The sequence below is a fragment of the Sinocyclocheilus anshuiensis genome, unplaced genomic scaffold (genome assembly GCF_001515605.1).
Source record: "Sinocyclocheilus anshuiensis isolate Anshui unplaced genomic scaffold, SAMN03320099.WGS_v1.1 scaffold1968, whole genome shotgun sequence".
Taxonomy (NCBI): domain Eukaryota; kingdom Metazoa; phylum Chordata; class Actinopteri; order Cypriniformes; family Cyprinidae; genus Sinocyclocheilus; species Sinocyclocheilus anshuiensis.
In genome coordinates this window covers 188228-244079 of record NW_015555840.1, presented here as the reverse complement: position 1 = coordinate 244079, position 55852 = coordinate 188228, and the positions used below count along the sequence as shown (strand labels likewise).

Genomic DNA, 55852 nt, shown 5'->3' with positions numbered 1-55852 from the left:
ACGAAGCGGAGTCCAGCCCGGGGTCATCACATGTGGTTGCCGCAAGCCCGCCGGCCTCCGCTCATTCAAGGCCGCCGTCTGTGATGCTGCGCGTTTCGTTGTGAAAGCAAATGAAAAAGATACTTTCATTCGTCAAACTGCAAGTGGAAGATCAAGTCAAATGCATCTGACCTTCCCATTGCAGTGTTTCCCACAAATTGTAATGTTATGCTATCTGGACATGGTTACAGGTTTTATCTCACATTTTAAAGTTTTTAATTGGTAAACAGCCCTTGTGTGTAGAGCTGCTATGTCACCGATTAAGTTTCTTGTTTTTAATTCTAAAGAACGTGTTAAAGTTATATGGGTCAACAACATACCTGGAACAACAGCAGTGGTGAAAACGAATCCACGCCATTGATCATCCGATCTGAACCAAGGACTGAACCTAGTGTTTGGCACACAGGTTGTAATACAAGTTTCTTAATAGTTCGGTTTAAAATTAATTTTCTCACTTGTAAGAACTTTTCTCTTTAAGTCCTTATAGTCTGCAACGTCTATTTACATACAAAATGGTAAACAATTGTAAATAGAATCCTGTTATGAAAATGTCTCTCCCAGTCTCAGTCTGTCCCGGTCTCTCTCTCTCTCTCTTAATCCTGTCGTATTTAATTTGAGGTGAAGTAGATTTAAACCACACGTTAGAGAAAATCTCGGATTTAACAGTCACTCTGAATTGCGTCAGAGGCACAGCAACCAGTAGTATCACAGTGCAAGCATATAAATTCTCAGTTTGTTCAGTCAAAGAGACAAACTAGATCAGTTAGGAGGTACCGACACCTATTCTATGTGCGAACGCACAGATCAACAGGTGGGAAAATCCCCCCGCTGCGAACAGCGGAACCAAACAAACAAACAAAAACAATAATCCTCCTTTAGTTTTATGAATAATAGCACAAAAACAAACTACTTACCAATCCGTATGCTTTCAAAAGCACCAGAATACAATCTGTAAACAAATATCAACTCGTAATTCAGAATAATATAAACAACCACTTACCTAAATATATAGGGAAAAAAGGAAAAATTACCGCAATCCTCAGGGGCACCAGGCGCCTCCTGCACTATAGTGACGGATTGAATGGGTAATTTTCCAATATCAGCATATACGCGCGGATTCTCCGAACCGGTCTCAGAAGAGGCAGAAGGCAAAGAGGAAGTGCTTTGTTCACCCGGATGTTTTATAGTGAACCAACCACTCAGGGTCAGTCACCTGACTTTGTTTACATTAGGTCTCGGAAGGGTAGCAGAATGGCGTCATTCAAGGTAAGACCGTGGTGACGGTCTGAGTGAGGTCGAAATAGATCTGCATGACCAAGACTGAGGGGAAAATCTGGTAAATCTAGTATCTTATCAGATCAGGGTGGAAAGTAATTTGCGTTTTTGAGCTGTAGAGTTTGTTTTGAGTTGTCAGGTAGGCTACAAAACGCTCACAACACCTTTCTGTATTAAGTCATTGTAATTGTTACGACTTTACGTGCTGTTGTTTTTACAGGGTCTCGTGTTTAAACAGTAGGTAATGTTCGCAATTTGAAGATGAGATTAGGCTCGGTAAACCCCTGTAAACCGCTTGATACCGCATCAAGCCCGGCGGCTCAAACCGATATCCGCTGATGTATAATGAGGCGTCACGACTAATGATTGGCGCATTTTCACTTTGACCGAGTGTAAATAAATGCTCGACTGATGTCTGCTAGTATGCGTTTAATGACAGTCCCTGGCAAACAAGCACTGTATATAAATCATCTATACTTTGGGACGCAGCTCGTGAGTTTCTGTCGGTTGTAGGTGTAGAAAGAATTGGGATCCACAAAAAAATAAAGAAATAAAATTAAAATAAAAACACTCGTGAAAGACGAGTCATCTGTATTTTTTCAATATTTAGGAGTACACTAGCGAATACATGTTTAAAAATGATTTTACGAAAATATAGGCCTAGGCTATGTTTTAGAGCCGCCAAAGTTTGTATTATCTTAAAGGGATAGTTCCCCAAAATTAAAATTGTCATCGTGTACTCGCCCTCCTGTTGTTCCAAACCCTAATGAGTTTCTTCTGTTGAACAAACACATACAAAGATATTTTGAAGAACGTGGGTAACCAAACAGTTTATTTGGTAGCCATTGACTTCCATAGCATTTAAACTATGTAAGCCAATGGCTACCAGCAACTGTTTGGTTATCCAAAACATCTTATATTGTGTTAAGCAGAAGAAAGAAACTTTATTATTGTTGTATTTATTGTATTTTAGATCAAATAAATACAGTGAGCATAAGATACGTCTTTCAAAAGACATCAGAAAAATCCAAAAAGTTCAACCCCACCCCATCCATCCATCCCATCCCATATTAGCATCTTCCTTCAATTATCAGTTTACTTCTCGTCTTTACCCATGAACATGCTCACCTCTTTTTCCCCTCTGCCAGATGATGACTGAGATAGCAAAGGCACAGACTGATTCGGTGGTGTCCAGTGTGGAGTCCATGTTGGCGGATGCTGCCCGAATACAAATACAGTGCAAGGAGCGCAGCGCGGAGCTGGCTGCAGCCTCAGTGGAGCTGCACGAGGAGACCCAGAGCCTGAGGGAGCACTGTGAGTCCACACAGCTGGACATGGCCCGCCTCCGACGGATGCTAGACGAGCTACTGGATACAAAGCATGCCTACGAGGCCCGTGAGAGACAGACCCGAAAACTTAGCAAGCAGCTTTAAATAAAGAGTACCATTTTAATGGACATACAGATTAGAATCGTCAGAAAGTGAATGCATGAGAGAGAGAGTAGGCTACAATGTAAAAAGTTATTTATATAATTTCAAAGTATATAAATAAAGTTTCATTATGAGCAAACATGCAGTCCTCTAATGATTCTACAAGCTTTCCTTAGTGAATTTTTGCTTCTCAGGACATTTATTGATGGACTGGAGTTGTGTGGATTATTTGGAGGTTTTATCTTTTTTGACTTTTATTCTGATGGCACCCATTCACTGCAGGAGAACTACTGGTGAGCAAGTAATGTAATGCAAAATTGCTCCATATCTGTTCAGATGTGGAAACAAACTCATGTACATCTTGCCTGAAATTGTATGGAAAAGGGTGCCATTGTTTCTCTGGGCTTGTTTTTTTTTTTTTAATTATTATTCATATACTTATTTCATATAGCAGCCGAATTAAATCCCTGAGCATAAAATCCCATACACTTTAAATTAAAAATATAAAAGAATTCATCATGCACCTTTAATACATAGACATATTGTGAGACCATAAGCACTTGGTTGATTTAATTGCTTTGATATGTTCACATAGCCATAAACTCTGACATAGTGGGTTATACAACAAATTTAGTATTCATAAAAAAAACAGTGCATAATCCATAACCAGCAGATCTAAAACAATAGTAGTAAGTTAAATGAAAATGTACAAAAAGTTGCACGAAAAGAGGAGGAGAAATGTTTTGATGATGATGAAGTGGACACTGGACAAGGACACTGTGTTTCTGAGGACTTTAGTGCTGTGGGCTGCACCTCAGATTTGGCACTTCGCCTATGGAAAGCAGATACCATCACAGGCCAAATTATGGATTTATGTCCCTGTCATCCCAAACACACACACTCCTACCTCCCATGGCTGTGTGCAGGAAAAAGCCATTAAAAAATGACACATCTACTGGGCACAAGATTAATAGCCAAACACTCTCGGAAAGACACTCTCAAGCAGTTTTGCCCATGTTAAGGACGCCAAGGACTATGAGTAGGAGAAATGTGAAATTAGGGGGGAAAACACTTATGGGACATTCCTGGCCCACAAAATAGGCATAGGAGCACTGTCCAATGGGATTTACAGAGTAATTCATATAAACAGACTGCAGAGGGCGAAAATGTACATTGATATAGAGCAGGTTTTACTTAAGAAAGGTTAAAAGTTACACTACAGTGGTTAACTTGGTTTGACTCCAGGTCAATAAGGTTCAATTTAATGGTTGTTGTTATTATACAAAAGTCTTTAAATTGACTTATGTACTCATGAAGTGTTTTAGCTAGAGAGTCATTGTGTAGAAATATAAAGCCTTTTTTTTTTTTTTTTAGATTTGAGTATCAGCTCAAGTTTATTTTTTGATATTATTTTACCGCTTATAAAAACACTGACAATGCTGTCAGATTTGATCTCTTTACATAAAGCGGTGTCTCAATCAGTTCAGGTCACACCACCAATCTGGCAACCGCACACCATCACCTGCCAGGTCTGTGCTGCCAGCCACAGATCAGTAACCATGGCAACTAACCCTTGGCAATGCTAGTGAACAAAATCAAGACCGTATACTGGCGCTGCCAAAATCCTCTCGGCTCAGCTAGCCAACTGCTAGCCAGCAGTGCGATTGTCAATGTGAGTGTATGCATGTATGTGTGAGTGAGTGCGTTCAGGCGGCACATAGACTGCTTTAGTGTGGAGCGACATAGATTAGCTGTGTCTCTGTTCACTAAGACTGTCCTGGGTGGTTGAAGAAGGGCTCAGTTTCAGAAGGGGTCGCTGATGGGTCCTCTCCTACTGTCCGGATTTCTGACCCTTTGTTACGCTGGAGCAGGACCAGAACTGCTATGATCAACCAAAAGAAGAAATTCACCCATACTGCTGTCTGAGAGAGAGAAAAACAAAAGTTTCTTAAAGATGATGTCCAAAATAAATAAATAAACAAATAATAAAAAGTGATATTTGTAGGGCATTGTAACTGGAGACATGGCTATTTATTTTTATTTTTTTACAAATAAATAACCAATAATAAAAATCATTTCATGATAAGGTATTTTATCTAGCTTTTCTCTATATTTTATCCTACTGATCTTTTATTTTATAAGATATTTTGTTTTTTAAAATGTCATCTCTCAAATTTTACTTTTTTATTTTTTTAAAGAATGATTTCTGAAGTATGTAACACTACGGACTACAGTATTGGCTGCTAAAAAAAAACAAACTTTGATTTGCCATCATAGGAATAAATTACATTTTTAAGTATATTAAAATAGAAGAATAAACTAGAAGTATATTAAATTGTAACAATGCGTCACAATATAACTGTTTTTACTGTATTTCTAAATCAAATAAATGCAGCTTTTTGACCAGTAGTGTGTAATATATAATATTTTTAGCTATTGCCAAAGCAACAATTTTCATTTTTAATCAGTTAAATTTAATATACTAAGACAACTAAAACTGAAATAAAAATTAATAAAAAACTAGATATATTAAAAAGACATTTTACCAAAAAAAAAAAAAAACTAATAAAAATGACAAAACACAGAAAAAAATTCCTAACTTAAAAATAAACAGACAATACAAAAATAAAAACTAAGTAATTCAAAATACATATGAAAAGCGATTACAGTATCTATTGTGTTTGTGGTCAAAAGAGTTTGTAGCTACAGTACCTCTGCACTGTGAAGTCTGGAGTAGAACTGGCTCCCATTTATAGGGCTCATCCAAGGCTTATTTTGCCCTTCTTCACACCTGCAAATGCACAAAACAGTGTAGATACACTCATGAGTCCCACAAGTCATTTATAGTTATCATCATGTTCAATACTGTCTGCCTGCAATAATCAAAAGCTATTACAGAGGTCTCTCTTTCTCACACTTACCTGGTTATATTTTTCACTGTATGAAGCACTGAGTCACACAGTCTGTCTCGGCCGATTTTCAGGATGCATCCCGTCACCAAGAGGAAGAAGAGGAAGACTCCAGACAAGCCAAGAGTAATATTCATCCATAATTTCTCTCTGATATCAGACAACATTGCACAATGTTTGCATTACATTTTTGGAAAAAAAAATAGTGTTGCTATTATTACATTTTTTTTTATCTTAATGTTTTTAACTATTTTTATGAGTATTCCTAGTAACTTACAGATTAACAGTTTTAGTGCAACTCTGACAGTACAAGGACTGACTAATTTGAAATTAGTTTTTTTTTTACATTTAATAATGGTGCATTGAGGAGATGCTGATCATTTTGTTTATACCATGATGTATTAACAGCTTGTTATTAATATATATACACTACCATTTAACTGTAGTTAATGTTTTTGTGGTTAATATTTTTGCTCACCAATGCTGCATTTATTTGATTAACCTACAGTAAAAATAGAAATACTCTGTAATATTATTACATTATTACAATCTGTAATATTATTACAAAAAAGTTTTCTCGATTATATTTTGATTTCCTTCAGAAATCATTCTAATATGCTGATTTGGTGTTTAAAAAACATTTCTTATTAATATCAAATCTGAAAACATTTGTGCTGCTTAATATTTAACCATAACCATGATAATTTTTTAAAGGATTCTTTGATGACTAGAAAGTTCAGAAGTGAAATGATGTAATAGATTTCATTTCAAATCTTTTGTAACATTATTGAAGTCGTTCCCATCACTTTTGATCAATTTAATGCATCCTTACTTGAATAGAAGTGTAAACTTCTTTAAAAAAAAAAAACTCACTGACCCCAATGTCACATATCTAAATACTAACAACTTATTTTTATGAGTTCCACCTGCAATCCATTCATACTAGAGCACGGCATAACAGGAAACAGAAACGGAGGTACCTTCAGATAACCCCTGTTCTCATTCTTGAACCAAACTCACGAGCACGTGATTTACTGTATTCCTGGACATACCTTTTCACCTCTCCGTCAAAACAGGCGATGTAGATCCAGTAGAGAGTGAGTGAAAAGCAGAAGATGGCCACACACACAGAGATGGCTGACACAAAGTAACAAAGGGAGGGAGAACTGGATGAAAGCACAGCAATGGATGAGGAGTTCAGACGTACTGAACCATACAGCATGCACTTCCCATCAAAACTTCCCTGTTTAAGTGAAAAAAGAAAGAGAAAATTCTGGGTTACAAAAATGCATCTTGTTATGAGCAAAGTAAACACTTTTCATGAATAAGATATAACATAGAGCTAAAGGTCAAAAAAAAAAAATTTAAATGAGCGGTTTATTTATTTTTTATTCATTTTCTATGGGGTAATACATTTAAATTAAGTTACTCAATTTTTTACAACAATGGACTGAATATAAATCTAATCAATTGTCAAAATTATTATTTTTTTTTTTTGGATGCAGTTGGTTAATTGTTGGTTCAATGCCTCAAAATCAAAAAGAAGTGGAATATAGACATTTGATGCATTTCAAAGATACTTCAGATGTTTAATGTTATGTTAGATAATAGTTTATCAAACATATCTATTATCTAAAAAAAAATAGGATTTGTGCCTCTAAGCCTTTTTTTTTTTAACGTACACCAAAGTATACATTTTCAGTGAAATGTGCCTGTGCTATATAAAGACCATCATTCTTGGTGGACAATATCTTTACTGTTTTTACCACATCCTTCAATCTTCTCCTTATGCTAGCAGGATGAAACCTGACTGAGGCTCCTTCAAACATTTTTTTTACACTCTTTTTCTTCTCATCTGACTTTAATAAGCCAATTACTCTATGGAGCAGATTCTCAGATGGTCACGTGACAGAAAGAAGTGGAGAGAGTGACCGAAGTGGAATATTTATCAGTTACTTCTCCTATCACACTTTCAGTTTCTCTTCCGGGTTTTACTTTTAAAACGTATTAGTTATTCTACAGCTTGGATAAATACACTTGACCTTTTTTAAAAACATTTCTGGTCTTATTTTCTTCAGTCACATGACTATGACGATTTTAAGGGCAACTCGTGAGAGTACAAGCACAAAATACCTCCAGAGGGAAAGTTATGATTTTACATGTCGATATTGCTAGAGAAAACACCAAAACACATTCCATGCAAAGAACTGTGCTAAACAAAGCTGTAAACTGTAAACAATCGTTCAGCTAAAATGATCAAAGTTTGAAACTTGCATTTTGCATTTTGTTTCCGGGCGCAAAGCACCGTGTATCACCAAGGTAAAGTCTGTTATCGTATTCTGTATGAAATAACAAACAGCAGATACCTGTGAGATTGTAACAGAGGCGGCTGTGACGATCCCGCAGATAAAACAGCTACCATACAGCAGCAGCTCCAGCAGCAGAGGCCACGGAAGCGCCATAGCGTGTCTTTACCCAGCCGCCCAAAACGTATTATGGGTTAACGACGATCATGTGATCGCACAAAAGCTTCAACTGAACCACATTCCCTTGCATTTTTAAGTATAGCATCAAAATAGGTCACATTTATGATAATGACCATACCACCTTATTTTAGTAAATACATAAATGTTTTGTTTTAAATGTTTTACCTACTTCTAACTAGATTTTAGTGTATAACTAGATAAATTGATTATATCAAGACCTTATTACTTGTAACTGAACTATTTTAGTTTCTGTTAAGATCAGTCCACACTAAAAAAAGCCCTTACTTTTCCAATAATTTGGCAAAACAAATCTAGAACTGACCATCTGTACTGACTGCAGTAGCTCATTCCACTGTAGACTGGTGGTAGCTGTCAGGTTGTCTGGGCTATTAGCTTCAAGGGTTAGTTCACCCAAAAATGAAAATTCTGTCATTAATTACTCACCCTCGTGTTGTTCCAAACCCGTAAGACCTTCGTTCATCTTCGGAACACAATTTAAGATATTTTTGTTGAAATCTGAGGGCTCTCTGACCCTCCCATAGACAGCAAGGTAACTACCACGTTCAAGGTCCAGAAAAGTACCAAGATGATCGACAAAGTAGTCCGTGTGACATCAGTGGTTCAACTGTAAAGTTACGAAGCTACGAGAATACTTTTTTGCTTAAAGAAAACAAAAATAACTTTATTCCACATTTTCGTCTCTACAGCGCCATAAAAGTCGTCATGACGCGAGCGTGTGGCGATCCGGCGTAATGACGTCATCACACCGGATCTGGGTCAGCCACACGCCACACGCTCACGTCATGACGACTTTTATGGCGCTGTAGAGACGAAAATGTGGAATAAAGTCGTTATTTTTGTTTTCTTTTCGATTTCCGATCATCTTGGTACTTTACTGGACCTTGAACGTGGTAGTTACCTTGCTGTCTATGGGAGGGTCAGAGAGCCCTCAGATGTCAACAAAAATATCTTAAATTGTGTTCCGAAGATGAACGAAGGTCTTACGGGTTTGGAACAACAGGAGGGTGAGTAATTAATGACAGAATTTTCATTTTTACGTGAACTAACCCTTTCAGGGTAACTGTCACAATTTCATAATTTGAGAGCCAGGGTCTCCTTACTCTTCCACAGTAGAGCATATGACATTTTCATGTTTAGGGTACTCAGCCAGTATGTCATGTAAGACTGCATACACATTTGACAATAATAATTTATACTATAGCACTAAATCATAGCGTTGACTGACAGCAAGGAGGGTTTGACTTCTTTTATTACAGGATACCACAGGTTCACAGAAACTCAGCAACAGTAACAAGTAATATATAAAAAAAATCAAAAGCCAAACAGGCCTGCATTTTCAGATAAATTAATAAGCATTAATGTAACGGCGAATAAAATGATAATTTTTTTTTTTTACATATAATCAAAACATTTTTCAGTGCTAACTGGAACAATGCTGGACTAAAGTAGAATTATCAGTCAGATAATGTTTAAACAAGTAATACATTTGAGCATCATGATGATAATAATAAACCACTTATTCAGTATTTTCTTCTTGGTTCTTTGTCACTAATTGTTAACTGCTCTGTGCACACTCATGATATCAATCCGTGCACGATGTTTTTATGTGGCTGTGCATGTGTGTGTGTGTGTGATAAACTCTATTTAACCCATCCGGTAAGTGTCTGTGGGGCAGCCGGGCAGACGGAAGCTGTCAGGCACCGGGCTGTCTAATTTACAGATGATCTTGTAGATGGCCTTCTTCCAACACGGATCAGCATCCCGACCACTCTGTATGGCAGAGAAAAACTCCCTCAGGGCCACCTCAGATATTTCCACAAACCTCTCTGGAACCTGGAAAATAGGCATGATGTTTTTACACATAACTGAACGGTTACACGCACCACTCAAGCCTTTACACATGTGCACATGCACACACTGACCTGGTAATCATTGCTCTTATTGTAGTGCATGTTGAGAATGCGGTAAAGCTCAGTGTCTCTGCCCAGGTGGAGTGCTCTTTCCCTGGCAGATGCAAACCCCTCTCTGGCTGCCTGACGGGCAAAGCGCTCCATCTGGATATAGAAGAACTCCCGGAAGTTACTGAACCACTTAATCAGCTGGGAATTGACACAGCGATTGAACTGTGTAGAGAAAAACAGAAACACCAAGTTAAATCCGGCATAATATCAATCAAGATACCAATACAGCTTTATTATAATACACTACATGTAATTTCAATACAAATTCTATTGATATTCATTCATTATAAATGTAGTGACATTTTCTAACTGTTCTAATTGATTCAAACCGTTTCAAAAGGAAACCATGCCACACTGCTGTATACAGGTCAGTGTAAATTCATTCAATAAGTTATTAGCCCATATAATTTGTGCAGGTTATGCACACACGGCTATACTATTTTATGTTCAGGATATGAATGATGCCCACTTTGACATCAGGGAAATATGTCTTGAGTGTGCTGGAGCTGGGGTAGCGTGTGTAGAAGAACATGAGTTTGGCTTTCTTCAGGTGGCACGGAGAGAGCCCTTCCTGAGAGTGTAGATGGTTAAGGAATATTTGGTACAAATAAACAAACAAACAAATAAATACATGAAATATATACTACCGTTTAAAAGTTTGTGGTCAGTAAGTTTTTTATTATTAATAATAATTTTGAAGCAAGTCTCTCATGCTCACCAAGGCTATTAAATCAAAAATACTGGGAAAACTGTAATATTGTGAAATGTTATTGCAATTTAAAGTAACTGTTTTCTATTTTAATATATTTTAACATTTATTTTAAATAAAATGTTATTTATTGCTGTAATGACATGGCTGAATGTTCAGCAGAAATTACTCCAGTCTTCAGTGTCACATGATCACCATCATTCTAATATACTGATTTGCTGCTCAAGAAACATTTCTTAACATTATCAGTGTTGAAAACTGTTGTGCTGCTTAATATTTTTGTGGAAACTGTAATATGTTTTTCTTCAGGATTCCTTGATGAATAGAACGTTCAAAAGAACGGCATTTATTTGAAATATTGAATGACATTATAAATGTCTTCACTGTCAATTTAATACATCCTTGCTGAATAAAACTACTGATTTCTTTAAAAAAAAAAATCTTACTGACCCCAAACTTTTGCACAGTATTGTACATATATTTATATACGTGTATCTATTTTCATCATTTTTATAAAAGGATATTGACCCAGCAGCAAGATAGAGTGCTGCATCTCCTCCATCTACCACTCCTGCTCCGCCTCCTCTCATTCCCCCTTCCCTCGCTCTATCTGACGGAGAGGGTTCTAGCTGGCCCAGCAAAGAGATGGGTGGGAACGCAGAGTTGTGTGAACGGAAGTCCATGAAAGATTCAGACAGGCAGTCCTTATGAAGAGGCAAACTGGAGAGGGAGCGGGCAAAGAGATTCTGCATGGTGTAGTGAAGAAGGGGCAGGGGAACAGGGTTGTCTGGGGGATAGGAGGGCAGGAAGTGGTCTTTCCTCCTAGGGGGTAAAAGTGCCGGGAGAGGAGGCTGGGGTAGTGGAGTGAGGCTGGGATTTGCTTGAGGGAGGAGGAGGTCCTTGGGCACACTCTGAGCAATAGGGGCCCTTTTGTCTTGAGGACTCTTTGTGAGAAGTGGCAATGCTTCCACCTGCTCTGCCGGATGAGGTCTCGGCCTCTGGTCTGGGTTTAGATCCAACGTCATGCTGGTTTCTTGGGGAACACTGGCCATTGTGACAGCTGAGGGGTCGGTTTCGGCATAGAGACGGACAACTCTGTCGATAACTTGAGCCACAACATTTGCCAGCTCCTGTTTTAGAGCTTGAGCAAACTTCTGCCCTCCTTCTGCGCTCTCCCACTCACCTCTGACCAGGCTGCATCCCAGCCACACTTGATCACCATTTAACTCCAAATCCAGGTCCACAGAGGTCTCTGGAAATATCCCAGCATTCCCATTGGTTTCATTGGGTTTCTTAGACGAACAGCGCGGAGGAGAAAAACCACTGCCAGTGAGCGGATCATCGCTGTCGGAAAACATCTCCGCAACCTCATCGAGATTGATCAGCCCGTTCTCTTGTTCTTCCTCTCCTCCTTTCTCATCATCCGCCTGCCCTCCGTACACTTTCCACACCTTGCGCTGGAGTTCTAGAAGTTTCCCTCTGGTTTCCTCCAGCTGAAGCTTTAGTTCTTGCCGCTGTCGCTTCCTACCTTCCCTGCTTTCCCTCCTGTTCCCTTGTTCTGCTCCCCTCCTCTTGTCCATTCTAACCGAAGCAGTACTCTTCCTCCCCCTCTTGCCTTCTCTCCTCATTTCTTCTTCGCTTCTAGCTGCCGAGTCCATCCTGAGTCTCTTGACTCTAGCAAAATCCTGCCCCCAGTCTCCAGGCTCAGGAGCCGAACCTTGTCCCCGTTCTCCCGGACAGCGCTGCAATGATGGCATAGCCCCAACGGAAAACTCTCTTTTCCCAAACACGTCCTCCTCACTTACATCATCATCTACCAGAAGCCCAGGGAACAAGCCCTGACGCTGTCGGAAACTACCCCACCTTTGGGACATGCTGTTGGGGTGCATGAGAGGGGAGAAGAGCGGGTGGGAAGACAGGCTGCCGGGGGAAAATCTGTGGTTTGATGGGTTGGAATCTGGCAGGCTGCGATACAGTTCGAAGGGACACATCTGGGAGGGCTGCTGATGAAATCGATCCGAAGGGGAATCCATTACCCCCTTTTCTGTTCTAATCTGGTTTCCGGATCTTTAAAGAGAGCACAATTTGCTTTAAATTAATGCATAATGTCAGACAAAAAATGCAGCTATTTGGATCGGTTTAAAAATGGTTCATAATCCTCTCATTGTTATCGGCATCATCATCGCCTCTTTTTTTTCCTCTCTGCATGTGTGCGTTATCTATCCGCTGACAGCTCTACCCTGTGTTTGTTCATACTGTTGACTCTATTGCTCTCATCCTTCTTTTTCTCTCTCTCCCTCTCCCACACACATACTCAGCACAACACAAATATATGGATGGCGAGACAGTAAATATTTTAATGAGATTATCATAGTCCCAAAGCTCTAAATCTGAATTTTTACTTAATTCATACCTTGTAGTACTAAATAGTTTTGTTTATAGATTGATAGATAGATAGATAGATAGATAGAATAAAACCTCATTTATCCTAAGATCAGATTAATAGAAATTACTCTCCTAAATTGACGTTTATGCCTTTCCCTCATTGACACAAATGCCACAGATGTCAACAGATTACTTCTCGAATATGGAGCCGTTTAACTGCCATGAAAAAAGTAACAGATGGAAGGACAAATTATAGAAAATGATTTGCGTTAATTACTGACACACGAACCAACTCGCTGTAAATAATATCGCAGAGTTCACATCAAAGTTTTCTTCTCGTTATGAAGACGGATATCGCTCCTGCTCGAATAGCGGTGCAGAGCGCACGAGCGGACATTTGTAAACTCTGTGCGCGCGTGTCGCAGATTCATTGATAATCAACAGATAATGATGAGGCGCATTTGACAAGGACAAACAAATACGCAGATGTCCCAAAAGGTAAAAAAGGAATTAAAAAAAGATCTAAAAACTTACAAAATAGTCAGTCAGGAAGCATCCCCCGGTCGGTCGCTTTCCTGTCGTGTTATATGTCGGTCTTGTCGAGGTGTCCGCTGGTCACCGGCAGCATCAGCGTTAAAAGCGCCACCGAGTTTCCTGTTATTGCTGTCGCTCCTGTCTCGCGCTGTCCATCTCTCATCCTCACGCACTCTATCGCGTGGTGATCAGCCAGTAGGCGTCTAGGCGTGAGGGAGGGATGTCCACTGCTCCGTTGCGCGCGCACACACACACACACACAGGTTTGTTTTTATGGTTTATGGGGACTCTCCATAGGCGTAATGGTTTTTATACTGTACAAACCGTATTTTCTATTGCCCTACACCAACCCTACCCCTAAACCTACCCCTCACAGGAAACTTTCTGCATTTTTAGATTTTCAAAAAAAACTCATTCTGAATTATTTATACGCCTTTTGAATTATGGGGACACTGAAAATGTCCGCATAAATCACCTTCTCGTTGTAATACCTATGTCATACCCATGTTATTATACAAATTTGTGTCCTCATAAACCACATAAACATGCACACACAAACAGTTCACTGTTCCTCTCTCGCTTTCACTCTCACACTCTCCACGTGGGGCAACTGCTTGGTTATGAGCGTCCACCAATCAAAAACGACCTGATTTACTACAATAATCTGATGTACATATAAGGTAAATTTACCATGGTGACCTTTTTTTCCTGCCAAAATTACTAAAGTTATTGCTAATATTTTTAATTAATTATTGATTAGTAATATATCTCATTCAAGCAATGTAAGAAGCTTTCTGTTTCATCTGAAGTCATAAATCCAATTGGAATTGTTATCATGATTGAAATTGATACTAAATAGAGAGAATTTTCTTAGAGCAGAAGACACAATCTATATCTTTTCCGACACATATAGCTCACCACGCTCATGTTCACACTAGGATAAAATGCCCCTCTATTAAACACGACTGCTTCAAAGTTTGGGGTCAGTAGGATAATATTTTATTTCTTGAAAGAAATTAATACTTTTATTCAGCAAGGACACACTGAAGTGAAAGATTTTGCTACAAAACATTCTATTTCAAATAAATGCTATTCTTTTGAATGTTCTATTCATCAAAGAAATCTGATCCCAGTTTCCCTAAAAAATTGAGCAGCACAACTGTTTTCAACATTGATAATAATAATAAATGTTTCTTGAGCAGCAAATCAGCATATTAGAATGATTTCTGAATACATTTCTGTGTCATGTGACACTGAAGATTGGAGTAATGATGCTGAAAATTCAGCTTTGCATCACAAGAATAAATTATCTTTCAAAAACTATTAAAATAGGAATCAGTTCTTTTGATATTCTTTCACAATATTAATGTTTTCAATATTCAATAACACAATATTAATGCAACTTTGGTGCACATAAGAGACTTCTTTCAAAAACATTAATAAATCTTGTTACCAGGCCAAACTTTTTATCGGTAGTGTATATCACAAGAAACGTAAAGAAAATCTTTCATAATTTGAATCCTCTTATAGTTAATTAAAATAAGATATTATTACAATAGTAGGTTTCTGATAAACATCATGCAAAATTCCATAGGATTCTAAAAAAAAAAAAAAATCCTGTAAGAATTTGTTTATCTTGTATAGGGACATATTTGGTGGATGATTCTTTTTTGTTTTCACTGGAATGCTTTAGGAGAGGTTCTAAATAATAATAGAATTCTAATAGGAATTGTCCACACATTCTTTTTTTTATGTCTTTTTTTCCCCGCATTTTCTTTTTACTGACAATTATGACTAATAAGAGCTAGATTATAATAACACTGAATTTAGTATGTTGGAAATCTATGATTACAATTTTTGTCAGGAAGCCTGAACAAACTTCTGACTTAGAATTGATTGTTTTGAGAAAGGATGAATATCTACCAGCGTGCATAAAAACATGTTAGTAGATAATTGGCTGATACATAATATACACAATATTTCAGAACTAAAGGGTCTGTTTTTTGTTGTTCTAACTTACCTTTTTTTGATTACGTATTCCCCCAAATGTGCCCTATGAGACTGTATGCCATGGCCAGAATGAAAAAGCAGCAACAGAGCTCTTCATAATCAGAGACTCCTCCACCCATCAATGTGTGAAAGCTGATTATCGGTCCCTCCACTCCTCTTCATAGCACCCCTTCTCTCTCTCTTTCATTGTTTCCATCACTCCCTCTCTCCCCCACTTCACTGAAATACCCCTCAACCAACCAAACTGTTCACAATAACCCTGTTGTTATGGAAACAAGAAATGTGACACAAAGCCTTATTAATAAAAGGTGCTTGCGACTATAGAGCGATCCAAGTAAACAAATGTAATTGAAATGAAGTTTTAAAAACATAAATATTGGATAAATACAGTACAGACAGGACATTAACACATCCTGCATACTTTGACAAGTGGCATTAATGCTAACGGATTCCTGTCTGTTTCATTTCTGACTCATATTTATTTCTCTGTAAAAACTGTGCAACGCAGGTGTTAAATGCCTTGCTAAATTCCTTATCCGTTAATACAGTCCATTTGCACTGTAAACAATGGAAACACACCTTTTGTAAGGTCAGGCCGAAAGGCTTTTGAACTACATTAGCAACTCACACTGAATCCTTTGAACCGAAGCCAAATGACTGACAGCAAACAATATTAAAATGCATGAGCAATTCTAACAAAGAGCTATGAAATACACCAAAGGGACGCAGCCATTTGCGAGCAGTGTTTTAAAAATGCCACACGAATGTCGATCCTTTCAAATGGTGGGAGACATATCAAAATGTCTCATTTGAATGAGTCACGATCAAACATATTGCATTATGAGTCGGTAATATGCACGGAATGAAAATGTGGTATCCAGCGGGGAGAGAGAGAAAGAGAAAGCAGGAGTGGAGATAGACATTTGAGGGGGTCGATGGACAGGCAAAGTGTTTGCCCATTGGCTGCCTCTGAGGGAAAGTGTGTATGAGAGAAAAGAGCACTCACACATTCAGCCTTGGGCAAGGTGACTGAGGAGAGACAGTGAGTGACAACTGCAGTTGAACTAGAGGATATTTAATCTGAAGGGACAGAACAATGAACCGAGTGCTCAGGAATTAGTACCACATAGACGTAAAAACACCAAGGAAGACAAATCCACACATGCAGGATGTGAGAGTGTTTATAGTATATTAAAAAAGAGGATATATTCTATAGATGCATACATCAGCCAGGCTGATAAATGGATATTATCAGACAATAACTGCGCAGAATGACCTTGAAATGGTCATTTTACTATAGTGCCAGTATGGAAATATCTTTAGCGACCTTTAAAACAAGGTTTTGCTTGTTAAAATTAATTAATTCATTTGGCATAATAATTTCAGTTTTTCTACTGCAATATTTCACATTTGATTCAATGTGTTCCTTGCCATTTCTTTATTTTTTGTAAAAATTTATTATCAGTTTCTGAGAGAAAAGTGTTTCGAAGCCATTTTCAGTGTACTGTAACAAAAAAAAAACTATTTTTACCAGCATTTATAGGTTCAAATATCTATATTATATTTGTTTGAGATTTTTTTTTATGTTTTTTGTGATTGTGCTGCTTAATATTTTTTTGGAAACAGTTTTTTCCTTTGATGAATAGAAAGTTGTTAATGAATAGAAATATAATCTTTTGTAACATATTAAAGGGGTCATATGATGTTGCTAAAAAAGAACATTATTTTGTGTATTTGGTGTAATGAAATGTGTTTATGCGGTTTAAGGTTCAAAAAACACATTATTTTCCACATACTGTACATTATTGTTTCTCTATGCCCCGCCTTTCTGAAACGCACTGATTTTTACAAAGCTCATCGGTCTGAAAAGCGAGGTGTGCTCTGATTGGCCAGCTATCCAGTGCGTTGTGATTGGCCGAATACCTCAAGCGTGTGACGGAAATGTAACGCCCCTACCATACTTTGATGCTGTGTCCCGGCCGGAGCGATGAGACAAAACCATTAAAACCCATTATAAACGAGGCATTTGTTGCATCCAGTGGGGACATAATTACGGATTATAATGACTTATACTGTCTTTTTACGCGTTGCGTTGCATCGCGCCGCGTAAACATAAAACCATGTCTGCAGTTGTGATTGGAGAAATGACAAACAACAAGTGCTACTCTACACTGCTCAAAACTCGCATTTGAATCATCAGTGGCAAATCCTTTAAATATGAAAGCCTACTTACAGGCTGTGAGTCAGCATTATTTGTCAGAACACCGGCATTGTAGGCTACTTTCCCAGGAAACGATCCTCGTCCTGCGTAAAATGCATTGCTCATATCTGAATATTTGGGTTGAACTGTTCTGGAACAGTGTCGTAAATACAACTTAACCACTGATATCTAGTTGTCTCCTCTTTTGGAAGGCAAAACAAAGTAGTTTCGCTTTCATAGTGAAACACACAGCGTCTCCATGACATGGCGGCGGCGGCAACAATACTAGAGCTAGAATCAAAGTTATGCCTTCTTTCTTTGCGTGAACATTTGGGCGGTGTTATGCAAATCTTCCCAGACATGTGGGGGCGTGTTTAAACAAGGCCTTTTAGGAGGGCGTGGACGAGTCTTAACTTATAAAGAACATCTCTTTGTAGGGCTGGGCGATATGACGATATATATCGGATGGACGAAATTAAAAGTCTATCGTTTCATATTATGCTCTTTCGTTTATTTCGTGGTGCCGGAAAATACATTGTTTATGGCAATAAGTTTTCATCATTTGAATGACGGCAGTCTTACATGCATTACACACAGAAACGTGAATAACAGCATGCGCGCTCACGTCACGTTGCTTAACGAAAACTTAATGTTTGCATGCGTTTTTAAGCACTGCAGTTTAAAACAACTGATTTTAGGCCGTTGAAACAACAGAGCTATATGCGCTCGCTGTCTCCGTTTCTGTGTGAGAGGAGTGCGTAAGCCGCGCATCAGCTGCTAATAGAGCGCGTGAGAATTTTTGCCGCTTTATTGGCTTTGACCGATTGCATAAACACTTATATGCATCCACATGCCCGCTTTTGCAAGTATCCTCATAAACACAGTCATTTAGGTCTTAAAGGGGTCATATATGCAAATCTTCCCACATAGTGAGGTAGACATGTGGGGGCGTGTTCGAACGAGCCGTTTTAGGTAGGCGTGGTTAACTCTTAACTTTTATAAAGAATATCTCTTTGGATTTGAGACTTTAGTCTTTGCAACTTTACAGATCTTCTTTATGCACCAAGAGCTTGTAACACTCCAAAGAGAAAGGACAAAATGAAATCGCATCATATGACCCCTTTAAGGGAACGTAAACCGTTGCGAGAGAAGGCGCATGTGTAACAGTATATTGGATCCGGAAGCTGTCCAATATTCGTCCTGTCTGCCATTTATGTTAATCAAACAACAGTGAGAGAAAATCTCTCACTGCTCTTGGCTAAATCACTTTTGTAACTAGAAGAAGAAAATAAATAAATAATGATAATGCTAATAATTATGCCTGTATATACACTAAATAATCCTGGGATATTTTTTTAACCCAAATGCTGGGTTCAGCCTTTTGGGTAATTTTTTTGGGTAATTTTTTCAGTGTTTGGGTAGTTTTTGTGTTACCCAGCTCCTGGGTCAAATGTAACAACCCAGTGTTTGGGTTGTTTTGCAGCTCCTGGGTCAGACGTTACGGTGGAAACAGAATAACAGAGACTGGTCGATCACACGTGAATTACTTCTGTTTAATGTTGAATTTTTCTTCTAATGTTTGTTAAACGAGTTTAAATATAGGCAATATGTATAGCCTATTAAAAACGATATAAACAATGCTGTAAATGATGAATAAAGGAAAATTAAGGAAGATATCATGCAAACCTGTGGCTGTGTGGAGTATTTTAGAAAAGTTTAGAGGATTTAAGTTAATCTGTAAACATTATTTAATGTATGAAGTAAAAAATAAGATAGTAATATAGTAAAAATGAATAAACCCATTAGCTGGATTAAATCAACCCATTATGCTGGGTAAGATAGATAGATAGAACTTACACAGTGAAGACTAATTAATTTACACAATGTATTTCTTTTTTATTGTAGTTTTTGTCCTATTGCTTGTAATTAGTTTCTTGTTCTTATTTCATCACTGACTGTTTATTAAAAGCTTTAGCTCTCCAGTGAGCTTGTTTCCCCCCCCATTATTTTCTTGTATTAGTTTGATATTGACATTGGTGACAAGGATTATGAAAATTCTATGGTATCAAAGATTTGATCATAAAAACCTTATTAAAAGAAAAAATTATATCATGCTCCAAAGAGAAAGGACAACTTGAAATCGCATCATATGACCCCTTTAAATATCTTTTGATCAATTTAAAACATCCTTGCTGAATAAAAGTATTAATTGCTTTAAAAAAAAATGTATGACCCCAAACCTTTGAACAATTTTCGGAACTTACTCATAAAAATGTTGTTTTGGGCCTGTGACTTTTAGGGAGAGTCATGTACAGTATATATCTGCGTTATATCAGCTGAACACTAAATTAAACCGTTACGATACTGGATGCTGGATCCAGTCGAGCCACTGTTTCAGCAGCTTTCTGATAAAAATAAAGCTGTTTTGAGTTTACGCCTCTGACCTTGAGCTTCACTAAACTGACTGCGGTAATGCACATCATTAAAACTGCGAGTGTGTGCATGTCTTCAATGGATTGTCCTTGTCCTCTCAGCACCGCAAACATATTCTTTGATCTTTGACCGAAATGACTCTCACAATGCGGTGGAGAACCTCAGGAACACAATATAATGCACCGACTCGCGCTCTCACAGGTACCACAGACGTGAGAAAACGCGCTCGCGCACACACAATTTCACTCACTCTCCCTCTCAGTCTCTCCGCAGTACTCAGGTTGCAATTATCCTCTTTGGCTGGAGTGTTTTGATGGTATAATTGCCATGGACACTGAGGAGAGAGGGATTGGTGAGTGAGAGATAGAATGAGGGATGGAGAGGGGGAGAGAGGGACATCGAGAGCTGACACTCTCAGCATGCTAATGCCCAAACACACTCCATCTCCCCCCGGTTTCCTTTTTGTCACTCTCTTCATCACACACACACACACACACACACACAGGTGCGGTAACATCTCTCCATTCCACATTCTCCCCAGGCAGCCAAAACAGCAAATACACAAGCCCGACGGGAGAGCGAGAAAGAGAGTAGAAGGGAAAATAGAGGAATATTTTCCATCCACTGACAATAGAGATGAACCAAGCGCATCCTCTTCTCATCCCTTAGTTCTTTCGGCTATGTAATCTTTTTTGTCCTTTATACTCGTTACTTCCCTTTTACCCCACTCCAGAAACAGAGCCAAAGTGCGCACGACACACGATGGCCCTAAGAGATGGGATTGATCTGCGCTGATGTCTTGATCAAGTTCAGACAAAACATCTGGTGATGTATTAAAGAAACTGCACTCAAACTCATTAAAGTCAACATGACATGAAAACTGACCTATTCCTGGTCCTATTGTGCACAATTCATCAGTTTATCTTTCAAACGGCTTTTCTTTTTGTTTGACATCACCTAGGCAATGCAAGCTGTTTGTTAATATTTAACAATAGTCAAACAGCCATTTAGACGAATATTCCATATTCAAAAAGAACTGAATCAATTGAATTCATTGTTATGTTATGTTAAAGAATAGTTCACCCAAAAATGAAAATCTGCTTAAAATGTACTCACCCTTAGGCCATTCAAGATGTAGATGAGTTTGTTTGATTTGGAGAAATCTTGCATTACAAAACTTGCTCACCAATGGATCCTCTGCAGTGAATGGGTGCCGTCAGAATGAGAGTCCAAACAGCTGATAAAACATTACAATAATCCACAAGTAATTCACATGACTCCAGTTCATGAATTAATGTCCTGTGAAGTGAAAAGCTGCATGTTTGTAAGAAACAAATCCATCAAGACGTTTTTAATCTTTAAACTGGCCAAAATACTAGTCCATAATCCAAAATAATGCTTACTTCAGTGAAAAAGTCCATCACCTGTTGTCCTTTCACATCAAAATCCATACTTATTTAAAACTGTTTCAGACTGTTTTTGCTTGTAAACAGTGCTCGATCAGTGCATATTTATCCCGATTCAGACAAGACAACTTTTTTCACTGTAGAAAGCAATATTATAGAGGACAGTTTGAAGTCAAAATGTCTTGATGATGGATTTGTTTTTTACAAATGTGTGGATTGCTTGTGGATTATTGTGATGTTTTATCAGCTGTTTGGACTCTCATTCTGATGGGATTCACTGCTGAGGATCCATTAGTGAGCAAGTGATGCAATGCTAAATCCAAATCTCCAAATCTGTTCTGATGAAGAAACAAACTCATCTACATGGCTTGAGGGTAAGTACATTTTTTTTTTTTTTGGTGAACTATTCCTTTACAGTTTCAACTTGTATTGAACCTGGAACATTTCTTTAAGCTACTGTTGTATGAGATGCAGCTTGCTTGCCAATATCCCATGCAGCAATTTAATGCCAGCTAATGCTAATGTAATAAATGCTACAGCAATAATAGCCAATAACGACAGCCTCCCCAAAATGAAGCACACTGTTTCAGGAGTGGAGTAGCCTTCTACAATCGACTGTAAACTCTGGTATGAAACGCCCACCCATCCAATCAATTCCCAATGGATGGAATCAAACCCCTTACACACTGAACATCCTGTTCCACACTGAAATGTCACATTATGGAAGTAAAATAGGTTGCAAATGCCATTTCATGTTGATAATAATTTATATATTAAATTACTTATAATTTACAAAACAGGCAGAATTCACTGAAAAGGCAATGTCTTCAGTTAAACACAGTCATTTACGTAACATAACAGCTTCATTCACACAACAGATCAACCACTGGATTAAAAAAAAAAAAAAGACATTTCCAGTTTTTAGGCTCAGAAAATCAGATTATTAAGTTAAAATAGTGTCAAATTAAGTAGAAATCTGTTGTGGTGGTCTTACAGTGCAGGGAGTATAGTACTTATCTTACAAGTGTAACGGGAAGCGTAAGTGTGGGAGTCAAGTGTGTGTGCGTGTATGTGTGTATGTTGACTGTGTGGGTGGCTGGCGAGTTGCACTTAAGTGAAACTGTGGTGGAACTGTTTCAATATGCGTGTATGTGTGTGTGTGTGTGTGCGTGCGTGCGTTAGTCAAAACTCAGGTTGATGAGAGTACGTATGTGGGAGTGCGCTTGGGTATCCCAGGTTTGATGAAGCTTGAGTTAGTATGTATGTGTGTGTGTTTAAATTGTTTCTCTATGTATTGTGCTCGTGAGTGGGAGTCTGTATGGAGAGAAGTCTCTCCGCATGCTCTAGGATTTCAGCAATCTTCCTCTTCACTGCTTCTCTCCTCTTCAAATCTACATCTCCTAGCCAGAGACAATGAGTAATAGAAAGAGAAGAGAAAAAGGGTAGAATAAAGGGATGTTGTGAGGTTTAGTTTCGTTCCTACCATTTAAATCTTTTGTATTGCATCCAAATAGAGCTCATTTCCTGCTTTGAGGGAAAAAAATACATTGCATGTTAATGTCCTTGTGTTGAGAGGTACTCTGCTCTTTCCTCTCAAATAATTTCATCATGCCAGGGTCATCCTGACCACAGCAAACTGGCATTTGGCTGATTTAGGATCTGCAATCTGCATATGTAATCTGCCAGTTTTTCAATTTTGTTTTTATTTAGATGGAAAACAAAAAGAAAAAAAAAACGACAATATTCATTGAAACAGCAATGTTTTGGTCATGCAGTTTATTAAAACATTGCTGTGTCATTAAATATTGGAGTTCTAACAAGCTACAGCAGTGTGCAGGATTCATACTTCTCTCTTATTTTTTCCAACACATCTGCCTGCAGCCATTCAGTTGATCGAGGGGTGTTTATTTTTTATATATTTTTTATTATAGAGAAAATGGCATCCAGTTTTAAATAAATATACACTACCATTCAAACGCTTAGGGTGAGTATGATTATTTTTTTTTTTTTAAGAAATTAATACTTTTGTTCAGCAAGGACATATAAAATTGATCAAAAGTGACAGTAATAAGATTTATAATGTTACAAAATATTTCGAATTCAAATAAATGCTGCTCTTTTGAACTGTCTATTCATTAAAGAATCCTGAAAAAAAATGTATCACAGTTTCCACAAAAATATTAAGCAGCACAACTGTTTTCAACATCGATAATGATAAGAAATGTTTCTTGCGCACCAAATCTGCATATTAGAATGATTTCTGAAGGATTACGTGACACTGAAGACTGAAGTAATGATGCTGAAAATTCAGCTTTGTCATCACAGGAATAAATTACATTTTTAAATATATTAAAATAGAAAACAGGCATTTAAAATTGTAATAATATTTCACAATATTACTGCCTTTTTTACTGTATTTTTTCTTACTTCTTTCAATAATATTAATAAATCTCACCAACCACAAAATTTTGCATTTTACCCTCAATTTTGTACACGTTATAACTTTTAGTTCATTAGTCACACTGGAAATGGAAGTCAAGCACATGCATTGTGGGACACTGCAGTTTGTTAGTCTACTATCAAGAACAGCCTCCTTCTCTTACCTTGCACTCCTTTCATAAATATATCAACAGCCGTCCTATATCGTTGTACTGCTGTATTGTATTCGCCCTCTCGCTCTCGTTCCTTGGCAGCATTCAGCTCTTCATTGGCCTGGTACACGTAGCTCACATCTCCAGCAGACTCAGTCCCATCTGGACCGGTTAGAGGAACGGACAGGAGTTCAGCATGGCTGGGTGATCCATATGGTTGATCTGAAAGATTGAGTAAGGTGATGAGAGTGAGGTTTGCATTAAAAACCAAAAAAAAAACCAAGCAAACCAATTATATGTAGAAATGATGAGTTAAACTGCAGACTTCATTACCTTCTTTGGCACATGGGTCAAAAATGGCGAGGTCTGTATCTGAAAGCGGAGGTGGGGCCTTGTATGAATGTTCGTCCATTCCTGAGTCAAACAGTGAATCAAACTCTTCTGATTGGTCGACTGGAGAGCCCGGAATTTCAAGTGAGACAGCTGGAAGATGAAGAGCAGCAATGGAACAATTTGCTATGGTGGAAATCAAATAAAAACAGAACCAAAAGCCTTTTTAGGATTGATAACTGTAACAAACTAACGTGTTGTAGTGTCGGTAGCAGCAGCGCATTGGTCTGTGCCATTATTCTTATGTGTCGGGATGTCAGTCTCTCTCTCTTTTTCTGTCAGGCCTTGTATTTCCGTTTCTGTTTGTGTTTCTTGTGTGGGGCTGCTTTCCATGTCACTGAAAGCCTCAACGGCCATTTCAGGTTGGGTTAGATCTGTCAGTCTTTGGTCGGACTCCAGCTCCTGGGCCTGGATAGGAGCCTCTCTTCCTGTCTCCTCTTCAGCCAACAGCTCAGCGTTCCTCTCAGGTAGGGGAATAAGAGGCGGCGGAAGAGATGTAGAAATGGCAGCTGTCTCCATTGGTCTTCTCACTTCTCCTCCCTGAGACAGGAGAAAAAAGACCAAAGGGATTACCAAAAATAAACATTGTCATTTACTCACCCTCATGTTGTTCCAAACCTGTATGACAGGCATCAGGACAATGGGAAGTCAACAAGACACAAAATCAGACAAACATACCACACAGGTTGCATATGTATGGACAACTTATGGTAGTTTTAGAGTGCTTTTTTGATCTTCGATGCACTCTGAAAAGGGTGATATATATATATATATATATATATATATATATAAACATTACAGATTATATATATAATACAATATTTTATCCATGCATTTATTTGATATAAAAAGTCAGAAGAAAAAAATGTAAAATTGTGAAATATTATTTTAATTTCAAATATTTGAATTTATTGAATTTATTTATTGAATTTTCAGCAGTCATTACTCCAGTCTTTAGTGTCACATGATCCTTCAGAAATCATTCTAATATGCTGAATTGATGAAAAGTGACAGTTAAGACTTTTACAGAAAATTCAATTTCACATAAATACCACAGTTTCACAGTTTAAACATTTACCTTTATTATTATCAGTGTTGAAAAACAGTTGTGCTGCTTAATACTTTTGTGAAAACTGTGATACGTTTCTTTTCAGGATTCTTATGCGGAATAGAATAAACTAACCAGTAATAAAACAGAATTTTCTGTAACAATGTAAAAGTCTTTACTTTCACTTTTTTTTTGGAGGAGGCACGGATGGGGTATGAACCCGTGATCTTCGGTTTATGATACATTACTGTCACTTTTGATCAGTTTAATGCATCCTTGCTGAATAAAAGTATTAATTTCTTTAAAGAAAAATAAATAAATAAATAAATAAATCATGCTAACCCCAAACTTTTAAATGGCAGTGTACAGATTTTACAGGTAAAAAATAAAATAGAATAAATGATATAAATGCATTTCTCATAAGGTCTGTATATGTCTTAACCCTGAAGAATTCTTTGAGTTGAGGGCTGTTGTACAGAGCAGGAATATTTGTAGTGAAGAGCAGCATGGCCTCAGTTGCTTTCCTCCTCTCTTCAATCACAGCCTCATCAAAACGCCCTGTGAGAGCGAGACACAGAGAAATAAATGACAAAACAGAGAATAGAGACAGGAGAGGGAGATGTTAGACAAATACAAAAAAACAGACTTACAGTCATAAAAAATGCAACTGAAATTATTATTATTTTTTTTTTTTAAAGAAGATGAACCAGGTCATAAATCTTTTGTTTGCATCATGTCTCAGCAATTCCGTTGACCTTACCAAAAACCTGAGCTCGTGGAAAAGGGGGAAACTCCTCTTGTCGTCTGAACAGGTTCCTATGAGTGTACGCCAGCTCTCCATGTAATTTCTTCAGCTCTGAGTACCTCCTCCACACCACAACCTGCCAATCAAACCAACAATGAGCCCAATGCAACATGCACAAATGCAAAAACACAAGGATAATCATACCTCTTTAACATTCGCCGGCTGTGTCTTTGATACAAACTGTGGAGAAAGACACAGATAAGTGAAACCACATTACACCAAAGGGAGAGGATTTGAAAGGGCTGATTATTAGAAGCATGAATGAGGAAGGGGGAGACTGGGGCATGAGACACTGGAGTCACGTGACCTCATTCCAGACTGTTTAAATCACGAGTTTCAAAGCAAACCAGATTAGCAATGCCTTGTACTAGTAGCTATTAACACTCTCTATGAGGATCAGTTATCTTGATATATTGTTTCTGTAGTTATGAAGCACAGTTTATCAAAGTGTACAAAGCAGTTGACGAGTAAATGATACATATCTTGGTTATTTAGAATATTAATAAATAAGATAACTGGAATCAACACAACAGTCCATTCAAAACAAAATAATTCCTCTCTGTGGTATTGAGATTTGATCTTGCTACTAACCCTTGCTGTTACTTTATATTCCGTGTGTCCTTTCTCGTGTGTGCGTGGATCTGTCGCAGTGAAAGAGCGGTAATATTCCTCTTTTTTGGTCTTTCGAGACATCACTGTCACATATATGTTTAAATTTACAGTAAAATCAATATGGGGACAGAATCAAGCGGCTGTGACTGGTACTGTGTTGGACTGTTGTCAGTTTGGAACAGATACTTCCTGCTTTGTGGCGCGCGCATGCGCAGACTGATAACAGCTGATATCCCTTTCAAAATACAGGTCAAGTTATGATTTTTGTCTATGGTGTCTTCACTGAACGTGCTGATAAATGAAAGCGTTTGACCCAGTTGTGGACCAACAGCAGTAAAGAAGACATCCATGTGGGCGCCTTTGTTTAGGGAATATTTGCATGAGTGTGTACACTGATAGTTTTTAGACACATGATAAATAAAATAAAATAAATAAAATAATTATGGGACTATGTAAGTGCAATGTATTTGTAATCAAGTTATATCAAACCATCGTGAGCCTGCCATTTAGTGAAAATTATTTTATATGAAACTGTTATATTTTTTATATATTTTTCACATTTTATGTTGCAGCCTTTATGCTAAAATGCTTTTAAATAATTTTTTTTTCAAATACAAATGAACAAAAAAAAACTGAAATAATAAAGTATTAACATAATAAAAGATTAAATATTATTATTTAACAAAACTATACATTGCATACACCATTTTGTTTAATATTTCTATAATATTTCTATATATAAAAAAGGGTTTGCACCTTTCACATAGGCTATGAATGTAGCTCAAAGTGCAGGTCAGAATATAACCATTTTATTTACAGTTTTTCTCAATTGCTTTGGCACATTTTTCGAAACAATCTTAAGATAGATAGATAGATAGATAGATAGATAGATAGATAGATAGATAGACTAAATTATTAATAATTCTTATTTACTTCACACATATTAAACCAAGGATGAGACGGGCCTCATTTACATGCCCAGCATGATGCCCATAGCGCTGACATGCCCACCTCTCCTTTGTAAATGTTAATGGTCACCCATTGAGACGGCCAAGTCTGAGTAATTGCCCTCTGAGATCTCGAAGTCTTGGTTCATGTGTGGGATTTAGACTAATGTCACGTATAGCTGCAAACATATTTGATATCATCCACACACACGAGTATCAAATTTGATCAGATAGTCAGGACCTCTCATTCTCTGTATATGCAATGCAGTCAACTAAATCACCAGAGATGGAAGATGGTGTGAAATAATGACTTAGCAGGCCTATTAACATTTGAGTCACTTCGCATCATTAATTCCTGAGTCTAACAAGGACCTCATAGTGAGAACAAGACACAGAAATTCATGGATCTTCAAATTACAAGTGACACCACACGCCTTACCGGAACATAATAGCATCATCACCCTGTCATAATTAACACCCTACCAGTTCATTAGTACCTTGCCACTGAAGTTAATAACATCTCACCTGTCAAAAAGGAGTATATTTCAGTCCTAGACGATCCATTTTTACATAATATATCATTGCAAATGACAGAATTGATAAGGCTTCTGATGCAAAAGTAACACCTTGGTGTGACCTTATCAAACATCTTTCCTACTGGGTCTGGGAGTCCCTCCTCACGCACAAATGTCTCTTCACCCTTTACCCCTGCTCCTCTACACCCACACACCACCACCATCTTCCTTTGTGGTTATGTTTCGACCAATACATGCTCTCTAATCGACCCCAGGATCCCACCTTTGGTGCCTATAAAAGCCTGTCCTTAAACCCCTCTAAAACGCAGTGTTTTACATTCCTGAAAAGATGTTCTCCCCATTACAGGTGGTTTTGGTGACTCTGTCCGTGTCTTTGCTGCTTTGCAGCGTCAGTTCGGCACCAAGAGGAGACATGATGCTCCAGCTGCTACGATCAGAAGTGGATCCCAAGGAGAATGAGGCAAGACAGAAATTGTTTTTCAAAATTCGATGTTTGATTCAATCTGTTAATTGTTTCTACACCATTTTTCAGTGTACAATGAAAAAAAAGGTAAAAAAAGTTTTTTGTTTTTTTTTAAATTGTAAATAAAAAAGATTATTGGAGTATGTTTTACAAGAAATTACTATTTCAGTTTAATTTCATGTTTAATTTAATGTGTTACTTGCCATTTCTTTATAACTAATTGTAAATTTGACTATGAATTTGTGATTAAAAATATTTTCAAAGCCATTTTTTAGGATTTTGAAAAAAAAAATCTTAGAAATTGCTAGTAAATTTGGTAACACTTTACAATAAGGTTTAATTTATTAACATTAGTTAACTACATTAGTAAACATGAACTAACAATGAAAAATACTTCTAAACCATTCATCAATCTTAGTTCATGTTAATGTCAACATTTAGTATAGTTGACGAATTGTATTTTTTACATAGATTAATAAATGCTGCAACAAATGTATTGCTAATTTTTAGCTAATGCACTAACGTTCATGGGACTTGGCTTGCGAAGTGTTACCATAAATTTCAGCTGTTGGCTCAGTTCTATTAAATACTTCAGATACAACTTTTGATTTTAGTAATGTATTACTAAATATTGAAATTAACATTAAGAATAATACATATTTTAGAAATATTTTGCATGTAGTTATATAATGTTAATAAATAAAACCTTACTGTAAAACGTTGTCAAATTTACTAGCAATTTCTTAGTGAAAATTGTTGTCACTCAGAAATTGCTAATAAATACCACAAATAATTACAAAGAAACAGCAAGTAACACATTGAATAAAATGTGAAATTTCAAAGTAGAAAGAATGAATGGTATTTTATTGTAAAACATACTCCAATAATCTTTATTTACACCTTAATTACATTTGTTTTTACAGTGCACTTAGTTGGGAAGGTAATGTCCGTGTAAATATAGAAAATAATAACATGCATGTCTAAGTACCAAAGCAAGTTCAAATTCGAGTCTTGTTTTTCTTTTTGACAATGAAGTTTCTGAATCTTCATTCTTTTCTCTCTTCAGCTTCAGGATCTCTCTCGTTTGCTTCTTCTGAAGCAGCTTTCTGAGTCGGTGGCACCTGAGGAGAAAAATGCTCTTGAAAGCATTGATGATCTTGAGGCTCGTAATGAAGTGGTCCGCCAGATTCCCCTCTCCCAACGAGAATGCAAAGCAGGCTGCCGGAATTTCTACTGGAAGACCTTCACCTCTTGTTAATCAACCTGCTTGGTTTAAAATTTCAATACCCTTTCAACATTGTTAAACTTGTGTAGGCATCAATATTAAGAGGATTTCTGGTCCTGTGCATACATCATGGATTGTAATAACCAATCTATATGTTCTTCAGTTTCTCCTCTATCTTACACCATCTGTATTAACCAAGAATATTCTTAAATTCACCAGCACATGACACCAGTAATACTATTCCAGTACAAAGAGAGTTTATGTACTGTATGCTATAAAATATTTGTTTTATGGGTACTACTAGAATTGACTGCCAGTGATTATATTAAAGTTTAAATTAAATTGAAAAAATCTTGATATAGAGGTTTTTGTGTTGACCATGCAACAATGTCATTGGATTGCCTCTGTAATACAGCGTGATCAGTGAAAGTGTGCTTATGTGTGATTGGTTCTATGCGATGTAATGCAAACAGCAACTGTCATTTTTTTTCCCACAGTTCATCAAATCATAAATCAGAACAATGGCCAGTACAAACTAGAAGTCAATACACATTTGCAGTAAAAACAGATGAATTTATAAAACTGATCCTTTTCTCTCCCTACAATCAACAACAGAGAAAAAAAGCAAACTCATCCAAACATGCCCTGAAATAAATTGGCAGCTTACAAAGTAAATCAGCCATTAAAACAGACTGTGCAGTACGAGGACACTTTATCAATTAGCAATCATCTGCAATGACAGGTTTAGAAAAAGTTTTTTGGCAGCAAATTGACCAGATGGCACTATGTTGGAATAATCTTACAAACTATTCCAGACAAATCAATAAATAAAGCATGCAACCATCTGAACCACTTTATGCTTTTAGTTTCTTGATAATTGCAATCATTCATCAGCACAAACACCAGCACTTAATTATTTTGCTTCAAACAATCAACACCTTATTTGAAACCTTTTTTATATAATAGCATTAAGCAATGGATGCTCGCTGCTACACATTATTCAAATAACAAGACAATTAAAAATGCATTTTGATATAATATAAAGCAAATCCAGAAAAGGAGACGTAAAAAAATAAAGCAAAATCAGTAACAATCTCTGTGTAACAATCTGAAAGTCATTTCTCCAGTACGTACTTTTCCTTGTAACCTTCATACTTGACCATTTACCTTCTGTTAGGCATTAATCAATGTATATTTAGTAACAAAATTGCGACTAAGTTCCTTGATGTTATGAGAAACGTTCTGTTTCTAATAAGAAGCCACATTTGTCCTTCATCTAACCTAGTAGATTCCTTTCCATAATCGCTCTCTATTTCTCTCACTATTCAAACTCCTTGAAAATGATCCACCCTGCTGCCATGTAGCAGAAAACTCAATTACCTGACAGCAGCTACACAGCTTTAAAATGAAATCAACCACTTTGATCCAACACACACCTGTCAAAAGATTTCCTTCACTGAAGCGGTCATTAAATACACTGACCCTTCATTCCTATCTGACAACACGTCTCTTGTAACAGTTTCAGAAATCAGCATAAACCTAGAGCTAGAGACTGCAGGGAAATCAGAACAAAACAGCTGCCCGTGTTAAACTTTTCCCACCTTTTTCCCAGAATTCTCATTAGCATCATGATGAATGCAATGACAATGAACCAATATCAAGCCAGTAAACGAAGCACAGTAATAATATCCTTCAACAATCATGATTTCAAGTATTAAAATAATGAGTTTTTGTTTTTGAGAGGATAAAAGAACAGAGATGATCTGAATGGGGACAATATGAAGTGACCCCAACTGCCAGCAGAATTGGGGCATTATTTGAGGAAACTGTCATTTTTACTATATTTCCATTGAAGGTTATTTTAGTGTTCTAAAAGTGACTGCTTCTCCAAAGGAAGAAATGCACCCTGTTCACAAGACTCACATTTTGTATGAACACACATACGCTGAGGATTATACACAAACATCATCATATTTCATTCACCACCTGTTTTTCTATATTCTCGAGGAAACAGTTTTCCAGTGAAACTACTCTAAGCACAAGAGCTATTTTTTCTCCTCAGCTCTATGCTACCCTGAGAGGGACGTCTTCATATTATTTGTGCGATCAACACGTAAAGTCAAGGATGGAAGAAATGCCAGGTGGTGGATGTTTAGATAGTGGTACATTCTGAAGAATAACCATGAAGGAGAGAAAGGGCACAGAGTGACGGGACAGGGGCATTAGCAGTCAGTGGAGATTTTGGCAGAAAGATCTTGGATGCGACGGGCGCTGCAGCTCTTGCACAGAATGTGTCCGTCTAGGGGATAGCAGCCTCTTCCCTCGCCCTCTGAAGAGAGGAGAAGACCACAGTCCTGCAACCCAAACACAGTTTTCTTTAGCACTAATTTAGTCCATTTCACTTATTATTATGCATTTACATAATTTCACATTCAAAATTTTATTTTAAGTAATTAATCTTATAGTATTATTCATGCAATTGCAACTGCAGTGTAAATGCATTCATGCCACCTCTGAGCTGCATTTAACAATGTGTAAATACATCTGAATGTGTAAACAGACAGCTTCTGTGTCACCTCTGCAGTGCAAAGATGGCTTTTGTTGATGCTGATTTCATTTGATTTGTTAACAGCCCTGTAAGTGTGTAATTATTCTAATTTACTTAAGGCACAACACTACAGGCAAAACAACTTTTTATTTTCAGGCACTGGCTATTTTGCTTCCATAATTTGTCTTCTTTTACAATAGTGGAAAAAAGCATCCAAAATCCCAAATTTTGCATAGCTTTGCTGTAGAATACCTTTAAAGGCAGTTTTCTCAAAATTACTTCTAAAAATATATTATATCTTAATTTCAGGAGCACTTACATAGATCAACCTTTCCACTTTTATGGCTATCTATATTCTGAAGGCGTTTACACAGGGATTTGTTCAAATATCATTCGCATGATATATATTTATCATTTTATGCCTAAAAACACTGTAAAAATGATTTTTTTCCAGACGTTTTTTTCTGATTTATGGAGTGATAAAATGAAATATCCAATATCCCCTTTGTAAAAAAAAAAAAAAAATCCTATCCAATGTTCAGATTTCAATTCTGGACATTTATGCAAATTTGTGCATATTTAATTAGAAAATGCCTCATCTGCATATTTACACATTACATTTTTAGATAATTTGTAATACAAAACAATTCTGGGGAAAGTATGGTGATACCTATCTATAATTACCCTATTCACCTGTAGTGTCTTGCCTTAATTGATTGAATGTAAGAATTTGACAAAAGTGAGGCACACATTTAAAAAGGTCAGATTATTTTTCCTTTTTATTTATTATCCTAATTATAATTATCAGCTAAATCACAACAAAAAGTGAAATATTTTTCAGTCAAATTTCACTCGCCCCTAAATGCAACCGAACTGAAAACAAAAGGTTTCAAATACAGAGTTTCTGCATTACATCCATAATTTAACAACAAACACAAAATTTATGGCAGCCTCAAAGTTCTTACCTCACATACGTAGCAGTTAACATGGAAACTGCGATCCAGTGCAACGATCCTGACTGTCTCCTCCTGCCCAGGCTCTGGCATTATGGGCTGGCCACATACTGAGCAGCGGGGAGCAAACTTCCTGTTCAAAGCAGCAGCAAACAAGGTTTTAATAATAAAATCCATGTAGTAACTGGTCAGACATTTGGTAGAACCTCATATCCATTCAAAAACAGCAAAGATTTAGTGGGGAAAAACAACAAGGCATTCCACTATCTGCATTTGATTGTAGAAACAGAGACTTCACACCACACAGAAACAGAAAAAAAAAGTTGCTGAGTACCTGTGAAAGTCCTCAATACAGTGGATCTGAGATGTGGCATCTACAGTAAAAGGCACTCCATCCAGGCAACAGCCGCAAACCACACACGTGAAACAGCGAGGGTGGTAAGCCTTTCCCATCGCCCTCAGGATCCGGTCTAGGATCGGCTCCGAGCATTTCGAACAGCGCTCAAGTGTGCTCTGTGAGCAGAGAGGAAGAACAAGTGAGAAAAGTTTGAATGTCGAAAGAAAAAAACATACAATAAAGGGCAGAAACCAAGAGAAGTTGACAGATAAATAGAACTCACTATGTAGCAGCTCTCGCAGTAGCTCTTCCTGTCTAGTGCATAGAAGGGCTGGCCTCTCAGACGGGCATGACAGGTGATACAGGTGAAACACTCCACGTGAAACACCTGCTCCATGGCAATACAGCCACTGCCATCTCCCAGAACATTATCCCCACACCGAGCACATCGACCTGAGAGAAAGACAGCGAGAGAAATCCATTACACCCTGATTGAAACATAAAATAAGTAAAAGCAAAAGCACAACAATGAGGATGTAAAATATTGGAGCATACCAAAATATTCCTCAGTAGGGGGATGATTCATGTCATACACCAACTTCTTGGTGAGTCGTTCCAACTCTTCCTCATGATGTGGTGCTGCCCCCTGCTGGCAGAACATAAGTATACTGGACATATGAAACATTTTTACTGTTCACTTTGTATATATTTTATCTTTCTTATAAAGATGCATTCTTTATAGTCTCATGCTTTCTGCCGAGTTAAAACACACAAAATCACACTACCTCTCAGACATGTTCACAACCCTTGTGAAATCAAAGTGCAGTTAATTGTATTACATGTACATTTGTAGTGTGCTTCAAATCTTAAAAGTCTATTGTCAAAAAATGTACTTGCATATAATAAGATTGTTTCTTAACACTTAATTTAAGTAAACATTTAAAAAAATTACTACTAACGTCAAATTAAAAGTTTTACTTTAAGGTACATTTTAAATCATCTTTTTTATGTGCTTTAAAGAAGTACATTTATTTTGATGTGTTGACTAGCATACTAAAGCACGTGTAAAGTACTTGTAATTGTAACTGTAATGTGTTATTCAATAGAACATTTAAAGTAAATATTTTAAATGTGTAATTACAAATATATTTAAATACAAATTTCAACAGAAATTACATTACAGTGTATTTTAATTTACCATAAATGCTTGTCACTTAAACCATATTACAAAGACAAACAAGTCATCACGCAATTACATATAAAGATGTTATATTCTTATGTCCTACTTAAGCACTCTAAAAAGTTTAGCTAATTGCATTCAATGTAAATGTAAACTATAATACATTGTATTTAATTTGCATTGAAGGACAATTAATATTATATATTTCTTGAAATGTATTGTTTTGAGGGATGTCCATAATCAGAAATTGTGTGTTCATATTCATGACATAAATTTCCATCTCTGCTGCAACTTGACAAACCAGCATCGACCTCACCGACAAATAAGTCTTACCTTGTTAGACTGATATGCTGACACTTGGTCTTGACTCTTCTTCACCGGTGGTCCCTGGCCGGCTCTCCCTCCTGACATATTTCCTGATCCCCCCTTATAGGCAGCTGGATCTCCAAGAGGTTCTTGTGCAGGAGGTGGCGGCGCTGGGTACCAGCCTTGTCCCTGTGGCTCATAATGTGGCCGTTCTTGCTGAGGGGGGCGAGAGGCATGGTGGCAGGGTGGTGGAGGGGTGTAAGCTTGCTCTGCCTGCCGTCCGCTCTGAGAATAGGTGACGGGCTGAGCCGTTTTCACCTGTACGGTGAAGTGTGGACCAGTTGGGGTGGAGGCGGTGGTATAGGAGGCAGGCACTGGTTGTGGGTAAGGTTTGTGGACGGAAGAGGCGACGGAGGAGTAAACATAGTCTGGCTGAGGCGTAGAGGTGTAGGGTGGGACGGGGTGGTACTGGTTTTGGAGTGGAGGGGGGTAGCCCATTGATGGCCTGCTTGGTGGTGGAGCCCCCATCTGGTTGGGAGGGTTATAGCGGTCAATAGGGAGGTGCTTGCTGTAAGGCACATTGTCATACATCTGTTGAAAAAATGAGAATTTTTTTTTTTTTACAAACAAAAGTTTTAAACTTTCTTTTAAAATTAAAGATAAAGTTAAAAAAAACAAAACAAAAAAAAACCCAAAAACAGAATCAGAACAATTAGATTCAATGCAACAATACCACAAAACTAAACATTTCCTAAAGGCTAGAATACACTGCACAACTTTTTACATGACGATTTGAAGTCTGGATGAGTCAATGCTAGTGATTAAGCCAATCTGCATATTTTGAGCAGAGATTGGAGTTAACAGACTTCACAGAAAATCATGTAGAGTATGATGGGTAGTTTTTGACCAATATCGTTTTTTTAATGGCCGATGCCAATATCTCAGAGAGCAGGGTGGCTAATGGGTCAATAAAGCCGACATATATGATATCAAGCAAAAACCAAACACTATAATACTTTTTCATACAATGTTTACTTTCTTGATAAACAGTTCTGTCTAATAATTTATTAGACCGAGGCAGTCAACTATAGAAGATAGAAGCTGCCAAAATAAAACCCCCGCTTCCAACACATTGGTCAAAATTTGTTCAGATTTTAGTGTGTAGTTAAGTTGTGTAGTGTATTCCAGCCTTAACAAACACATTTACTCACTAACATACCAAAAGTGTACATTTCTTTAGCTTTTGTTTTAAAAGCAGTAGGTGTGTTGTACCTGTGTGCTTGAGTTCTGAGGGTGACTGTCCAGGTCAGCCAGCATGCATGTAAGAGAGTCTATCTCTGCGTCAATAGTAGAGATGTGCTTCTCTGATCCCCGATTCTGAGCAAACAACAGCCACAAACAAAACTCACATTTTAGACATTTAAGGAACACAATGCCTAAATGTCGGGGGAATGTTTTAAAAACAGATTTAAAGGAATAGTTCAACCAGAATTGAAAATTCTGTCATCATTTGTACATCCTCACGTTGTTCCAAACCTGTAACAATGTATGGTTCTCACTGACTTCCATTGTGTGGACAAAAAATGCATTAGAAGCCAATGGGAACCGAAAAGGTTTGGTTTCCAACATTCTTCAAAATATCTTCTTTTGTGATTTGCAAAAGAAAATAAGTCACACAGGTTTGGAAGAATGTGATGGTGAGTAAATGATGACAGAACATTCATTTTTGGGTGGACTTTCCCTTTTTTTCCTTATTTAGGGACATTTTAGGAATAATTGATTAATTTAATTATCTTTCAATCCTATTTAGAACAACACAACAAGTCCGGCTGAGAAATAATAATTATAAATGAACATGCAGGTGTCACTGACATGAAGTTCATGGCTGGCCATACGGGGGTTCCATGTGTGGTGGTCTTCTTTAGGCCCCTGGCCTGGAGCATAGTATCGTTCTCCTAATTGTGGAGACAAGGGGTGGTAGGTAGTAGACCCTGAGTGATCATCTTGATGCTGGTGTTGCATGGTTCCACCTGAGCACACAAAAATGAGTTCAGTTTACGAAGCACAAACTGTCAAATAGTATTCAAACATGTGTGTCTTAAGAAAAAATTCAAAACAGACAATATAATGAGCTTCATAAAATTGTGCTTTTCATATATAACTGTGTTTGTAAGGTTGACAATTTTAAACAGTTTTAACAAGAACCATGTCACATGTCAAAAGTTTTAAAGGGGACATCGGATGAATTTTTCACTTTTTTTGCATTTGGTTGGGTTTCTGGCGTGTCTGTCAGCTAAGAAAAGCTGAAAAGAAAACACGCAGCCAGTTTGTTATGGGCTGTCTGAGTCTGAAACTGTGTCATCCAGCAAGCGGTTTCAAGCTATTTGAATAAGACCACCTCCGAGCCATATACTGTATGGATATATTCACGTGTCTTGTTTTGTTTTAAATCTGTAATTTTCTGTCAATGTTTAGATACAATAACCCACAGATGTATCAGAAAACATCTGGGTCATTTTTGCACTTTCTTCTGTCACTGGCCATAATTCTAACCTCAAAATCAGGATTAGGCATAAAATATTGTCTCATCATACATGTGATAATAGGCAGAGATTTGAACAAACCATTATAACCTGGCTCAGACAAAGTTAGGAATCATGTCTTTGTGGCAGTTTTCTGGCGATTAAGGGAAAATGCAAACCTTATTCACCTTACAAATAGGCCTAGCTGTTGAAAGCTAAACATATTTTGTGAGAAAGTGCGAGACGCATGCAAGAGCAAAACAGGCACTTTTTTGGAATTATCACCTCAAAATTGGCAAAAAACAAGTATTGGATTTCATTCAGCAAATATGATGAGAGGCAGTGTAATCTATTTAAGATATTTAAATTCTAAACTACATGGATTAACTTGATTAAAATCCTTTTCAAGGGTATCAACAGAATGAAACAATTTTCTCAGAGGAGAAAACGTGATGCATAAATATGCACTATAAAAGTTTAAATGTTACTGTTATAGGGCTCTTACCTGAAGGTCCAGTAGCCATGTATCTTACAGGCATACCATTTCCTCCTGTTCCACCATTTTGGTCATACATGTTATATTTGGGCCTCTGGTCAGGTAGACCTTTCTTGGGAGGTCTGTAGAGAGCGGGGCCAGAGTGGCCAGAGTGTGACATTGGTGTTGTGGCTCTATATGGGCTACCCAGGGTTCTTGGAGGCAGCCAGTTTGGGCCAGACATACCAGGCTTCTACAAGGACAGCACAGAATGCAAATGATGTCACTGTTGTGTAACTTCTTTCATTTCAAAGTGTCTTATTTGTGCATTCTGAACATAATTACCGCAAACCTACGAGTTAAGGCCCTAAAGCAGTGCTGTCCAAGCTTGTAAAAATGCATAACTGTAACTACACAAAAAAGGTTGATGTTGGGTTTCCAGTGGCAACTCATGGTTTCCACGATAACAATAGGTGCCAAGTTAAAAAGCAGGAAAAGGCAACAATTCTCAGCCGAAAGGGGAATTCCATGGTTCCTTAGTTGAACTGCATTTCTCTCACACACATGAATTCAATTCCCACAGGTGCACAGCACTCGCAATGTATTCGTTCCTCTCTCAAGTCTCCCATTGGAACAATAGCCATTGTCCCCAACACTTAATCCACAATCCTTTATCTACAGAGTCTGTTCATGAAACTAATATAGGAAATGTAGTGTAATGGTCAATTTTTCATTTGAGCCATCTGGTGTCTGCTGGACAATGTCGTGTATCCAAGTGCTGAGGTGTGTTATTAAGCTTATGAAAACAAAGCAAATAAACCTCACAACATTATAAGAGGCTAACAAATGCTGTAAACTAGGCTTGGGTAAAAAAATATCGATATCTCGATATTAATCGATTCTCATTTTTATGGAACAATATCAATTCTTAAATCCCAAGAATCGCTGTATCGCTGTAGCGCCTCAGTTTAGCAGACGCAACGCGAGGCGCACGTGAACTGATCATCTCCTCCACATTAATACCAGTTTCAGCACAAAATAAACATGACTAAACATCCGAAGGTAAGTTAAAAGAAAGAGTACAACTTTACAATCCTTATCCTGTCTCATGTAATTGCTCAATCAGTGTTTCAGCCGCGCAAAGACATCAATATAACGGCTTGTAAACAATGTCACATAAAGTCACATTTACCTCAGAAAAAAACATTCGGTGACGATAAACTCTTTAGTCAGATAGAAAAATAAACTGTAGAGAGGGGAATTTTGCTAAATATATGCACCATATAACATATTCATTATAAATTTTACTGTTCGTCAATTTTTAATTCATGTTTGAATAAATTCATCAAGTTTTTATGACAGCCACCATTATGTTTTTTAAGTAGAAATATTATTATGTAATTGTAACTTTATTATTTTAAAAACTTAATTAAGTGTAATTTTAACAAATCAGTCAATTTTAACCTTCAATATTATAGTAACGTAGTACCAAACTCTCATGTATATTTTACAGCAATAGATGAGAGATTTTTTTCCTTGCGAAAATTTGGCATGTACTGTAGGCCTAAGTTACCTGATATATCTAAATACTCGATGTCGAATCGCAAGCTTGTGAATGAGAATCGAATCGCGAAATTTGTGTCAAAACCCAGCCCTACTGTAAACACAATAAGAAAGGATCTAATCTTAAGTATTAAAACACAAAAATAATTTAAAACTGTGCAGGCTAGTCCAGTTTAAGATGGTAGCTGTTTTTGAACTGGTAATTATGGTTGATCAGTTATCATGCCTACCAAAAATAGTTTGACCCCCTTAATATAACCAATAGCCCAATTGCAGGTGTGTTTATTGCTAGTCTTCCAGCTTGGACCAGATAATAACCAGCTATCATGTAACGGAATAAAAAACATCTTAAGATGGATTTTTCACCTGTGACTTGTGAACTACACCCAAACAAATGTGCAAGTTTCAGAGAAATGTCCAACCTCACCGCCTTGGATCGCACTGCAATCCGTGAAAACTCGTACTCAAAGCCGGGGATTGTTAGGCCGATGAATCACCCTTATGACAATGCTTTTCATCGTTTAAACCCCGTTCATCTACGATATATAGTGTTACTGCAGCTGTCCGTCTGCATTAGCCCGTGTACATCGCAACGTTACATCGAATGATGAAAGCGCGACTGCCGCGCAGGAACGTTTGCGATAACTCATTTAATATTACTCCTGTGTTTATTGGGTTATTTTAACAATAGGACGTTAACAATTTCCCGTACCTCTTGAAAACGCCGCAGACTCCCAGTCTACCGAGCATCTGCTTCGCTTCGCCTCGTTTTCATCTGCAAAATGAAATCAGCTTATGAAATGAACCGGCGCGCTGCGTCCGTGCGTCTGGTATTTCTATGGGTTTAGTTCATGCAGTCTCAGATGCCCCGAGACACAATGCAGTTATATTAATTAAACTGTTAAACATTATAAATAAACGCCCTAAGCATTAAATGCATAAACGAGTCTCCTAGATCGTTCACTTTATCGGTGAGCAACAATGAATCCAGTTTACATTGTTTATTTGTTTGTTAAATCATGCGAAGTCGCCTGGGCTGATTTAACCGAGATTTTTTCTTCTGAAAGGAACACTCTCACACGCTGTGAGTTAACACTATCGGCAAGCTGTGTTCGCTTTAGGTTTGTGGCTGACCTAATACACTTGTGTACTACTTTTTATTTCTCTGTCGGTGTAATTTTAGCAACCTACTTTTCCTGGAGGATCCAGCAGCGTCTGACAGAGGCCTGTGTGGGGCAGTCCAAACGCATGACGCCACATGGCAAGCTGTATTAACATTAACCTTTACACTAACTACGATCTATTTTTACATTAGAGTACAGTACATTCTTCTTCTTCTTTGGAATTTTTTGGCGTATTCCGCACCATAGGCACATACCGCCACCAACTGTTTCTGGTCATACATGGACGATAGTCCCGCCTCCATAGTACAGTACATTATTTTTCTATTGCTATTAAGAAGATAGAATAGATGCTGCATCCCAATGTGCCTACTTACACTACTCCCTAAAAGTATGTACTCTTTTGGTGAAGAAAAAGTACACACTTTCGAGTGTGTAGTAGAGGCAAGCTTTGGGACATACTATAACGTCATACAATTGCGTCTTTAACTGTCCGCTCTGTCGCATAATTACACACATCCTGTCACTGTAAACTAGCCTGTCAATCATCTTGTCACAGCATCCTCCACATTTAATTTCATTTAACTTTCTACCGTATTGGAGATAAATGAAGTAGCATGTTGATCTGCGAGCCGTGGGTCTTTATACAGAGAACTCTGCTCATATTTTTTGCATAATGATGCATTTAAAAGTTAATGGCCAAACGGATTTTTATAAAAGTTCACATTGTTGTTGTAGATGAAATATCCTAACACGGATAACATTAAATAATTTTTTTAACAGGTTAAATGTTGATTATTAGTAACTCAAACCCCTTTATCTAAACCTCTCTACTTAACCGTCGGTCGCGCACATCTGCCATGTTTGTAGTTTTTTAACGTTTTTTAATTAGTTTTTGTAGTTCTGAACTGAATAATTTGTCAGAGTGCAATGTGCAGGGGTGTTGATGGGTAATATTAACCATCAGAGTGTGACACTTATTTTAATCTCACATACTATTTAGGATGGATAGTATGAACATTGGGACGCAGGGAGAGTCTTTATACTTTTAAGTATGTATTATATCGTAGTGTTCTCAGACAAGGACGAGGCGTTTTGATGCACAAGGGGTGTTTATTTGGGCTGTTGTCGGCCACAACCCACGTCGTACACACCCCGATTTCTAAGAGAACCACACAGCCTATTTTCACAATTAACTCGAACATCCAATAACAGTTCGCAACACAAAAATAAATAAAGTGCAATGTTATCCACAACACAACATTTTGAACATGCTACACTATATTTAACTATTCACAAAGTTACGTTTTCCTTGTACAAATTAAATATACACTCGCTCCTATTTTACAGACATGTGTACTCAAATCACTACTAGTAAAATTCTAGTAAAATTTCAATTGAAGTTTAGATTGCTATTAAAATTACTAAATGGTTTAAATACATTTTATAGCTATTTATTTATATTAGATGCCATTGTGCCATTAAATACTACAGATAGATACTAGTGTCTCATAAATAAGTAGCCTAGTACCTATTATAAAATGTTATGAAAAACTGGAATAGGTACCAGCAAGAACTGGAATATATAATAGTTTAAAGTGAATAGTTGACATCTGAATGACTTCACTGACAAATATCTGCAATTAGTTTGGAATAGTTACTTGTCACTACTGAAATAGAGACTTATAGCAAATGATTAAATACTAGTAAGTAATGAGTAAATACATGTGATTAATTTAATGGTTCAGCTCAGCTACCAAATCTGACCTCAGAAGACTACAGAGGGTAGTCCGGACTGCTGAGCGAATCATTGGTACAACCCTCCCTTCTCTCCAAGAACTGTACTTATCCAGAGTGAGCAAAAGGGCTGGCAGAATCACTCTGGACCCCTCACATCCAGCACACTCCCTCTTTGAACTGTTGCCATCTGGTCGACACTACAGAGCACTGAGCACCAGAACGACCAGACACAGGAACAGTTTCTTCCCTCAGGCCATCCATCTCATGAACACTTAACAATAACTGTGGAACACACACTATTTATTCACTCATACACTTATTTATCTAACACTCATACTCAGTCTACACCTCAAATTTGCACATAATATACAGTACCTGTACATACAAAAACTGTCTATTGTAATATACCTGCACATACAACTGTCAATTTATATATTTTTATTCCTTATTTACTTGTTCTATTTTTTATTATCTGTGTTTTTTGTTCTGTCACTGTCATTCTGTTACACTGTGGAAGCTTCTGTCACGAAAACAAATTCCTCGTATGTGTAAACATACCTGGCAATAAAGCTCATTCTGATTCTGATTCTGATTCTAATAGATACTCACATTTGGAAAAAACTATAGTATCTGATAAAAAAACGTGATAGTACTAGTGAAACTGAAAAAGATACTAAGAGAAGTGACTATTGGATTACTTACTAATAATTTAGAGATGAATGAGGATTACTGTATACTAGTAACAAAAAAAAAAAGATACTAGTTCTTTTAAAGGAATACATGTTAAATTGGCTTGCCATAAATGTCAGGGTGTTGTGAAGCATATTTTGGGATACCGGCTGTGTGTGTCCCATATTGGAATGACATATGGTGGCAGTCCTTGTAAAGGAAGAGAGAAAGAGGGATTTATTTATCGCCTAGGGCAGCTTAAACCCGGGCATATCACTTGTTCTCAAAATGAAATGGAATGTTGAGCTGTCGTCAGTTGCACTTTCATAGATGAATCTATTATTTAACTCTTGGAGTTTATTCAATCAGCCAATGCTAAAGCAACTGAATAATAATCAAAACTGTAATCTGTATGAATAACAACATGCATGTACATTATTTTAAGTCTTTGTAGAAAGGTTACAAAATAAATTTTTGGGTCCAATTTCAACCAATTAACAGAACCTCAGACCTCTTGTGTCAAACCTTGAGATTTACTTGCCAGGTTTGGTTTTGCAAATAACCAATTATTACAACTTCATTTTTAATGATACTTACACAATGTGCTCCACTTTAACATCCTGCCTAGATAATATCTGCCCTCTCACCTCCAGGCCAGCATGTGAAACACCCTCCAGCGTCTGGCTCTCTGAAACTCTACGTGACCATCAGACTAAGCTCAAGGGCTCTTGAGAGGAAATGGCTGAAATGAACCATTATCAGTCTCTCTTCTCCTCTTTCTCCTTCAGATTTTCTGCTGCCAAGGTCAATTACTACCTGACAAGATCAGGAACACTTCAGACACCCACCCAAGCTGCTCTTGCCAGTCTCAGGGCTTCAGTAACCGAGAGCAGGGCAGTCTCAGTTGAGTGGCCACTTTTGAAGCCAGATTGGTTGTTGTCCAGGAGGTTGTTCTGTGTGAGAAACATAGAGAGTTGGTTGAACTTGCTCAAGTGTCTTTGCAATGAATGGAAGAAGGGATATTGATCTATAGATTTCTAAAAGTGCTGGATTTAGAGAGAGTTTCTTAAGCAGTGGGGGTACCCGAGCCTGCTTAAATGCTGTGGGAAATGTACCAGTGTGAAGAGAAGTGTTGAAAATGTGAGTGAGCATAGGTATAACTGAAGAAGAAATGGCCTGAAGGAGGTGAGTGGGGGATAGGATCAAGCGGACAGGTAGTATGATGATTGGAAAGAATACGTTTGGAAACGAGAGTGGAGAGAAGGAGGAGAGAGAGTGTGTATTTTTTGTTATGATGTGTTTGTCAGTTTGTGGTGTGGAGAATTGGCCGCTGATGGTTCTTGTTTTATTTATGAAGAATACTGCAAAGTCGTCAGCTGTAAGAGTTGATGAAGGAGGGGGGGAGGAGGACAAAGAAGTGAAGGTTTTGAAAAGTGTGTGAGAGTCAGAGCAACGGAGTAACTAACTTGTTGTCAGTGGAGCAGTAGTGTGTGTAGATAAGGTCCAAATGGTTACCTGATTTGTGAGTAGCCAAAGTAGACACTCGCTTGAGGTCAAATGAGGCAAGCAGAGTGTTGAAGTCAGTAGCCTGGGGTTTTTCTAGGTGGATGTTGGAGTCACCGAGTAGTACCAGAGGAGTACCATCCTCAGGGAAGTTTGAGAGTAACACATCCAACTCCTCCAAAAAGTTATCCAGTTGACCTGGTGGAAGATAAACAACTAAAACGTGATTTTTAACAGGGTGGGTAATAGGAATTGCGTGTGATTCAAATGAACTGTTGTCAGTAAGAGATGGTAAAGGATCAAATTTCCATTAATCTGAGATAAGTAGACCAGTACCTCCACCCCTCCAAATCGGGCGAGGGGTGTGGGAAAAAGTCAAATTGGAGAGGGCTGCAGGAGTGGCAGTGTCCTCAGGTTTAATCCAAGTCTCAGTTAGGGCCATGAGGTTGAGACTTGAATGAGTAGCAATAGATGAAATGAAGTCTGCTTTATTTATTAATGAGAAAAGAAACAAAACACTTACAAGCTGCTGTCCTCTTGTGTTGCTTGACTGCTTCTCCATAGGAAACCAACAATTTGGGAAAAGTTGTTAAGTTATTTTTATATCTTTTTTTTTTTGCCAATGTGTAGTTCTGTATCTTAATATTAACTTATTTCTGTATACTTTTTTATGGGAACAAAACTTTTAGTTCTCAAAACTGAAAACTAAAAAGATTTGAATAAAATTCTCTACTAAAAAGATATCAGTACAAAAGTTTGCTCTTGGCTTAAATTTCTTCAAAAATACTTGCTGACAGTGATATGAATAGGGTATTGTTGACTGTGGGAATTGTTCTTAGATCTTTTGCTGATAATTGTTAATGTTGCATTAGACTCTATGAATAGCCGTGTGGTGGTTATGAAAGAGGTAACTCATGACCCGAAATATCTTACACATTTTTAGCTGCAGAAAATTCAGCAAACATCTTGATTACTTGGCTGCTCATCTAATGATCCTGGCACAGCATTTTGAGAGAAACATTGTTCTCTAAATGGGGAGCACTTACATCAAGATTTCTGGGGTTTGGAATGTTAATCATTTCTGGCTCATACATGGTTTATTTATAATATTTCCACAAAAATATTAAGCAGCACAGCTGTTTTCAACATTCAACAAATCAACATATTAGTATGATTTCTGAAGGATCATGTAACACTAAAGAATGCAGTAATGATGCAGCTTTGCATCACTAGAATAAATTATATTTTAAAATATATTCAAATAGAAAACCACAATTTTAAATTGTGCTTTTTATTGCATTTTTTATCAAATAAATTAATCTTTGGTGAGCATTAGAGACTTCTTTCAAAAACATTTTAAAATCGTACTGACGTCAAACTTTTGAATGGTAGTGTGCATGAATTTTCTTTTGCATAAGACTCGATCTCAACCTGTGATCCCTTTCAGTACATCCTAATTTTCTTCATTGTCCATTTTTGTCCATGTCTCTACCTCCTACCACCTTCCTCAAGAGGACAAACAACCCCCTTCATTCATACTCCACACCGGATGAGCTCAAAGCATGTCCTTATATGTCCAAATCTCTCAGCTTCAACAGGAAGAGGCAGTTTATTGAAAGTGCAGTCATTGTTTCTGCACCTTATAAATACAGTTAATATGTATATCATATGGTATGAACCCCACTGACTTTCATTTTATAAGCAAAAATACTTTTTTCCAAATGATCATCTTTTGTGTTCCACAGAAAAAAAGTAAAATTGTTAATTTTTGAGTGAACTCCTTAAAAATGGTCATCTTCAGTGCATCTTTGTCAGAACAACATTATTCCACCTTTTTATTCCATGATTCATGATTTTTAGAAAGAAAAACCAGTGACTCAACTAGGCTGCAGCTACATAAAAACTCATTAGAGAGTCCCAGCAGCTCTGAGAATCACAATGCAGCGGTTCCAGCCCACTCCGGCCGTGCTGCCGGACACTAGCTGAGGCACGCAGCTCTGAGGATCTGATCTTTATAACGGTGCTGCTGCCAGTCTGTATGGTTTCCGCTAATTGGCCGAGCTCGTTTAGTAATGGTCTCACTTTTCCTCAGCCGCCCCCTCTCTTCCGTAGCTCGCACAATGCCTGGAAGTCGCCTAGACCCACATCTCCCTCTCTGTTTTTTTCTCCTGTTGTTTTCTCTCTCTCTCTCTTTTCCCCTCGCACCAAAGACACAATTGATCCAGTCAGCATCAAAACAAATAGGAGCACAAGGACACACACACGCACTCAACACCCTCGTCTAAAAGATACTTCCGACTCGCATTAACAAACACGGTTTATGTTTCAACACAAACAAAGAATGAATTCAGTAACCGCATAATAACTTCTCAAAGCTCAACACTTATATGCTGTTTTGTGATGGCTGGCATTATTATTTGATGTAAAAAAAGAATTATGATCTTATGATATATTTCACTTTAATATATGAAACTTACTGAAATTTGAGAAATTTAAAATCATTTCCATGTATTTGGTTTTAGTTATTTTCATTTTTAATTTATTTAGTCCTAATTTTAAGTAAGATATGTTAAAGATCACATTTAAAAGTGTTATTAAAATGATTAGTGTTTCTATATGTGATTGTACAATGATGGCAAAGGCAATCGAAATGTAAAAACCGTGGAAATTGCAGCAATATCACATCAGCTCAGTTTCATACTAATATATTATGCAGTTTTAATCAATCATTGCCTGGTGTGCAATGAAAAAGTGAACTAAAATTAATTGATAATTAATATTTTTTTGTATTTTATTTTTAAGCTTTTTAATGGCTCTTTTGCTCACCAAGGTTATTTGACTACATATACAGTAAAAACAGTAATATTGTGAAATATTATTACAATTTTAAAATTTATTTTAATATATTTTAAAATGTAATTTATTCCTGTGATAGCAAAGCTAAGTTTTCAACATCTATTAATCCAGTCTTCACTGTTATTAAATTACTACTGTTTTTTAAAGCTGTTTTTTTCAATCTAAATGTGAAAACTGTGGAAATTACCATGCACAATTAAATATCAGCTGATAGCAATGAACTAAAAAATCTATAGCCTAATGCTGGCCAAAAACCATGCAAATGCAATGTCAAAGCAATCATTGCCTGGTGCATGATAAAAGAGTGAAAAAAATAATTGAATTGAAGAAACCTGAAGCTGAAAATTTCATACAGACTTCATTATCTTTGTCTTTATGCCCATTGGTAAGTTTTCCCTCCAAACTCTTCATGAACTGTGAGTGAAGAAGGTGAGGTAACTTTCCTCTTGTTTTTGAGCTATTGGAGACCTGCACGGGCCCCCATATCCCGTCTCATTCTCCTGCCTGCTTTATTGTCGGATGTCCTGCGCAGGCGTTTCATCCCTGTCTCTGGCTCTGTGTGTGTGTGTATAATTGTGTGTGTCTCACAGGAAGCCTTAAGGGGGGCAGGCGGTGGAGTGGAGGGGGTGTTCCATAGTTCCTGCACATCTGCAGGCTGCATTTCTCTAGGTGTCGCTCAGTTGTTTTTCGGTCGTGAGAGAGGGATATCACCCATATCACTTTTTTTAAAGCTCTCCTATTTCCTTTCGCTCATTGCCCATAACAAGCTTCCAGAAGCGCGCGCGCACACACACACACACACACACACACTCTCCTGTCACAGGAAGCCAGACAGAGGTTTCCGGCAACCCTTGAGAGAGGCAGGTGAGGCCTAATTTGGCCATACCTGCTGACCTGGCTGCATTCGTGTTGCTTATCTTTGGTCTGAACTAAGGTCATGCCCTTTGTTTAGGCCATGTTTACTGTGTAACCTGGTTCAATCAGTCCATTCTAAATTACTTATAGAAAGTTAACTCTCCAGACTCATTTCAGATGGCCTACTTAGATTACTAATGTATCCTCAAAGTACTGGAGTTGATTTAGTTAAGGCAAGACTTTGGTTCAATACTTAACCTGCAATGTTTGTGCTATACATGAATGACATCTCAATGTAGATATTAAATATGGGAAGCGCGCGCGCCCACACACACACACACACACACACACTCTCCTGTCACAGGAAGCCAGACAGAGGTTTCCGGCAACCCTTGAGAGAGGCAGGTGAGGCCTAATTTGGCCATACCTGCTGACCTGGCTGCATTCGTGTTGCTTATCTTTGGTCTGAACTAAGGTCATGCCCTTTGTTTAGGCCATGTTTACTGTGTAACCTGGTTCAATCAGTCCATTCTAAATTACTTATAGAAAGTTAACTCTCCAGACTCATTTCAGATGGCCTACTTAGATTACTAATGTATCCTCAAAGTACTGGAGTTGATTTAGTTAAGGCAAGACTTTGGTTCAATACTTAACCTGCAATGTTTGTGCTATACATGAATGACATCTCAATGTAGATATTAAATATGGGAATCCTATATACAGTACATATAGGATTTTGATTAATAATATTCTCTTCTTTTTTTTTTGCTAAGCATTTTATCCTCAAATGTAGATTAGTGGATAAAATGTATCTAAAAAGCTGGGATTTTGTTGGATTTAGTTGATATATAAATATAATTTATTATAATATTTTGTCATTACCCCTCTGATTAATTGCTGTTTACTTAGATGTGGCTCTTTTCGTGTTTAGAATGGTTATTATTTATTCTTATGAGTTTATTCTTATGATACATATATATATTATTTTCTTTATTTGGTGAAGTTGAATGTTGAAAAAAATTAATAATATTATTTCTTTTCTGATATTATTATAATTTCAAACTCCTGATCAACAGAAGTAGTACTTTAATTCAGAAAGGATGCATTAAATTGATCAAAAGTGTCAAGACATCGTTACAAAATTGTTGAAATAAATGCTGTTCTTTTGAACTTCCTATTCAGCAACCTTGATGAAAAAACACTGTTTCCACAAAAATATTAAGCACTAACCGTTTTCGACTGTCATTTGAGCAGAATCATTTAAAAATGTATTTTGCAGCATTATATTGCACAGTTCTGTCTGATCTTATATTTATTTGCTTTGTCATTGGTCTCAATCCTCAAAAGACAAGCTTGTCAGAAGAATTCTTATATGACTAAGTTGATGTATTTGCACAAACTTCCTCTGAGACAGTTTCCCTTGTCCTGGACAGAGACTGGGTCATGCACGTTTGCTTTGGTTATCTGAACTCCTGGACAGTGTTGACAGGACATCTGACCCGTTGACAATAATCAGAAGCCCACGCAAGCCAACACATTTACACACTCTAACACACAAACCTACATTCCCTGAATTCTTCACTTCCATACAAACATCTGCAAAACACGCAACATGCATCAAAAAGCACTCTACCCACTTTCCTGTCATCATTAAACACAACAGAGCTCTAATACACAACTATAAATACTGACACACAGGGGCTTGGAGCCTTTTCCCGCTGAGCTTCCAGCGCGTGGGCAGCAGAGGGGGATTCAGCTTGGTGTTTTTTTCCCCTGATCAGAGACCATCTAGATCCGGACCTCAGTCATTATAAGAAACGCCACAAAACTGACCCAGGAGCAGTGTGAAAAGGCAGCTTCTACTAACACAGGAAATAAACACCCTGACTGAATGAGACTTCCTGCCCAGCGTTATAAAGGATACTCTCTCTTAGGTCAGACTGGTCAGTTTTTCAGAGACACGCTTGAGTGAGGGAGGTTAGATCGTGTGTGTGTGGCTTGTTTGAAACTGGGATCAGAAGAGAGAGACTGTAAGAACAGGGCGGCGTGTGTTCTCGTCCCTGCTGGTCGGGGTGAGTTTTCCATTAAATCTTTTTAATGCATATTTAGATTGTATAGATGTTTTCTTGCAGACAAATAGTTTTACTTTTAGCATATGAATTCCCATTTCCATTTAGTTCCTCAAAAATGTGATGCTTTTTGATTGTTATGCTCCAACCACATGGATCCTTACTCAGTTAAAGAGGTGTTATGAATGAGGTTTCATCATTTTCATGGGTGGAGGCCCATTGTGGACAAAATGTGATGAATGAATGACAATATGGTCATTTTTCCACTGTTCTCAAATTCTGCAGTTAAACTTTTTTACTTTGAATTATTATGATGCATTTGCTAAAAGGTGGTGTGAAATTTAGTAATTTTATAAAAAAAAAAATGTGTATAAAACTTTACTGTGCCCATTAGACGTTTCGCTACTAACTAGACTAATGCAATAGTCAGTGCATCACAATTGTATTTCACAGTTTTGCAGAATGCTTCTGATACCTGCAGATGTGAAGTTGTCGTATAAATGACATTGTTTATAAAATAAAATGTTATTTTAAAGATGTTTTACTTGATGCATGCGAGTTAGAATTATTTATTTTCTTTATTTTTTTGATGGCAGGTACGAGTAGGGAGCTGGCCTCCCCAGATAGACGCTTTTGAATCAAATTTTGTCATCTTTATCAGGTAAAAATGTGCTTATGTTTACTGAACATATTTTCTGATAAAGCTTCACAGGACCATAATTCATATGACTAGACTTGTTATTTAATTAACCTTAATTAAAATGTTGGTCTATATTTTTAACATTTGATAAATATACAAATTAAATTATAATATTATTTATAAATATCAATAAATATTAGTTGGCTTTAAAAGTCTTGTTTTATATCTTTAACCCTGTATAAATATACAGATTTAATTATAATATTATTTATAATTATCAGTAAGTCCTAACTGGCTTTAAAAGTCTTGTGTTTTTTTTAACATTTTGTAAATATGCATATTAAATGATAATATTATGTATAAAAATCAATGCATATTTAATTTCTATTATATTGTTGCTAACTGCATTTTTTTCTGAACTGCATAATTATTAGTTAAAATTGTGGTTGTAAAAATGTTTACATCCTTTATCAAACAGAAAAATTAATGCAAATGGAAGAGGGATACCTAAGCTACTCCGAGCACGCTGCTGCCGCCGATGTGATGGAGGTGAAGGGCTACATTAAGGAGTTCACCCGTCACTCCAACGACGTGTTGCTGAACTTAAATGAACTGCGGCATCGGGACATCCTTACAGATGCCACGCTGCTAGTGGGCACCGCCGAGCTGCGCGCCCACTGCGCCGTGCTCATCGCGTGCAGGTTTGTCAACAGGGAGTGCCAGGATGTACAGCCAGTCACTTTCTCTCACCCTCCCTCACTCCTTCTGTCCTACCCCCTCGGCCTTTTTCCTGTTTGTGCCAAGATTTGTCTTTGTTTGAAGACATTAGCACACAACTGCATGAGATCATATTCTTATATCTTTTGTCTCATATCGTAGTAAAAATGTTTACATCCTTTATCAAACAGAAAAATTAATGCAAATGGAAGAGGGATACCTAAGCTACTCCGAGCACGCTGCTGCCGCCGATGTGATGGAGGTGAAGGGCTACATTAAGGAGTTCACCCGTCACTCCAACGACGTGTTGCTGAACTTAAATGAACTGCGGCATCGGGACATCCTTACAGATGCCACGCTGCTAGTGGGCACCGCCGAGCTGCGCGCCCACTGCGCCGTGCTCATCGCGTGCAGGTTTGTCAACAGGGAGTGCCAGGATGTACAGCCAGTCACTTTCTCTCACCCTCCCTCACTCCTTCTGTCCTGCCCCCCTCGGCCTTTTTTCCTGTTTGTGCCAAGATTTGTCTTTGTTTGAAGACATTAGCACACAACTGCATGAGATCGTATTCTTATATCTTTTGTCTCATATCGTAGACACACTTTTTTGTTTTTAGAGTTTGCTGTTGGTTGAAACGTTGTTTCTTTGTTTCTCTTATTAAGATCTTCCACTGTTTCTACATTCAGAGTTTTTTTAAATACATTTTTGAATCCATGTTTGGTTACCTTTTTTTTGCACCTAAGTAAACATATGTGTTTTTTCACAGTGGATTCTTCTATACTCTCTTCTCTCGTCGAGCGGCCGGTGCTGGCGGTGAGCGGGGGTTTTCTCTCACCCTGCCGGTGGGGCTGGACGCAGGCAGCGTGTCCCTGCTGCTAGACTTCATGTACACCTCCTGCCTCCCTCTCACGCCCCGGACAGTATCTGACGTGCTCGCGGCTGCCACTTATCTGCAGATGGAGCATGTCGCTGACACCTGCCGAGCATTTATTCACAGGTGAGAATGGGAATGATGACCAAAGCAGAGGCGACACCAGAGACAATGATGCTACAAATCTGGTCAGAGCTTAAACTTTATGCAAATAAACAGCAATGTGACGCATAAACTACCCAGCTAACAAAAATATGTTCTATAGGAACGTTTTGCATTAAGTAAACGTTATTTCAGAATGTTCTCTGGACATTCAGAACATTCCGTTTTTAAATACTCATTATGGAAATGTTGCATTTTAGAATTTTGTAAACATTATGGAAAACATTACTTTTGAATGATCTCTGAACTGCCTGAAACTTGCAAGTAGTAACATGCAAAAAAATAAAATAAAAAAAATACGTAAATAAATAAACACATCCAACATAAAATGTTTCTGAAAAACATTCAGAAATGATGCATAAATATTGTTTCTGTGCTAATGTTCTGAGAATGTTATTAAAGATCGGATAACTTTGGACAAATATTCTATCAGTGCTACTTGAAGAATTTTTGTTCATAAATTTGAGTGAACCTTGCCAGAAAGTTCAGAGAACATTCCCTGTTAGCTGTGTACTCTACCAATGATTTCTTAGAAAAATGGTACAAAGCTGTCACTGGGTCTGTACCCTAAGGTACAAAAGCTAAAAGGTGCATCTTAACCCTAAATGGTACATATTAGTACTCAATTACATACATATTAGGGGCGGTCGTGAACTAATGGTAAGAGAGTCTGTAACCCAAAGGTTGTGGGTTCGAGTCTCGGTACCGGCAGGGATTGTAGGTGGGGGAGTAAATGTACAGCGCTCTCTTCCACCTTCAATACCATGACTGAGGTGAGGCCCTTGAGCAAGGCACTGAACCCCCAACTGCTCTCCGGGCGCCGCAGCAAAAATGATTGCCCACTGCTCTGGGTGTGTGTTCACGGTGTGTGTGTGTGTGTTCACTACTGTGTGTGTGCACTTGGATGGGTGAAATGCAGAGCACAAATTCCGAGTATGGGACACCATACTTGGCCACACGTCACATCCTTTCCTTCCTTTCCTTTCCAAAGTGTACATATTAGTACCTTTTGAAAGGGTACTGGCCCAGTGACAGTTTTGCACCTTTTTACCTGATAGTGTTTGAGTGCAGACAGTGATTCACTACCTGATACAGGATTGGATTCCGCAATCAAGTAGTCAAAAAGAAGCTCAGAAATCACTGGTGATTGTCATTGTGTCATTGTGAATGCCCCCCTTTACATTTACATTTATCAGTTCATGCATTCACTGGGAATCAAATCCATGATGTTGGTGTTGCTATAGTGCCATGCTCAGTTTGGTTCTGTATTGTTTCTGATTTTGCAGATTTGTGGCCATCTACTGAAAGTTTGTTTTTTTCTCATTCAGTGAAAGGATCTCTGTCAGTCCTTCTTTGATGGAGCCAGCCTCCAGAACGCCCCTTGGTGGAAGGTCACCACCTGCTCATCCCACCATCTTCTCCTCCCCCTCCAGGCCTACTGGTGACGCAGAAGATCCCATCCCAGACCGAGCCAGGTAAAAGGGTTATACAGGGATTGTCTAATAATAAGTATTTGAATTGCATTTGAAACTTAAACTGTATCCCATCCAAATTTGTATCAAAAAGGCATAAAATGCATTGACTGTATCTACAGGGTTCCAAGTGAGAGCTTTGCCTCGCCAGATCTAGAAACTTGCCTGATTGCTTTCCCCAAGTCTCAGACCCCACAATTAGAGGAATCTTCACCTGCAACCCCATCCACACCATCTCCAGACAGTCCTTCTCATTCCAGTGGGCAGCCCAACTCACCTGCTGAGTCCAGCGGCTGCAGTCTGTCTCCCCAGCTAAAGGTGTGTATGTTTATATGTACTCTACCATTCAAGAGTTTGGGGTCAATATTATTATTATTTTTTTTTTTTATATATAAATTAATATTTGTAATCAGAAAGGATGCATGCAAATTGATCTAAATTGATAATAAAAACATTTGTTACAAAATATTTTCAAATAAATTCAGTTGTTTTTCAATGTTCTATTCATCAAAGAATCCTGCAAAAAAAGAAACAGTTTCCACAATAATATTAAGTAGCACAATTGTTTTCAACATTAATAATAATAAGAAATGTTTCTTGAGCAGCAAATCAGCATATTAGAATGATTTCTGAAGGATCATGTGACACTAGAGACTGGAGTAATGATGCTGAAAATTGAACTTTGCCATCACTGGAATAAATTACATTTTAAAATATATTAAAATAGAAAACAGTTATTTTAAATTGTAATCATATTTTCACAATATTAAAGTTTTTCCTGTGTTTCTGATCAAATAAACATCTTGGTGCACATAAGAGACTACTTTGAAAAAAGCCTTAAAAAAAATCTTACCGACCCCAAATTTTTGAACGGTTGTGT

General features: G+C 37.6%; 6 protein-coding genes across 11 annotated transcripts in view; 2 read left to right on the top strand and 4 right to left on the bottom strand.

Moving 5' to 3' along the window:
• Nucleotides 1–4257: 4257 nt before the first annotated feature.
• LOC107675496 (transmembrane protein 179B-like) lies at nucleotides 4258–8137 on the bottom strand. Its single transcript, XM_016469860.1, has 5 exons — nucleotides 8020–8137; nucleotides 6706–6896; nucleotides 5666–5803; nucleotides 5457–5535; nucleotides 4258–4666 (listed from the first exon to the last, which is right to left on the bottom strand). Exons 1-5 carry the CDS (start codon nucleotides 8113–8115, stop codon nucleotides 4511–4513), a joined length of 660 nt encoding a protein of 219 aa, XP_016325346.1. The 5' UTR covers nucleotides 8116–8137; the 3' UTR covers nucleotides 4258–4510.
• A 1262-nt stretch (nucleotides 8138–9399) lies between these two features.
• Nucleotides 9400–14006, bottom strand: prox3 (prospero homeobox 3). Its single transcript, XM_016469855.1, has 5 exons — nucleotides 13750–14006; nucleotides 11355–12897; nucleotides 10591–10698; nucleotides 10083–10283; nucleotides 9400–9993 (listed from the first exon to the last, which is right to left on the bottom strand). Exons 2-5 carry the CDS (start codon nucleotides 12861–12863, stop codon nucleotides 9805–9807), a joined length of 2007 nt encoding a protein of 668 aa, XP_016325341.1. The 5' UTR covers nucleotides 12864–12897; nucleotides 13750–14006; the 3' UTR covers nucleotides 9400–9804.
• Nucleotides 14007–22582: 8576 nt separating this feature from the next.
• snx15 (sorting nexin 15) lies at nucleotides 22583–27445 on the bottom strand. The gene is made up of 8 exons (XM_016469847.1): nucleotides 27224–27445; nucleotides 26777–26812; nucleotides 26588–26708; nucleotides 26270–26385; nucleotides 24974–25319; nucleotides 24723–24872; nucleotides 24402–24611; nucleotides 22583–23198 (listed from the first exon to the last, which is right to left on the bottom strand). The coding sequence occupies exons 1-8, from the start codon at nucleotides 27323–27325 to the stop codon at nucleotides 23086–23088; spliced, it is 1194 nt and encodes a 397-aa protein (XP_016325333.1). The 5' UTR covers nucleotides 27326–27445; the 3' UTR covers nucleotides 22583–23085.
• Nucleotides 27446–28878: 1433 nt separating this feature from the next.
• sst5 (somatostatin 5) lies at nucleotides 28879–30636 on the top strand. The gene is made up of 3 exons (XM_016469845.1): nucleotides 28879–28941; nucleotides 29056–29187; nucleotides 30257–30636. The coding sequence occupies exons 1-3, from the start codon at nucleotides 28879–28881 to the stop codon at nucleotides 30446–30448; spliced, it is 387 nt and encodes a 128-aa protein (XP_016325331.1). The 3' UTR covers nucleotides 30449–30636.
• Nucleotides 30637–30967: 331 nt separating this feature from the next.
• Nucleotides 30968–41578, bottom strand: LOC107675502 (thyroid receptor-interacting protein 6-like). 5 transcript variants are annotated; one of them, XM_016469876.1, is made up of 11 exons: nucleotides 41491–41558; nucleotides 41012–41074; nucleotides 38767–38989; nucleotides 37612–37769; nucleotides 37012–37116; nucleotides 35767–36330; nucleotides 34809–34902; nucleotides 34537–34706; nucleotides 34251–34429; nucleotides 33929–34049; nucleotides 30968–32769 (listed from the first exon to the last, which is right to left on the bottom strand). In XM_016469876.1, the coding sequence occupies exons 3-11, from the start codon at nucleotides 38978–38980 to the stop codon at nucleotides 32638–32640; spliced, it is 1737 nt and encodes a 578-aa protein (XP_016325362.1). In that variant the 5' UTR covers nucleotides 38981–38989; nucleotides 41012–41074; nucleotides 41491–41558; the 3' UTR covers nucleotides 30968–32637. The 5 variants fall into 5 exon arrangements, with proteins under 5 accessions (XP_016325362.1, XP_016325359.1, XP_016325360.1 ...); XM_016469873.1 differs by lacking the exon at nucleotides 41012–41074 and having other exon boundaries at nucleotides 41491–41578; XM_016469874.1 differs by lacking the exon at nucleotides 41012–41074 and having other exon boundaries at nucleotides 34809–34899; nucleotides 41491–41578.
• Nucleotides 41579–51008: 9430 nt separating this feature from the next.
• The window catches only part of bcl6b (BCL6B transcription repressor), a 13319-nt gene continuing 8475 nt past the window's right edge, over nucleotides 51009–55852 (top strand). The window contains exons 1-6 of one of the 2 annotated variants that reach the window (XM_016469888.1): nucleotides 51009–51115; nucleotides 51709–51773; nucleotides 52231–52453; nucleotides 53234–53464; nucleotides 54829–54975; nucleotides 55095–55290. In XM_016469888.1, the coding sequence (XP_016325374.1) occupies nucleotides 52239–52453; nucleotides 53234–53464; nucleotides 54829–54975; nucleotides 55095–55290 (789 nt within the window). In that variant the 5' untranslated portion in view covers nucleotides 51009–51115; nucleotides 51709–51773; nucleotides 52231–52238. Of the gene's footprint in view, nucleotides 51116–51708; nucleotides 51774–52230; nucleotides 52454–52664; nucleotides 52884–53233; nucleotides 53465–54828; nucleotides 54976–55094; nucleotides 55291–55852 lie in introns of those variants that run through there. The other variant, XM_016469890.1, reaches the window with a different exon arrangement.

Coding starts and splice junctions, on each gene's coding strand:
- LOC107675502 (XM_016469873.1), bottom strand. CDS start 41,577: ATGTTAATACAGCTTGCCATGTGGCGTCATGCGTTTGGACTGCCCCAC. Junction 34,903..35,766: donor CAGCATATCAGTCTAACAAG/GTAAGACTTATT, acceptor ATGTTCTGCCAG/CAGGGGGCAGCACCACATCA. Junction 34,050..34,250: donor TGTATTGAGGACTTTCACAG/GTACTCAGCAAC, acceptor TGCTTTGAACAG/GAAGTTTGCTCCCCGCTGCT.
- snx15 (XM_016469847.1), bottom strand. CDS start 27,325: ATGTCTCGAAAGACCAAAAAAGAGGAATATTACCGCTCTTTCACTGCG. Junction 26,813..27,223: donor AATATAAAGTAACAGCAAGG/GTTAGTAGCAAG, acceptor CTTTCTCCACAG/TTTGTATCAAAGACACAGCC. Junction 26,386..26,587: donor TCCACGAGCTCAGGTTTTTG/GTAAGGTCAACG, acceptor TCGCTCTCACAG/GGCGTTTTGATGAGGCTGTG.
- prox3 (XM_016469855.1), bottom strand. CDS start 12,863: ATGGATTCCCCTTCGGATCGATTTCATCAGCAGCCCTCCCAGATGTGT. Junction 10,699..11,354: donor TCTATCTTGCTGCTGGGTCA/ATATCCTTTTAT, acceptor AACCATCTACAC/TCTCAGGAAGGGCTCTCTCC. Junction 10,284..10,590: donor CATATTTCCCTGATGTCAAA/GTGGGCATCATT, acceptor TTCTCTACACAG/TTCAATCGCTGTGTCAATTC.
- sst5 (XM_016469845.1), top strand. CDS start 28,879: ATGTCTCTTCACCCTTTACCCCTGCTCCTCTACACCCACACACCACCA. Junction 28,942..29,055: donor CACCACCATCTTCCTTTGTG/GTTATGTTTCGA, acceptor ATTCCTGAAAAG/ATGTTCTCCCCATTACAGGT. Junction 29,188..30,256: donor TGGATCCCAAGGAGAATGAG/GCAAGACAGAAA, acceptor TTCTCTCTTCAG/CTTCAGGATCTCTCTCGTTT.
- LOC107675496 (XM_016469860.1), bottom strand. CDS start 8,115: ATGGCGCTTCCGTGGCCTCTGCTGCTGGAGCTGCTGCTGTATGGTAGC. Junction 5,536..5,665: donor ACAGTGAAAAATATAACCAG/GTAAGTGTGAGA, acceptor GTGCATTTGCAG/GTGTGAAGAAGGGCAAAATA. Junction 4,667..5,456: donor CCAGACTTCACAGTGCAGAG/GTACTGTAGCTA, acceptor TCTCTCTCTCAG/ACAGCAGTATGGGTGAATTT.